At 31.5% G+C, this 72089-nt stretch overlaps 1 protein-coding gene across 1 annotated transcript; it reads right to left on the bottom strand.

Annotated features, from left to right (window-relative positions):
* Window positions 1-41608: 41608 nt before the first annotated feature.
* LOC126889277 (DNA primase small subunit) lies at window positions 41609-64181 on the bottom strand. Its single transcript, XM_050657395.1, has 8 exons — window positions 63987-64181; window positions 62551-63397; window positions 62114-62494; window positions 56651-56801; window positions 51320-51524; window positions 47510-47715; window positions 41781-41971; window positions 41609-41720 (listed from the first exon to the last, which is right to left on the bottom strand). Exons 2-8 carry the CDS (start codon window positions 62648-62650, stop codon window positions 41701-41703), a joined length of 1254 nt encoding a protein of 417 aa, XP_050513352.1. The 5' UTR covers window positions 62651-63397; window positions 63987-64181; the 3' UTR covers window positions 41609-41700.
* Between the last annotated feature and the right edge of the window lie 7908 nt (window positions 64182-72089).

The following is a 72089-nucleotide window of genomic DNA, read 5'->3' as shown; positions in this document are numbered from 1 at the left end:
CCTGGAATCAAAGCTAAGATTAAGATATAGCTAAGCTAAGATATATATATAACGCCAAAATGACCATTTTCAAGGCTTAATGACTCGGTTATAAATTATTATTATGAAAGTCAAAAAGTGACTAAATAAAAGTTTAAATCCCCCCATCCCCCCTCCCTACATGATCTTGCAGAAATTTGTGTCATTAATGTATTACTAAGCTGTTGCTGTTATTTTTAATTAATCAGCGCTAACAGCGTATTGAGGCGGCCGTCAATGTGAGTGGGAAAGAGATGCACCATTCCGGCAACCAATGGTGCATCTTACTCGCACTCACATTGACGGCCGCCTCCATACGCTGTTAGCGCTAATAGTTAAAAATAACAGTTTAGTAATAAATTATTGACACAAATTTCTTCAGGATCATGTAGGGGGTGCTTTAAACTTTGATTTAGTCTTTTTCTGACTTTCATAATAATAATTCCTAACAGAGTTAAAGCCTTGAAAATAACCATTTTCGCGTTTTTCAAATTTTAAATCGCGTATACCTCGACAACAATTAATTTTAGAGAAAATTCATAAGAGACCCTTTTTGCTCATAATATTCCAAAGAATCTAAAAAAAATTGGTACGAAGTGAAAAAATTGATTTTTTGAATTTGTTTAAAAAAAATTGTTTAAACAATTTTCCGACCGCGGCACCTCCCGGCACTCTGTGTATTTGTTATAAGGACCTCTTTTTAAGAAAAACGTTTGTGCAAAAAAATGATCGGAATAATTTACCTAACGGGGGCGACGATACAGTCTGGACTATATGGGATGTTGCCTGTTACAAATATCGTTCGGATATCGCTTTTGGTATGAGAGCTTCCTTAGACTACAATACTTTTCGAGTTATTTACACCAGAGAAGACCTTAACATTATCAATTTATTTACAGGGCTTCTAATAATTCCTGAAAAACACCTAATTTTACCATAATTTGTTAATAACAATTAAACGCACCACGTTTGGGCTTCCAGACCACTTCCATTGGATTCAGCGACCCAAAAAACCATCAAATCGCGGAGAGCTAAAAGTAGATACCTACGGGACCCCCTATGTTGCGACTAGACTAAGAAAGAGAAATATCCGATAGTAGATCCGAAAACAGATGCAATTTTCATTATAAGGTAGTTGATGGAAAAATACAGGAATAAAGAAACAAACGTTCATTTGGTAGGTATTCATTGATCTTGAGAAAGTATATGAAAGAGTTCCTCGAGAAATTCTGTGGTGGGTACTCAATAAGAAAGAAAAGGCCCTAGTGAATTTGTAAATATTGTGAGTCATGTATGATGAGGGAGTAACAACTAGTGTTAGAACACTGAAAAGTAATAGTTCTAAATATTTAGGATGGGTATTAGAGTAATAGGGAAATAGATTGAGGTGAATGCAAATAGGGTTGGATGTATGAAGTGAAAGGAAGCGAATGGTGTATTGTGTGACAGAAAAATTCCAATGAAGCTGAACGGAAAATTCTATAAGACCATCTATGAGAATGCTTGATGAATGAGTGGAGTGACAAAAAGAAATACATTTAGAATAAGTATAGGTAATAGAGAATGGCACCAATTATTGATGCTAAAAAGAGACACTTTGGCAGGACATGCCGGTATGACCCAAGATAGAAATCTATATTTAAATTTTCGAAAAAAAAAGGTATATCAAATACATATCACGATTAAAATGGAGTCAACCCAAACATAATCAATAAAAGAAAGCGCACATATGACAATTTCTGAGAGAGAGAAGGGCAGATTTAATATCAAATTCTACGTTTTCAATACAAGTTTGTAGTTTTAAATTTTTGGAAAAACATCGATTCATAATAAGGCGTAGACAGAACTAAGTATATACATAGATCTATTTGTACGAAAATAAATGACGAAATAAATGATCAGTGAATGACAAAATATGAAAGAACATGTATATTTTAGAAAATAGACGACTGGGTATTACGTACAAAAAAAATATAGCACAGAGAGTGACTTTTGGTATATTTCCAACATGCTGCAAAATCATTTCATATCCGAGACGAAGATAAGTAGTGGCAACAGAAGCAAAAAATAACAAATTTTGTAATGTAAAGACAAAAACCTAACGAAAAATCTATCAAAATGACTGTAGATGTATTGTTTTGTGAATACAGTGTCTCAAATACTCAAAACTAAGATAACTAAATGACAGACTATAAACCAAACTTAAAATAACATAAAAAACTCAAAAGTCTATTTCAAATCCACCGTAAACACTTTAACAACAGATTTTACTGCAAAAATACTTACCAAAAACTTCGTCATTGTAGATATTCTCTATCACAACAGATATTACAAAACCGGTACAGTACCTAAACAGTACCTAAACAAACTATTTGGAAAAAACTGAGTGCTAAGTGGTTCTACCACTCCCTAGCTCTTTATATATTTCAGATAAGAACAGTAATTTTCTTAATGGTCGTACTTTCACAGCATAAATAGATCATTAAATGGTAATATTTTCCATAATGACGTCTTTTTTAATGGGATCCTATTCTGAGGATAAACGATGCGTTGAAGTAAGCAGAACATTTGTGTGAGGAGTCCCGAGACGAATCAAGAATGTTGGAGGATATTACAAAACCATTATTTTCCACTAAAAATTTGTCATTGACTTGTACGCGAAGAGAAAATTCCGCGAAAAAATATAGATTAGGCGTAGTAATGAAAACGTCTCAATGGGATATCGTCAAAATACACATAATTTCAAAAGTTATGCATCACCTAAAAATATCCTCATTTTCATTGTTGATTTTTTCGTGAACAGATTAACGGATTTCGGTGTCGGAAAGTTGGTCGAGAACACTTCGTCGACGGAAAATTAGTCGACAACATTTCGTGGACAAACAGTTGGTCGAATGCACAATTCATCGAATGTACAATTCGTCGACGAACATATTTGATCGAACCATGGATTTTTCCTCGACAAAGACCCAAAGGGAATAATGGTGACAAATGAAGGATTATTGATTTTTATTTTTTTTTTCAAGATTTTGTTTAAATTTTCTGCTGTAGTCTAAAATGTTGATAAGTATCAATTGTCCGGATATGCTCCGTTCGCAAGTGCGCCGACACCAAAAACAAGAACGGTACAACATCACTAATTAAAATATCGGTTTATATTTGCTGTCTACTCTCCCACCGCAGCCAATTCTTTCATTAAATTTAAAAATAATTAAGATTTAGAAAAAAAATTAACAAAACCGCTAATTTTTTTTATTATTTTAGATTTTTCTTTGGTATTTACAGTGCCGAGTTAAGTTTACTCAAACTTCTTTTTTGAGCTTATACCGATTGGAAAAAGGAAATGTTTTTCTTATATTAAGTTTAAGGCACCCCGTAGAGAGGACAAGGTACAAGTGTGGGTATAGGTTATACATCGAAATCATATTATAATCTTATGATTTGTGAACATTTTGTTTTTTGAATGTCTCGGATATCTTTAGGAGCAAAGAAAATAGATGGCTTTATTCTTTAATACGTGTTTTAACTGAAATCAAACTACATTAACAATGTAGTGTAGGAAACAGAGGTTTAACCTTGCAAAATGGACACAAGTCCGGTTTTATTTTTTTTTCTGGTATATCAAGGGGTGCTTATTATGAGACTAACTTTTTCTTAAAAAATTTCGCCCTGGAACCCCCCTTTTCACCTCTTTAAAGGGGGAAATTTGTGGTTTTTGCGGAACGTAGCCCTTCCTGTACCTTTCCAAAATTTTCTTTTATAGAAATATGAAGAGGACTATATTATTATTTTCTACGATTTATTTCCCAACAGCATATGTCTATCACCCAACGTTTAGTGGGGGTGGGGCCCCAAAGTTGAAAAATTTTTAAAAAAGATGTTTTTTAAAAAAATTATTTTTCCCTAACTGTAATGGAAATTAAGAAGAAGTCCTGCGGCAATTATTCACAAATAAGTGACTGATTTTTTGGTATAGGTTTCACTTAAGGGTAATTGCCCTTTTTGAAGTTATACTTCTTTAGGCGCGATTGAGAGTAAAATTTTTCATAAATCTGAGCGCATGCGCACACAGACAGTATGACGTTTAGTTGCTAATCTTTCAAATTATGTATCAGCGCAAATAAGCCATTAAAATAATATATTAGTGTTTTTTAGTACATATATTATTACATGTTATGTGTAATTATGTATATCCGAAACGTCAATAACACGTGCCTTGATAGCCTGGTAGAGCATTGGACCAGAGATCGAGAGATCGCGAGATAGCGGGTTCAAATCCCGGACGATTCATATTTTTTTTTATTTTTGGCATTGTTAAGTTTTGGTTAATTTTTGGTAATTATTGTTAATTTTTTGTCTTGTAACTGTTAATTATATTTATTTCGTTGAAATTATATAATAGAAGTATAACTTCTTACGTGCGTACAAAGTACACACACATTCTTTTTTAATTACAGGGTGTTAGATTTAAAAAAAACCCCTTTTTATACCATCTGAACCGTTTATGCTAGAGTAAAAAGACTTTCAGCGATTACCCACGGTGCTATTTACAAATTTGTATAATGCACCCATATTTTTTTCCCGGAACCACCCAAAAAAAAGAAGAATTAATAAAGAAAGTGATTTTCTTGGAATCCTTCACATACAATGCCCTTTATTAATATACTTTATATATCATTTTGTGCACGTTATTATTACCCATGCATAAAAGCGATCTCCTAGTGCAACCCCTAGCTGTAGCCAAAAAAAAAAAAATTAATAAAATGGGGGGTTGAAAAAAATTTTTTTTTTTACTTTTTGATCCATATAGGCATATGCTTCATCAATAGTGTTTTTCAAAAATATATATGGTTATTGCAACATCCCTGCTAAAACCATCCCTATCCTTGAAAATATACTGCAGAAACTACCCCTATCCCTTGGCGAGCATGTTTTTACGATTTTCTCATTACCTATGCATTCTTTTTATACAAAACTTATACAAGGTTAAAGACCACTATTTACTCTAAAAATTAGGTCCTATTCATGTTTTTCGTATAAGCAACCGTTACGGCACAGTGGCGCCGTAAACCTCAGATATGCTTTGGCGGACTCCAGTTTTAGTTTTTTTTTCGTCACCTGTTCGTTTTATTCATAAAGTAGATACTTATGTAAAATAAAACAACATAGTGTAACCTACAAATTATGACCCATGCATATTTTACATTCTTTGCGCTCCAAAGCCACAGTGGTGGCCCAAAATCAATTTTTGCATATTTTCGACACCTACACGCATTTTATTGCATTAATGCTACCTTAATAGCACAATATTCACCCTTAAGAATGGCGTACTTTTTATGCTTTAGCGACAGTGGCGGATCCAGCATCGTTAAGAGGGGGGTGCCAATTGGCTAAATTTTTATAAAAATAAATGAATATTTTTATAATCTTTAAATATAATCCCACATAACAATTTCATGTTCTTAGTAGATTCATAGAACATACTTTTCAGAAAAAGTATATACTGAGAATATGCGTAATTACCATTGGGAATGTGCAGAGCACATACTGAGTATACACTACATTACAGTACTTAAACGTTCTATGTATATACTTAGAATGTACTACCGCACTTCTTTTCAGAATATAGTAAGAATATACTTTTTAGGATATTCCAAGGAAGTGCTATAAACCTTCTATTTATATACTTAGAACGTACTACCGTACATCTTTTTAGTATCTGGGAAGAATATACTTTTAAGAATATTCCAAGAAAGTGCTATATTGCTCAGAAGTATGTTTTCAGCATCAGCTAATCTCATCTTAGGTTCTACGGTTTCTACCAAGTACCTAGTTACATATTCTAATTGCATATGAGAATGTAGTTAGTACATTGTACAATATTACTTAAAAAGTAAGTATATATAAATTTTAGTTATTTATTATAAATATTATATAATATTTATCTAAACTAACCTATAAAAGTAACTAAAATTTATATACTTAAGTATATGTACTTACCTACTATTTAAGTAATATTGAGTTACCAAAATGAATCATATTTTGAAGCACCGCAAACAAAATAAAGAGATTATGTATGTTCCTAGTCCTACTCCTATAGGAAGAATTGCAACACCTTGCTCAACAACTAAATATACATTGCAACGATTATGGACTAAAAATAAATTTGAAGAAAACCAAGTTCATGGTAATTACAAAAGCACAAAACAACAGAGTTAGACTAGTACTGGATAATACAGAAATTGAGCAAATATCTTCGTACAAATACCTTGGAGCATGGATCACAGAAGATACTGATCAGACAAAAGAAATAAGATGCCGCATTGAAATTGCACGATCCATTTTTAACAGAATGAGGAAACTTTTCTGTAATCGCAATATCAATATAACGCTCCGGATAAGAATGCTTCGTTGTTATATTTTCTCCACCCTTTTGTACGGGGTTGAGGCATGGACACTAAAGCAATCCAACATTAAAAACCTGGAAGCATTCGAAATGTGGTGTTATAGACGTATTCTGAAAATATCATGGACAGATCGCAAAACAAACGCACAAGTGCTCAAACAACTAGGAAAACAATGCGAAGTTTTAAATTCCATAAAAATCAGGAAGTTGGAATACTTGGGACACATCATGAGAGGTGAAAAATACGAACTATTAAGGAATATAATGCAGGGCAAAATCAAAGGCAGAAGAAGCGTAGGAAGACGTAAAATCTCGTGGCTACGCAATCTCCGTGAATGGTTTGGATGCAGCTCAATTGAACTATTCCGGCGCGTATCCAACAAAATTATAATTGCCAGAATGATTTCCAATCTCCGATAGGAGCGGAACTTTAAGAAGAAGAAGAAGTCCTACTTCTTTTAGTACTTTATCGTTCGCCTTCATCCTTAACACTGCATAATTAGACACAAATGTCTGTTTTCGTTTTCATATTTTACCGTTGCGTACTTAATCCCTATCCAGGTAGGAAATGGCCAGAATGAGACTGGCCGTTTGTAGTTGAATGGAATGGCCCATATCACGTCGATATAATTCCGATCCGATCTTTTATAAATATTTGCTTTTATGATCTGGTGATAAAAATGGTGGATGGTGTATTCTTTCAGTTCTTTGTAACTGAATGTACCTAATCCAACGATGTAAAAATACTCATGGTAAACTCGAAATGGTAAATTCATTTCAATTATGAAAACGAACATTTTTGTTTCGTTAATACAATTAAATGTCTAAACTTTTTTACCATACAATTTAAACAATTTTAAGAAATTAATTTGTCCAATACTAACTACATACATAAATTTTATTAATTGTTCTATAAATAACGAAGTAAGTTATCCATAAAGCTAACATTCGATAAACGTATATTCTAAGAATAAACTTTTACAAATATTCTGAGATACTACGTACACGAATGTGCTCAGTATATTCGGTACGAGAATATTCTTTGAATTATATACAAAGAACATGAAATTTAGAATGTTTTTTAAGGTACATGCTATGCATGTACTACGCATATACTAAAAAGAATATACTCCGACGAATGTTGGTAGTATATGCTTTGAACATGATGCGAACATCATTGTTATGTGGGATATCACTTGGTTTGAGAGGGGGGGTGATCGCCTCCATCACCCCTCCCTGGATCTGCCACTGCTTAGCGACCACTTAAGGATGAATATTGTGCTATTAAGGTAGCATTAATGCAATAAAATGCGTGTAGGTGGCGAAAATATGCAAATGTTGATTTTGGGCCACCACTGTGGCTTTGGGGCGCAAAGAATGTAAAATGTGCATAGGTCATAATTTGTAGGTTACACTGTGTTGTTTTATTTTGCATAAGTACTCTATCAATCAGATGAAATAGAGAATGTGGAAAAATCCCCTTACGAATAATTCACACATCCACCATTTCGGGCTGGGAAAAATTTTTTGAATAGAATCAAAGATCCAAACACCAGTTCTTAGAAATGTGTTTCGCCCTCTTCAACCTTTCTGGGCTCATCAGTAAAGATGAGAGGTTGAATATATTTAGACACATTCCAATCAAAAAACAACATTCGAGACCTAGACGAAAATATACTGCACTTCAACTAGAGAGGTTGAAGAGGGCGAAACACATTTCTAAGAACTGGTGTTTGGATCTTTGATTCTATTCAAAAAAATTTTCCCAGCCCGAAATGGTGGATGTGTGAATTGTTCGTAAGGGGATTTTTCCACATTCTCTATTTAATCTGTTTGATTTGGTACGAGTGGTCGTTAAACCATTAACCTTGGATCTTTGGATCACTGAGTGTGTTTCAAAGATCTACGTCTTTTGTTTTTAAATACTTTATCAATAAAACGAACAGGTGACGAAAAAAAAAAAAACAAAAACTGAAGCCCGCCAAAGCATATCTGAAGTTTACGGCGCCACTGTGCCGTAACGGTTGCTTATACGAAAAAAATGAATAGAAACTAATTTTTAGAGTAAATAGTGGTCTTTAACCTTGTATAAGTTTTGTATAAAAATAATGCATAAGTTATGAGAAAATCGTAAAAACATGCTCGCCAAGGCATAGGGGTAGTTTCTGCAGTATATTTTCAAGGATAGAGGTGGTTTCCGCAGGGATGTTGCAATAACCATATATATTTTTAAAAAACACTATTGATGAAGCATATGCCCATATGGATCAAAAAGCAAACAAAAATTTTTTTCAACCCCCCATTTTATTTATTTTTTTTTTGCTACAGGGTTGCACTAAGAAATCACTTTTGGTGTCCATGCATATGGGTAATAATAACGTGCACAAAATGATATATGAAGTATATTAATAAAGGGCATTGTGTGTGAAGGATTCCAAGAAAATCACTTTTTTTATTAATTCTTTTTTTTGGGTCGTTCCGGGGAAAAATGGGGGTGCGTTATACAAATTTGTAAATAGCACCAGTACATGGGTAATCGCTGAAAGTCTTTTTACTCAATCATAAACGGTTCAGATGGTATAAAAAGGGGTTATTTAAAATGTAACACCCTGCAATTAAAAAAGGGCAATACCCTTAAATGAAACCTATACCAAAAAATCAGTCACTTCTTTGTGAATAATTGCCGCAGGATTTCTTCTTAACTTCCATTACAGTTAGGGAAAATTAATTTTTTTTAAAAACATCTTTTTTAAAAACTTGTCAACTTTGGGGCCGTCAACTTTGGGGCCCCCACCCCCACTAAACGGTGGGTGATAGACATATGCTCTTGGCAAATAAATCGTAGAAAATATAGTCCTCTTCATATTTCTATAAACAAATTTTTTGCAAAAGGTACATAGGAAGGGCGACGTTCCGCAAAAACCACAAATTACCCCCTTTAAAGGGGTGAAAGGGGGTTCCAGGGCGAAATTTTTTAAGAAAAAGTTAGCCTCATAATAAGCACCCCTTGATATACCAGAAAAAAAAATAAAACCGGACTTATGACCATTTTACAAGGTTCAACCTCTGTTTCCTACACTAATAAGAAATAACAGTAAGTGGGTAGGCGCAAAATTTGCTTGAAATGCTCTCTTGCATTCATTTTTTTCAGTATTTTTGAAAAATTTAAACGCAGAATAAAAGATTACATTATTAACCGAGGGCTGAAAGTCCCTGACAACCTCTATAATGTTTATTTGAAAAAGTTACACGGATGAAAAAAAGAAAATTGAGTGTAATTTTTAATTTCAAATATCTTATTCAAAAGAGACCTTTTGTGTATTCTAAGGGACTTTCGGCCCTCGGTAATAATGTAATCTTTAAATCTGCGTTTCAAGTTTTCACAAATATTTATTAGTTTTTTCAGGATTCGAAAAAATGAATGCATTTAAAAAGCATTGCAAGCAAATTTTGCGCCTATGCTCTTAACAAAACTTTTAAAACAGAAAAGCACACAACGTAAGCAGTTCTGATCGACACCTAAGCGGTATGCACAGCGCAACATAAGAGAGATGAGATTGTTTAATGGAGGCTCTATGATGTTTTGGGGTGGAATTTCCCTGAAAGTAATACGGATTCGGTGTCTTTAGATGGAGGATCTTTAAATAGTGAGGGGTATATTTTACAGATTTTCTTTCTTTGAACACTTTGTTCCTTTGGCATTTTATATAGGAAATAATTTCATCTTTGTGAATGATAAGATATGGCCTCCTCACTTACCGCCTGTCGTTACACCATATTTAAGTGAAGTAAATATTCAGATATTGAATTGGTCCCCTCACAGTCTCGACATGACTCCTATTGATCACCTACGGGATATTGGCGGTAGACAGTTTTAAGACTTCGTCAGCCCCTTCCTGTTTCTCTGCAAGATATAGAAACTATGGTTACTGCTACCTGAAACTTCATAGACCAAAATCAAATAGACCCGCTTAATGTCCAGCATGCCTAGGCAATGTGAAGCTGATATTAGAATAAAAGGAACAACTCGCGATATTAGTTATTAGCTTAATTACGTTGTTTCTTTTTGTTTTTCAAGTTTTGTTAACTGTTGTTATATTTATTATTGTTAGTTTAGTATTGTTCCAGTTAAAATACATGTTAGAGTAAAAGCGTCTATTTTATTTTTTTACAATATGAAATAAATTAAAAAAATAGAACGTTTACAAAATATGAGACAACATAATTTCGATGTATACCCACCCAGGGTGTCCCTTTCCTCCCTAAAGGGTGTCTCAAACTTAACATAAGAAAAACATTTCTATTTTCCACCCGGTACAAGTTCAAAAAAGAAGATTGAGTCAACATTTGCCCAACTGTGTCAATACCAAAGAAAAATCTAGAATAATAAAAAAAGCGGAATCCGTTAATCTGTTCACGAAAAAATCAGCTATGAAAATGAGCATAATTTTTGCATAACTTTTGAAACTATGTGTACATATATCTATATTTAATTTACTATAGAATATTTTTAATATACATAGTAATTTTTTTGTTTAAGCAGTTTAGAAACTTTCTTTAGGGTCTTGGTTGCTTTTAATTGACGGTATCAAACTGTATTTTTCTCGGAAGAATTTCTATTTTGTAAATATAACAATTATAATAGTTTGCTTCGGAATGGGACGTTTCGATGCCGCCGGTTCATCGCCGGCCGTTTCGATGCCGCCGGTTCATCGCCAGTCCATTTCATCTCCGTCATATCTCGCATTTCCTAGAATTCCTAATTAATACTAAAAATAACTAATAATTGTAACTGTCGAAAATTCGAAAATATATCAGATAGCGATTAATTGACTGGCGATGAATCGGCCGGCATCGAAACGGCGGCGATGAAACGTCCTAGACCCGTTTGCTTATATCTAAATATTTCTTATTTGTTACTTAGGCTTACTAAAGTTGTTGTTTAATGCTTATTCAATATTAATTTTTTAATTCCTTTATAATTAATTGATCCATTTTTAGCTTATCATTGTTTTATACGTCTTTATTAAATCAACTTATAAACAGCGGTCCTCTGAAGTTATGCAACATATAAATACAGTCGAACCCGCTTATTGGAACAGCCTTCGTGCCAAGCAAACATATTCTTATAACCGGGATATTCTAATAGCCGATCATTGGTGGCTAGCCGTAATAAGTGTACCGACTATACGTAATAATAATAGTACATACTATGTTAACATGTATATGTATGTGGTTTTAGGTCTTTTTATGTCAATTATACAATAGCGTAACGTATTTATTATAAAACCCAATTACATTTTATTATGTGGATGCATACATAATTAATTAAAATATTAAAGGATAAAGGAGTTGATGGTCAAGATGTACGAATCATAGAAAAATTATACTGGCGTCAAACAGCGACAGCTTGCATAAATGGAAAATCAACAGAAATATGCAAAATACAAAGAGGTGTCAGACAGGGTTGTATACTGTTCCCACTGTTATTCAATTTATATTCAGATAGAATATTTAAGGAAGCGCTGCATAATTTGGAATGGGGTGTGAAAGTTAATGGAATTCTGATAAATACAATCAGATATGCAGACGATACAGTTATTTTAAGTTTGGGACGACAGAGTGGGAAGAGAGTTTGGCCTAAATATAAACTGTTCAAAAACAAAATACATGGTATTTAGCCGTTTGGCCGTGAATCAAGATTCACGGTTATATGTTGATGGTCATATAATTCAAAGAGTACCCAGTTTTAAATATCTTGGTTGCCATATTACTGAACAACTAGATCCAGATAAAGAGACAAAATGTAGAATCGAGATAGCCCGCATGACATTTTTAAAAATGAGGTCATTCTTCTGTAATGATACCTTGCAACTTCAACTTCGAAAGCGCATGATTAAATGCTACATTTGGTCAGTCCTCTTGTATGGTGTCGAAGCATGGACATTAAAAATATCCACCGTTAACCGTTTGGAGGGCTTTGAAATGTGGCTGCACAGACGTATTCTGAAAATACCATGGAAGGCTATGCTGACAAATGTGGCAGTCTTTAAGAGAGCAAATGCTACCCGCGAGCTGCTTGATAAAATCAAATATAGAAAGATTGCCTATTTTGGACACGTAGTAAGGGGAGACCGGTATAATATTCTTCAACTTATTATGATGAGTAAAATCGAAGGACGCAGAGGAATTGGTAGAAAGCAGGCCTCTTGGTTGAAGAATATCCGGGAGTGGACAGGAATAAAGAAAGCAGAACACCTATTTAGAATAGCTCGAGACAGAGACAGTTTCGCCATATTAATCACCAACGTCAAGGGGACTTGATAGGTCACGTTAAGAAGAAGGATGCATACAGTAATTAATATGAAATGTAAGCAATATATAGGGTGTCCCAAAAGTAGCGTAACGGTCGAATATTTCGCGAACTAAACATCGGATCAAAAAACTGAAAAATACTTGTTCAATCATTTTCAAAAATCTATCCAATGACATCAAACACCAATCCCCACTACACCCCCTGGAGGAGGGGTGGGGGGTAACTTTAAAATCTCAAATGGAAACCCCCAGTTTTTCTTGCAAATTTGGATTCTTTACGTAAATGTAGTCAACTTTTATTCAAGACATTTTTTTGAACTGTGGATAGATGGCGCTATAATTGGGAAAACGATTTATCCTGATACCATAGGTAAATTATAGAGACGGTCTAATATCTCACGAAATACACTTCCAAATGAGAAACCAAAAAAGAGATTTTTAATCTTTTTCGAAAACCTATCGAATAACACCAAACATGACCCTCCAACCCACCCCCTGGAGGTGGGGTGGGGGTAACTTTAAAATCTTAAATAGCAACCCCCACTTTTTATTGCAGATTCGGATTCGCCATAAAAAATTAAGCAACATTTATTCGAAACATTTTTTAAAATTTCTGATAGATGGCGCTAATAAATCGTATTTTTCCAATTAAAGCGCCATCTATTAACAATTCTAAAAAATGTTTTGAATAAATGTTGCTTAATTTTTCGTGGCGGATCCGAATCTGTAATAAAAAGTGGAGGTTGCTATTTAAGATTTTAAAGTTACCCACCACCCCACACCCAGGGGGTGGGTTGGAGGGTCACGTTTGGTGTTATTAGAAAGTTTTTTTGAAAAAGATTAAAAATCTGTTTTTTAGTTTCTCATTTGGAAGTGTATTTCGTGAGATATTAGACCGTTTCTATAATTTACCTATGGTATCAGGAAAAATCGTTTTCCCAATTATAGCGCCATCTATCCACAGTTCGAAAAAATGTCTTGAATAAAAGTTGCTTAGTTTTACGTAATGAATTAAAATCTGCAAGAAAAACTGGGGGTTTCGATTTAAGATTTTAAAGTTACCCCCCACCCCACCTCCAGGGGGTGTAGTGGGGGTTGGTGTTTGGTGTCATTGGATAGATTTTTGAAAATGATTGAACAGGTATTTTTCAATTTTTCGATCCGATGTTTAGTTCGCGAAATATTCGACCGTTCCACTACTTTTGGGACACCTTGTATATAATAAATAAGCAAATAAAATCTAAGCAATAAATAATGGTATACCACAAGGAATGGAGGCAAAATATTACAGTTCGCTGATGATATCTGTATATATGTCGATCAAAAAGATGTGGACAAAGGTTGTAAAAAAATAAATGACATATATAATCGTTTAGGTGAGGATTTGTACCAAATAGGGCTATCTATATCGGTAAAGAAAACACAAGTTTGTATATTTTCTAGGAAACAAAAACTTCCAACGTTCACAAAAATACAAAACGAGCAGTTCACAATCCAATCTAAAATTAAATATTTGGGTGTAATACTTGATAGAAAAATGAATTGGAAAGAGCACATTGAGTACCCAATTACACGAGCTGAAAAAGGATATAACGCATTACGTGCAGTAAGTTATACAACCTGGGGAGCAGATGCAAATATATCACGACTCATGTACAGATCTTACATTAGAGCAATTTTGGACTATGGATGCATATTCTACAATCAAGCAGCCAAAACACGCCTGAAAAAAATAGACGTGCTAGCAAACAAATGTCTTCGATTATGTATAGGAGCACTGAGAAGTACACCAACATCCAATTTAAGTGTAGAGTGCAATGAACCGCCTCTAAATATAAGACGACAAACTCGTACTGAAAAGTGTATAATTAAAATGGTTGCCAAAGAGAGTTCAATAGGGGATAAATGCCACACACTTTTCTTATATGATCTCACCTGTGAATATTGGAAAAAGAAACAAACGTTACTATTTGATGATAGTTATAACAACTTAAGACAAATTAAAAATAAATTATATATATCACGAATGTCACCAAATTTTGAACTATACCTAAAAAATATTCCTACTATTCAACCACATTATCTCAGAAATTATTCGATATATCCAGTAAACCTCAGAAATATTATGTTTAATGGGGATATAGAAATACTCTTCCCGCAGTATCATCAAATTTATACGGATGCCTCAAAACTTGAATGTAAAGTAGTAGTGATGTTGAAAAAGTAACTATTCGTTACAAAGTACTCGTTACTTGCGAATACCGAAAGTAACGATTACTATTCAGAGAAACAAATCGTTACTTTGATTACTCTGATTACTTCGTACCAATCGTTGATTACTTTGATTACTCTGATTACTTTGATTACTCTGATTACTTTGATTACTCTGATTACTTTGATTACTTTGATTACTCTGATTACTTTGATTACTCTGATTATTTCGATTACCCTGATTACTTTGATTACTCTGATTACTCTGATTACTTTGATTACTCTAATTACTTTGATTACTCTGATTACTTTGATTACTCTGATTACTCTGATTACTTTGATTACTCTGATTACTTTGATTACTCTGATTACTTCGTTACTTCGTACCAATCGTTGAATACTTTGAATACTGTGATTACTCTGATTACTCCGTTTACTTTGATTACTCTGATTACTTCGTTACTTCATACCAATCGTATCAGATCGAGTATCGACAGAGCGAGTATCTACTTTGATTACTCTGATTACTTCGTTACTTCGTACCAATCGTATCAGAAGAGTGAGTAACGATTATTGTATCTACAACCATTACACTTGATTACTTTCATACTTTCTAGACTGACCGTAAAAATGTGGAAATGATAATGTTTTTACAGTATGTTCAATGATCAACAACTTTAATTTTGTATGCGTTGCATTGGTTTTATTAGAATTAGACCAGGGCATTTATCACTAAAAGCACCAGAATAAATTGATTTTTAAATAGAGCACCTAGAGACTTGCGACTTTTTGCGTTGTGTTCAGCATGAACTCAAGAAAAAGGTTACAATAGGAAAATGGGTAGGAATTAGAAATGCATAAGTGCATTTGAAAATGTATAAAATGCATCCAAAAGTGCATAAACATGTCAAAATCAGTATACGGTCAGATTTTGTTATTCGAGGGGTTTTTGGGGTCACTGAACATGGAATATGCAATCAGAACTGACCTCCGAAGTACCTCTGGTATCCAGGGTTATTCAAAGGTACGTCATCTAGAGTTTAGAGGGTTTTTGTCACTTAATTGATGCAAACAGATTACTCGAGGGTTTTTACGATCTTCTTTAAATGCCACCATCTCCGCTGCGGAGGTCGGCAATCATCATAGCTATTCGTATTTTAGAGACGGTTGCTCTGAAAAGTTCATTTGATGTACATCCTTACCACTCTCTCAGGTTGCGCAGCCATGATATTCTGCGTCTCCCTATGCTTCTCTTTCCTTGAATATTTCCCTCCATAAACAATTTAAGCAAGCTGTATCTCTCTCCACGTGACATATGTCCGAGATATTCCAATTTTCTTATTTTGATGGTATTTAGGATTTCCATCCCTTTATTCATCTTTCTCAGAACCTCTTTGTTTGTGACGTGTTCTGTCCACGATATTTTCAGAATTCTTCTGTACACCAACAGCTCGAATGATTCTAGTTTTTTCATTGATGCAGCATTCAAGGTCCAAGCTTCCATTCCATAAAGCAAAGTCGAGAAAACGTAGCACCTAGCCAAAGTAACTCTTAGCTCCAACTTCAAATCTCTTGTGCAGAGCACTTTTCGCATTTTGTTAAAATTTGCTCTAGCCTTTTCTATTCTGATTTTGATTTCCTGTAAGTAATCTCCTGTGGAGTTGATCATTGTTCCAAGGTATGCATATTGGTCGACTCGTTCGATATTGGATCCGTTTATGAAGAGATTTTCGTTATTTCTTTGAGTTTTCGATATTCTCATAAACTTTATCTTCTTGACATTTATTGTTAACCCGTATTCTTGTCCAAACTCCGATATTCTGGTCACTAGCCTCTGAAAATCCCCAATATTTTCAGCTAAGATGACAGTGTCATTCGCATATCTAATGTTGTTAATGGGAACACCGTTTACCTTTATTCCAGCTGTTGCACCCTCAAGAGCTTACTTCAAGATCTCTTCCGAGTAGGCATTAAAAAGAATTGGCGACAACATGCATCCCTGTCTCACTCCACGTCTGATTTCAATTTCCTCTGACAGCTGATCGTTAACACGTACTTTTGCTCAATGCTTATAGTATAAATTCGATATAATCCTGAGGTCATTTGTGGTCTATGTTCTTTGATTCCAGGACATGCATTAATTGTTAATGTCGTACTTTGTCAAATAATTTATTATAGTCAATAAAACACGCATATATATCTTGATTGACGTCCAGGCACCTTTGTATAAGTATGTTAAGTGAAAAAAGAGCTTCACGAGTTCCCAGGCCTTTGCGAAACCCAAATTGCGTATCATTAATGTATGTATATGTCCAGTTTATGATATATTTATAAACAGAAACATATATTCATAAACATATAAACAAGTGTACATGTACAACTATACGCTTTCAGTCGAAAGTACTACGGACCATAACAAATGCATCTTCTTGGTTTATATCAAACAGGGAAGTCCGAGACGATCCCAAGTAGGCACAGTTAAGGAAATAGTAAGTGAATACAGCAGCCGCTATTTGGTGAAATTGAAAAACCACCCAAACAATCTTGCACTAATCCTGATAGATAATAGTGAGCACTGAATAGAATAGAATATAATAGAATAGAAATATGCTTTATTGTCTTGAAAAAATTTAACAATTTTATAGACAAAGCTTACAAGAATCATAAATAAAAACAATAACAAATACAATAACAAATACAATTTACTAAAATTATACAAATCGTCAATATAAATACAACATAATAAAGTCAAATAAAAATCAGTAACAATCTATTGCAAAATTAAAAAAAAATTGCAAATTGCGTAATCTACCTTAAGAAATTTAATAAGAAATTTAATAAGTTATTTAATAAGTTATGCTGCTGCATATGACACTCAAATATAGATTAAGATTCTACTTATACATAACAATACTGTAATTTCTTAGTTATTGGTTAAGAAACTCTGCTATTGAATAATATGGTCTTTCAGATAAATAGGCTTTAGTCATTTTACGGAACTTGGGGAAAGATGTTGCAGATTTAAGTTGTAGAGGGAGATGCTTGTATAGTTTTTTTGCAGAATATAATATAGATTTCTTTATTAACTCACTGGACGGGATCGGTAAATAGATGTCAAAAGTAGAATTTCTGGTGGAATAGTCATGTCTAGGTCTTTCTGGAAAAACATGTAGATGTTTACGAATTAAGCAAACAGTTTCTAAAATATATAAAGAAGGTAATGTTAGAATTCTGTGATCTTTGAAGTAGCTTCTGCAATGTGTTGTTCTTCTGAGGCCAAACAGATATCTGATTGCTCTTTTTTGCAATTTAAAAATAACATCGGATTGGGCAGCTGTACCAAAACCCCAAAAAGGCAGACCATATCGAAGATGGGACTCGAACAATGAAAAGTATGTTATTTTGGAAGAGGCTAAATCCATTTCCTTAGAGACAGATCTTATTGCAAAGCAAGCTGAGGATAGTTTCTTGCTTAACACATCGATATGAAGGGACCATTTAAGGTTGCTATCTAAAAAAATACCAAGAAACTTTACAGAATCAACGATACTGATCTGGCTGTTATGAAGAGGTAAGGGTTGAAGAGTTCCTTTATAGGGTAATGCTACTGTTTTATCTACGTTAAAAGAGAGTAAATTAGAATCTGACCAGGATTTTATTGTGAGTAGATCAGAAGTTATAGTAGCATGAAGAGTTGCGATATTTGAGTTGCTCCAAGTGATACTGGTATCGTCAGCAAAAAGAAAAACTTTTCCATCGATTTTTAAACTAGTGATGTCATTAATAAAGATAAGGAAAAGTAGAGGACCCAATACTGAACCTTGCGGTACCCCACATACAACATTTTTGAGACTAGAGTCTGTATCATTTGCTCTAACCAGTTGTTTCCTATTTTCCAAGTAAGATTGAAACCAGTTCAAAGAAATACCTCGAATTCCATAGAAATCTAGTTTTTTTATCAAAATGTCGTGATTTACACAATCAAAAGCTTTGGCATAATCACAAAAAACAGTGGCAGTGTGGAGATTATTGTTTAATGCTTGATAAACCTCATGTGGTACAGAAAACATGGCATCGGTGGCAACAGACTCGGAAACTGAAGAGCCACAAACCATTGGAGCTACCATATAGGTTCTTAGGTTCTAAGCGAAGTACTTAGTGTTAAAGGCACATTTCAATAATCTAAGAGACTATTGGAGTTATTGTTATCACTGGATAACAAATCCAAATTTATAGATAGATACATCCTTTTGTACAAACAAAAAAACATGTTTATAATTTTTATGTATGGATTCACTCACCATAGATAAAACCCTTATTCACCACCAACCCTTCTTCTATACCTCTATGTACGTTTAATTTAAAAATATTTACCTTATTCTGACTTCTCCAAAAATTAATAAATAAACGTCTATGAGGCAGTTAACGTGTTAAAATAGTTTAGTACCGAGAAATTCCGAGTCGTAAAGTTCCACGAACTTCCTTGACACGTTCTTGTGTTGAGTTAAATATCTACTTTTATTTATGGTTACGCATTAACAAAAGTGGTTTTTGAAAATTCAAAAGCCCCTCATAAATTTCTATTACAACATATGGACTTACAACTGAGCGACAGGTCTAGTTGTGCCCGTTACAAAGGAAGTTGAAGTACTTTTTTGAATTAGTGTAGTGTGTGTGATAAAGTTATTTGTCTTGTCTTGTCAATTGTGTATTATTCCGAATTTCGAGAAAAGTTGTAACGAATGAGCCATATGTCCCATATTATGGGAACCATATGTGTGCTTTTTGACCATCGAAATACAATGGACAAAAGGATAAAGGATTATTTTTTAATTTTCCACACTTGAGATAGTAGATTGAAAAAATCTACTAATTTAATAGTTGTAAAAATATATTTTTACTTCTTGTATTTCGATGGAGACTTTCTAATATAACAAGTTCTTCTGTTACACAATTTTTTTAATTCAAAAACAATCAACAATTGAGCAGTGTTAGTTATATTGTTACTTTAATTAAGTAAGTGCCAATGAAAAGTACTTAAATTGTGAACAATTTTCTTTTAATTTAAGAAACATTGTTGTTGTAATAAACATTGATATAATTTCAATACATTGAACTGCTCTGCGTACAGACAATTTAAAATCTTCAAATTTTTAAAATTGTTTTGGTCAAATTGCGTTAAGGGGATGGGTACGAACTTTCGGTTTCAATGCTATTTAAATGGGATTCATTTTTTTCGAATCCTGAGAAAACTAATAAGTATTTTTGAAAAATTAAAACGCAGAATGAAATATTACGTTATTACCGAAGGCGAAGGTCCCTGTAAACTTCTATAATGTTTATTTTAATAAGTTACAGGGGCGAAAAAAAAAGGAGAAAATTTGGTGTGATTTTTAATTTCAAATATCTCACCCAAAAGAAACTTTATATTCATTCTAAGGGACTTTCGGTTCTCGGCAATAAAGTAATCTTTCATTCTGCGTTTAAATTTTTCAAAAATAGGTACTTATTAGTTTTCTCAAGATTCAAAAAAAATTATTATATTTAAAATACATTGAAAATTTTGGCAGGCGTCAAAATTTTGCATTTTGTTCCTTTCCCCTTGATAGATTTTTTAATGAACTACCCTTCCGTAAATGGTTTGTTATGTTAAGCAATCTATTTTGAAATATTAAGGACTTTTTGATTACTTAATGCTGAATTGTGTTCTTTACATTTTTTAAAAGCGCTTTGTTGTCCGTCTAATGAGTTTTGTAAAGAGCCAATTTTATTTTGTCTGAATTGAGATTCAAATTTATCACATTCAATTTTGTGTTTCATGTAGTGGTGAGGCAAACGTAATTTCTTTGAATAGGTACTCTTATAGATTCTTTGCAAATTAAGCATAGTGCTTTAATAAAATTATATAAAGAAATATTTTTTTAAAAATGAATAACCATTTTCAATTAAATATTTTTTTCTTTATTAATTAACTTTTCATTAAATTCACACTTTTTCTCATTAATTTTTTTTTCTGTGGCATTTTATTTATTTTTTCTATGATAAGACCTGAATTATTTTACCAAATTAAAAATAACTTGTATTACGTATCTACTCATTAAGTATCTACTGTCGTTGTAGTGAAATACACCTTCCCATTATTCTGTTAGCCCGCATTGTTGCCATCGGCCACATTTCGGCATGACACTAAGTTTTTTGATTTTTTCTAAAATTATATTGGTGCTTTGGCGGGCCTTCAAAAAGGCGCAAAGGGCCGCATGCGGCCCGCGGGCCAAAGTTGCCGACCCCTGCATACTGTATCGTATTGTATTATTCTTATTATTGTATGTTATTGTATTATATTGAATTGTATTATTGTATTTTATTGTATTGTATTATATGTATTATTTTATTTTATTGTTTTTATTTTTGTATTATAAATAGCTTAAATAAAAATAAAAAACTTAAAATATGTTTACATTTGTTAGAAAACCTAATTTAATTTAAAACTTGTTTATCTACAATTATTTGATATAGAATTTATTCTGTTAAAAATTATAAAAAGCAAAATGTGCCCGATATAATTTTGTACAGACATTAATTAATTAATAATCAAAAATGACGTTTTTTAATAAATTCTACTAAAATTTTTTCGGCCCGGTAAGATATTATTGTATATTTTCTGGATCATTTGAAACAAAAAAGGTATTTTGTAATTTTTCTTTTAAATTGATCGTTTTCGAGCTATAAACAATTTAAAACTGAAAAAAAAACACAAATGACGATTTTCAAGACCCAAAAACACAAGTAAAATATATTATTGTTGTAATCATCAAGTATCTAAATTCAAATTACTTAAACTTTTTTCTATCGGGTCTCAATTTTTGGCAAGATTTATTCTAAAATATTTTTTTTAATTGTTACGAACCTGCAAAACTGCATTAATAACTAAAAAACAAAGTTTTTAAATGAAATAAGCCCAAAATCCTTTCGAGAACTGATAGAAGAAGGTTTGAATTCAATTTAGGTACTTCGTAATTTCAAAAATGTTATTTTTTAACTATGTTTTTAGCCTTAAAAATTGCCATTTTCCTTTTTTTGGTTTTAATTTGTGTTTAACTCGAAAATTATCAACAAGAGAAAAATTACAAAACACCTTTTTTGTTTCGAATGATTCAAAAATCTAAAATTCTAATAAATACCTACACGGGCCGAAAAAATTTAATAAGAATTTATAAACAAAGTCATTTTTTAATTATTAGATAACTAAGTAGTCTGGTCAAAATTATATCAGGCGCCCCTATTGTTATTTGTAATTTTTAAAATCATAAATTACATATCAAATTTATGAAAATAAAAGGCAAATATCGAGCAACTAGGTGATATCTGCCTTTTATTTCCATAAATTTCATTTATTCGAGCATTCAATCATCTCCTATTTTACATTATAATCATTTTATCCATTAAACAGATCGGTGAAGGTCATTGTTATATCTGAATACCTATACAAAATACCTACCTACTGAGAAATACGATTCTCGATATGATTACCGGTACTCAAATACAAAAGTAACAAAAGTAATCATAGTAATCAAATCATTTTTATCCCTTAAACAGATCGGTGAAGGTCGTTGTTATATCGGAATACCTATAAAACATACCTACCTACCGAGAAATACGATTCTCGATATGATTACCGGTACTCAAATACAAAAGTAATCAAAGTAACGAATAGTGTAAATGATTACTTGTTATATGGGAATACCTATACAAAATACCTACCTACTGAGAAATACGATTCTCGATATGATTACCGGTACTCAAATACAAAAGTAACGAAAGTAATCATAGTAATCAAAGTAACGAATACTGTAAATGATTACTTGTTATATCCGAATACCTGTACAAAATACCTACCTACCTACCTACCTCCTGAGAAATACGATTCTCGATATGATTACCGGTACTCAAATACAAAAGTAATCATAGTAATCAAAGTAACGAATACTGTAAATGATTACTTATTACATCCGAATACCTATAAAAAATACCTATCTACCGAGAAATACGCTTCTCGGTACGATTACCGGTACTCAAATACAAAAGTAACGAAAGTAATCATAGTAATCAAAGTAACGAATACTGTAAATGATTACTTGTTATATCCGAATATCTACACAAAATATCTATCTACCGAAAAATACTCAATACAAAAGTAATCAAAGTAATCAATGTAACGAATACTTGAAATGATTACTTTATTCAAAAGTAACGATTTGTATTGATTACTCGAAAGTAACTATAATCAACATCACTATAAAGTAGCTGCCGCTACATGGGATCCTAGAACGAAGTATAAAGAAGGAATAAGACTTGAAGAAAATAATACAACATTTACAACAGAGTTAATTGCAATATGGAGGGCAATGCAATATATTGCTAGAATTGCAGACAACAAAGACAATAAATTTGTAATAATTACAGATAGTAAAAGTGTTCTTCTTAAATTGGGAAATTGGCAAGATGGTATGAACTATATTTTTATAGACATTATAAAAAATTTTATTGACCTCAAATCCAAAGATACGCAAGTCGCATTTTGTTGGGTAAAGGCACACTGTAATATTCAAAATAATGAAATTGTAGATGGATTAGCCAAGAGTGCCACCGAAAAAGAACCAAATTGCTATTATAAACTAACTTTAAATGATTCATTCGCGCATATTAAAAATACCATGGTCAAGAATTGGAAAGAATGGTATAACAAATCTAATAAAGGGCAATTTTATAAAAGTATTCAACCAGATATTCCAACTAAATGCTGGTTTAATAATTATCAAGGAAAAAAGATACTTATTTCTTATATGTGTAGACTTAGATTTGGACATTCCTTAGTTCCTGAACATAAAAATAAAATAGGATTAGCGGAAACAAATTCTTGTGAATGTGGAGAATTAGGATCAGCAGAACATATGATATTAAATTGTAAAAACAGGAAATTAATAATTTTATTGATCAAATTGTTAACTGTAGTAACATACAAAAACCTTTCAATTCACAATCACTTATTGTCAGTCAACATATAAATACATATGAGATCCTAATTAAACACATTCTTAATATTAAACTAAAATTGTGAAAACCTATATTTAAGATTCCTTTGTTTAACCCAATTGTGTACCTATTTTCCGTGATCTGGTCATGTTTGTGTCTTTTGCTCTTAAAGACCCCTGAGCAATTGTGTTCCTCGTTAATTCCTTTAATCGTTAAAAAAGTATATATATTAATAAATAAAAAAAATAAAAAAAATAAATAAAATAAAAAAAAAGAATATAAAAAAAATAAATAAATAAAAAAAATAATAATAAAATAAAATAAAAAAAATGAAAAAAAAAATAAAAAAAATAATAATAACAAACGACAAAAAATATTTATATACATGTTTATATAGCACGTAGTAATCAAAAATAACTACAAATGTAAATAAATATTGAAGTGTAAATCATTGTTATGACGGTAGATAGTATGATATAAACCTCAGTCTATATTTGTAAACATATCTCTAGAGCAAAATAAGTTCGGCTAATGGATTAAGTCCACAGTCAAGAAAACCAAGGACACACACAAGCAATATATAGATTATGTAAATATTTTCGTATTAAATTACATAATATACTTATATACTTAATAAGAAAATTACTTATTTAGTCTTGAAATATAATCGGTAATTGTAGCTTGTTTTTTTTTGTTACATAAAATACTAGTCACTTTTGTTGCTCTGAATTATAAATTTTTTAAAAATTTACAATGGTTTGGCCATCCCGAAAACGGGATTTATAACTTTACAAGCGATTAGAATGAGCGAACTGTTTCTTAAAAATTTTATAACAGGCCAGTGGGTGGAAATATATAGTTTGTAGACAAAGGAAATTATTTTACGACTGGATTTCTCGGTAAACGATTGAATTGGTACTCATAGCAACGCAATACAAGGTTTATTACCTATCTGACAAACCGAAATAATATAAATAAAACAGCACTACAGGCCTTCAAAGCCCTTGGCGAGAAACCATAATACAAGCCATAATTTAAATTTTTAGGAAATTCGAAATTGTAGGTAAAACTTTATTCGTTGACCTAAAAAATATTATAATGAGAGGTATTGTTTTATTAATACGTATTCCAATAAACGGATACATTTATTAAGCAGTACATGGAAACGTTTCGGGACCTCGAATTTATATTTCATAAACCGGGATATTCCTATAACCGATACTCTAATAAGCGGGTTCGACTGTAGCACTTAACGATAGAAGTTTAAAATTTTTGTATTTCGTTTGTTATTCTTTGTAGACTATTTTCATTTGTCTTAGTTGTTAATTTTCATTGTTTTTATTCATATTTCGGCTCTATATTTTAGTATTTCTGTATTGTAAATATCTGATAGTTCAGGTAAAAGTAAAAGAAACATATTTGAGATTCTAGCAAGCTTTCAATTATTATATACATACCTGTAAAAATAATTCTTAGATGTTTTGCAGATATTTTGATGTTGTTTTTTTAGTTACTTTCAATTAAGTGTAAAAAATGCATTTTTGGCCATTGTAACAAATCGCTTTCTCACATGAGAGCAAAAACAAAAACAAATTATATGAATCTCTGTTTGGACGTGTTTAACCCTGCTGTCCCGTTCGAGTCAACTACACAAATGTACTGTTCGTGTCAATATGACCCAACTATGGTTTACGCTCATTGATCGAAATAAAAAAAGGTAATGGTGATAAATAAAACTTTATTAACAAGAAATTATGGTTAATTAAACAAAAATTATGTTGTTAATGTAAATTAAACCTTATTAACAAAAATAAAAGACATTTTTTCTTTCAAAAAAGCCTAGTAACAAATATCTACAAAAATTTAATTCAGTTTACAACTGGGACAGCAATAAAAAGAATATGGATTTTACAAATATGTTTGTGATATATACATCATAATTAGTCTTTTTATCGTTTTTAGGGCAAGTTTACAGCGTGCTCGTTTAGCAGGCGGAGTTAGATTGTCCATAGACGGTTCACTAGCATTTCCATCTTGTCTAATTGTTCCTGCTCGTGTCCTTTTTACCAGTTCGTGAGAGCCTTTAGTTATTGGTATATTTTTTCTGGAAATGATGACTGGTTTCATTAGTTTTTTCCCAATTCCTTAAGAAAGATTCGCCGTTTTCCCAATTTATTAGTATTCCATTGGATATTGATGCCCATAACACGAACGCGTTGTAGGCAGAAATGTCCAGCAGATTAGAAAAAAGAATGTGTGTACTTTGTACGCACGTAAGAAGTTATACTTCTATTATATGATTTCAATGAAATCAATATACTTTAAACAGTTTCTCTATTACTTTCCAAAAATTTTTATTAAAACAATACCAAAAATTAAAAAAATAAAAGAATAAAACACACACAAACACATTGAAAAATGCCACAAATGATTTCTGAACAATAATTGTTGCCAAAAATTTTAATTAAATACGTATTTTCTGAAAAAAATTATATAATAATATACTTACAATCATAAAATCTATAAAAAAAAAATAAAAAAATGATATAACTTGAGTACGAGAGTCGAAGCGATTTCAAACTGCACCACCTTCGCGTATACGTCATGTAGGAATATACACAAACTGAACAACTTTTTTGACATTTTGTTTATATGAATTTTTGATTTTTGTCGAATTAAAATACAACAATATATAGAGTAAGACAACGATACATTAGATGAAAATTTGTAGAAAGTTTGTTCGTAATCAGATTATGTAAATTAAAGCATTGCCTAATAGGGGTATAGCATAGCAAGTACTAGGTAAGTACATTATTTTTTTTACATTTTCCAAATAGGTATGAAGATAATTTTTTATTGGAATACAACTGAAACATTTAGAATTACGTATCTGTGGCTTTTCAAAACTATTTAAAAAGTCACTATAATTATAAATTTGATTTTATTTCTGTCCTCACAACAATAAAAACTAATATATTATACAACATTTTTGTTTACCGATAACCTCCATATTGAACAATTATTGACAGATCATTTCAACACCCAATCAGAGCCCGTATAAAGACCAATACCAAACTGTCGGTGAGCGCATGCGCGCAGATCAATATAAATTCACCCTCATTCTCAATCGCGCCTAAAGAAGTATAACTTCAAAAACAATCATTGGCCGGCGATTTATCTCTTCTCACATGTATACGTGCCAACAAACTAATCTAGAGTATCCACTGCTCCCTTATTGGAATTGTAATCTAAAATAATGTGGGGCTTTTTCATTTGATGAAAGTAATGCATGATGCATCGATTCATGATGCAAAGTACATACTCATAAGAACAACATTTTTATTATTTTTAGGAATATTGTCAACAACAGTCTTGCATGAAGCAAAAAAGACGAGCTATGAACTTCTTTATTCGTGATTGTTGCTGAAAGCTCCGGTTTATTTAACTTATAATCCCCGGCATTGTATCTACAGTGGAATGTCGATAAGTCGGATTAATCGGGACCGCGGCCAATCCTGCTTATCAAAAATTCGGTTTAGCCGGAGAATATCGTAAAAATTAATAAAATACATATAAATAATAAACAAATACACAATATAATTGCAAAAACATGAAATACATATTCACAGTACATCTAAATTACGTATAGTTGTATACAGTTTATTTCTTAGTAAAAAATTCAGTCAAAGTGAGAAAATGTTTGTTTTGTCTGATGAAAGTCGGTCCGGGTTAGCCGGACTTCCGGGTTATCGGAGGCCGACTTCTCGGGGTTCCACTGTACCTTGTTTTAGAAGAAATGGTCCTAAATTTTACGATGTAAAAAAGTTATTACACGTAATACTGTGGCCTTCCAAATCACTACTCAAGTCACACATCACACGCATTTCTCTATAGATCTGCAATTTTAGAGCACAAGAAGTTTTACTGTTCATAATTACATAAAACCCAAACTTTTGTGCCATATTTCGCTGGCTTGCTGGAATGTACCATTTGAAGGGAGAGCGGCCTCTAAAGGCAACTAGTTGCTTATCGACGGTAACAATTTCATCAGGGTTAATTTTTTTTTACATTTTCTGCCCATGTTTCATAAATTTCACGTATTGCCGCAACTTTATCAAAATGTCTCCTATCCTGTCTAGTAGTTTTGTTATCAAAACGTATTACTTGCAAACTTTTTGTAAATATATCAAGCAACATTGTTGATTGAAATATACTACGATCCGTTTCTTCATTCCACAAACTTTTTGATTCACCATGGGACTTATAAACTCGAGCTAAAAATAAAAGACCAATGTATGCTTGGAAACCAACTTTATTCATGTCTTTCCAGTTGGTTCCAAATACATGCTGTCCGTCCATGTTGGTCATATTTATAATTTGGTTTGCAACATCGTCCAGCTATACTACAGTTTATTTTACAAGTTTTAGCTTGCAGAATCCTGTTTTTATTTACAGACGTATCCGGCTGACAAACACACATGTACTGCCAATATAGAATACTGCCAACTAAACACACATACACAGGTAATTTTTAACCGTTTAAATCCGCGGGTCACATTGACCCGAACGTACCCAAGGTAACAATTTCATTTTTATCAAAAAAATCAGGAAGTTGATTGTTTATCTCATATGCAATTGAAAGACCTCATATTAGGTAATAAAGTCACGAAACACCAAATCATTACGCCGCGTAATAATTTGTTAAATAATAGTCTGGGCTGATTATCGGAGAATAGGCCATTTTTGGGAAAAGTTATTTACCAGCAATTTTATTGCTGGAATCGAATCTTATGATTGTATATATTAACTAGCTGACCCGGTGAACTTCGTTGCACCTTAGATAATGTGTCATAATTAGATAATGTGTCATAATTTTAATTCTAGATCAATTGGTCGAACGCAATTGCTAGAGATCAATAACTCAAATCAACTGCTCGAAAATGAATTGCTCGATATAAAAATTGATCGAAATAAAAATTGCTCGAATAAAAAAGAAAATTATATGTCCAAATATTTATTCACAATAATGCAAAATTTGTAGGTATATAAGAGAGGTACATTTAATAGGACAAATTATGTAATATTCCACGTATATAATCACAGATATTAATTTGTGGTTCATAATATGTAATTGTTTATTAAACGCAATAACCTATCAACACTATCTCTATATCTTCTATGATCATTTTGAGGTTGTTTGCCACTTATGGATACTCGTTCTCAGAGGCATCTTTCAGTGCATCACAGTTTTTCGATTTCTTTCTAACGCATTAAGTTGGAAGTGACAGAAAAAATGGTACGTCCGTGATCACAGTTTGTTATAACATTTATTCTAATTGTTGATAGATGGCGCTATAATCGAACAAAAAATGATTTAGGAATTATATATACGACTATAATCTGTACAATTTATAAGACTATACAAATCAAAGGAAATACCATTTTATAAATACAATAAACACAATTGATTTGTTTTTATACCAAATTGCAAATTAAAGGGTTAAACTGCAATACCCTTTTCATATTTGGCTGATTACGATTCTGACAACTGTCACAATTAATTTAAATGTCAGATTATAATAAATGTTATAAATGTGTATTACCACGGACTTACCTTTTTTGCGGTTACTTTTGACATACTGAAAAATGCCTCTGAGAAGGACCACACTGTTCAATTTTTAGTTCATTTAAACTTTGTTCTTGTTCTAGAGCGGAAATAAATTTCTGCCGTTATTTTTCTTATATTTCCAAAGCTCAAACATATTTAAGATTTATAATAAAGATGTTTTCAGCATAAATTAATATACGATTATATATGTGGAATATCATATAATTTGTTCTATTATACTATCTTTCTTATGTCTATATTTTGTACTATTGTGAATAAATATTTTAGATATACAATTTTCTTTTTCATTCGAGCAATTAACTTTGAGTTAATGTGGCCTTTCGGCAGTTGCTTTTCTCTGTAATAATTGCATAAACTCTAAAAAACGTAGGTGTTCTACAAAATATTTTATAGAAAAATTCTTTGATCAACAATGGCCTTTGATTTTATGCTTCTGTATTTTGGTAAAATTTTAAAAGTATTAAAAAGAGTAAACTGACGGACGGACCTATTGAGACAGAGAGCGAAGTGTTCTTGCGCTAGTTTTTTGGGGAAAAAATTATTATTGTAGCAGAGATACACGCCTTCGCCAAAATTTTGATTATTATACCAGAGATGCGCCTCTATTAAAAGCATCTGCCAAAATTTTGATTATTATACCAGAGACATGGTCCTTCGGCAAAATTTTGAAATATTTTTTGTACATTAAAAATAGTAATCGAAAAATTAAAAACTTCATAATTTCACGGATGTTAGTACAATTTTCGCCCGTTCTTGTCGTGTGCTTAATGTCGTCTCTCGTGCTCTCGTGTTGTCCTACGGGCTCGTTTTGTTATCTCGGAAACTAATTGAGCTAGAAAGACGATTTATATACCGTTGGATAGCGAACTCATCAAGGAGTATAACTGCCAAATTTCATAAAAATCGTTCAAGTAGTTTCGGAGGAATATGGCAACAAATACTGAGAAAGAGAATTTTTTATACAGAGTGTCCCAAAAGTAGTGGAACGGTCGAATATTTCGCGAACTAAACATCGGATCGAAAAACTGAAAAATACGTGTTCAATCATTTTCAAAAATCTATCCAATGACATTAAACACCAACCCCCACTACACCCCCTGGAAGTGGGGTGGTGGGTAACTTTAAAATCTCAAATGGAAACCCCTAGTTTTTCTTGCAGATTTGGATTCGGTACGTAAAAGTAAGAAACTTTTATTCAAGACATTTTTTCGAACTGTGGATAGATGGCGCTATAATTGAGAAAAACGATTTATCCTGATACCATAGGTAAATCATAGAATCGGTCTAATATCTCGAGAAATACACTTCCAAATGAGAAACCAAAAAAAAAGGTTTTTAATACTTTTCGAAAAATCTATTGAATAACACTAAACATGACCCTCCAACCCACCCCCTGGATTTGGGGTGGGGGTAACTTTAAAATCTTAAATAGCAACCCCCACTTTTTATTACGGATTCGGATTCGTCATGAAAAATTAAGCAACACTTATTCGAAACATTTTTTAGAATTGTTGATAGATGGCGCTTTAATTGGAAAAATACGATTTATTACCGCCATCTCTCAGCAATTTTAAAAAATGTTTCGAATAAATGTTGCTTAATTTTTCATGACGAATTCGAATCTGCAATAAAAAGTGAGGGTTGCTATTTAAGATTTTAAATTTACCCCACCCCGTCTCCAGGGGGTGGGTTGGAGGGTCATTTTTGGTGTTTATCGATAGGTTTTCGAAAAATATTAAAAACCTGTTTCTTGGTTTCTCATTTGGAAGTGTATTTCTCGAGATATTAGACCGTTTCTATAATTTACCTATGGTATCAGGATAAATCATTTTCCCCAATTATAGCGCCATCTATCCACAGTTCGAAAAAATGTCTTGAATAAAAGTTGCCTACTTTTAGGTAACGAATTCAAATCTGCAAGAAAAACTAGGGGTTTCCATTTGAGATTTTAAAGTTACCCCCCACCCCACCTCCAGGGGGTGTAGTGGGGGTTGGTGTTTGATGTCACTGGATAGATTTTTGAAAATGATTGAACGTATTTCTCAGTTTTTCGATCCGATGTTTAGTTCGCGAAATATTCGACCGTTCCACTACTTTTGGGACACCCTATATATAGATGTTAAATATTTAAATGGCTATTAAAAAATAACGGTTGAAGATAAAACATCGTATAAAATTAAGAAAAAAAAATTTGGCCAAAAAATTTTAAATAATTTCGGGGGGGCAAGCCCCCTTTTCACTTAGGTAGACCGTACCACTTCAGAAACCATCCCGGGTTCATGCACAACAACTTTGATTAAGGTCATCATACAATCAAATGCATAGTTTGCGAGTCTATACGGAACATACATACATACAAACATTCATTTTTATTTATATAGAAGAGGTAATATTTAGATGGCTATTAAAAATTAACGGTTGGAGATAAAAAAGTGAAAATTTAGGATTGTATGTATATTTTGGTTCTACATCGTATAAAATTAAGAAAAAAAAAATTTGGCCAAAAAAATTTAAAAAAATTTCGGGGGGGCAAGCCCCCTTTTCACTTAAGTAGACCGTACCTCTTCAGAAACCATCCCGGGTTCATGCACAACAACTTTGATTAAGGTCATCATACAATCAAATGCATAGTTTGCGAGTCTATACGGAACATACATACATACAAACATTCATTTTTATTTATATAGAAGAGGTAATATTTAGATGGCTATTAAAAATTAACGGTTGGAGATAAAAAAGTGAAAATTTAGGATTGTATGTATATTTTGGTTCTACATCGTATAAAATTAAGAAAAAAAAATTTGGCCAAAAAAATTTAAAAAAATTTCGGGGGGGCAAGCCCCCTTTTCACTTAAGTAGACCGTACCACTTCAGAAACTATCCCGGGTTCATGCACAACAACTTTGATTAAGGTCATCATACAATCAAATGCATAGTTTGCGAGTCTATACGGAACATACATACATACAAACATTCATTTTTATTTATATATAAGAGGTAATATTTAGATGGCTATTAAAAATTAACGGTTGGAGATAAAAAAGTGAAAATTTAGGATTGTATGTATATTTTGGTTCTACATCGTATAAAATTAAGAAAAAAAAATTTGGCCAAAAAAACTTAAAAAAATTTCGGGGGGCAAGCCCCCTTTTCACTTAGGTAGACCGTACCACTTCAGAAACCATCCCGGGTTCATGCACAACAACTTTGATTAAGGTCGTCATACGATCAAATGCATAGTTTGCGAGTCTATACGGAACATACATACATACAAACATTCATTTTTATTTATATAGAAGAGGTAATATTTAGATGGTTATTAAAAATTAACGGTTGGAGATAAAAAAGTGAAAATTTAGGATTGTATGTATATTTTGGTTCTACATCGTATAAAATTAAGAAAAAAAAATTTGGCCAAAAAAATTTTAAAAAATTTCGGGGGGGCAAGCCCCCTTTTCACTTAGGTAGACCGTACCACTTCAGAAACCATCCCGGGTTCATGCACAACAACTTTGATTAAGGTCATCATACAATCAAATGCATAGTTTGCGAGTTTATACGGAACATACATACATACAAACATTCATTTTTATTTATATAGATAATATAGGTATGCAAAGTCCGCAGATAGTGTGCTACTTTTTTTTATAAACAAAATGGCACCCAAAAATCATGTTTTTTTCAATTTTTGCTCTATATCTCCAAAGATTTTAACTTTACACCAAAAACACTCAAATAAAAATTCACCGCAATTAAATTCTGCATAGAGATGTGTTTTTTCTGATTTATTTCGACGAAAACTTTCCCCGGAAAAAGCGGGTTTTTCCAACAAAATCTTTAATTTTAAACTAAACTTTTAGATAAGTAATTGTTAATCAATAATTAAGTAACTTGGTAATATAAAAGCCCTTTTTGTATAGATTATAATTCCAGAGTGTAAAGTGTTAAGTGTAGAGAGCTCAAAGTACATCCAAATCGGTGGGGGGGGGCGTTATAACCCCCAACCCCCCTGGTTACGCCTATGAGCGTATCTTTTCGTGACAAATCGGATCTTTTTCGAGCGATCATCGAATAATCTAGAGAAATGCGGTTGGCAACACTGAAGTAGACAGCACCGGAGAAAGCCGTCCAAAGCAACAAAGACGCAACAAACCGCCAGAAAGGTTATGACCTCTATATTTTGGGACCCGCAAGGAATTATTTTCATTGACTATTTGAAACATGGATAGAAACAATAATCAGCGACTACTATTGTATTGGTTTATTGGAGCGTTTAAAGAGCCAAATCGCATAGAAACGGCCTCATTTGTTCAAGAAAAAACTGTTGTTTCACTAAGACAGTGCACCGTGTCGTAAGTCGATAAAAACTATGGGAAAAATGCGTGAACTGGGCTTTGAATTGCTGCCGCATCCACTGTGTAATCCAGAGCTAGTTCCAAGCGATTTACGACCTAAACAAGGTCTCCGTGGCAAGAGATATCGATCCAATAAGGAAGTAATCGCAGGAAGCTTATTTTTAAGGTAAAGATAAATCTTTAAAAAGGGAGTAAACCCTGTAGTTGGCTGTCTACCTTCACTATAACAACGTGGAATGAAGTAAACACTTCTGTTGTATGTAGGCATATATGTATGTATGTATACCGTTCTTAGGCGTCAACGCCCTTCGGTAGGGATCTATGGGGGAGTATCACCGAGCCGCAAGCCCTTATCCCTTGCCGTACTGCTCCCTCATAGGTCGATCAGATGCCCGCATATTCAGGTCTAAGCGCCAGATTCATATTTAGAATTTTATACTGACGCGTTAGCCTTTTTGTTTTCTGATGGCCTGGGCTGGGCTTGAACTCTCGTACCTCACGGCGAAGTGAAGTGCGGGTCAGCCGCTAGTCGCACTGAGCTATCCGATCGACAGGCATATATGAATTTATTAAAAGATCCTTAAAATTTATCCACAAAGGAGTGGAAGTACAAAACGTTTTCGGTCAGACTGACCATCATCAGTGTAAACCTGGAAATAAGTAAACCACTAAGATTAAAAAGCAAAGGGGTGAAATTTTGACACATGAAAATATTTTCAGAAAATGTGGTTACTTACGTCCAGTGTACAAGTAATTGAAACTAGCCACTTCAATAGGTATAAAAACCTCTAAAATACATTATTGTTGCATTCTATAATAAAAAGTGGTCGACATTAAGCCGATGTCTTAAGATTTAAAAATCACATGTGAATGTATTTCATCCTTGCTCGAAAATTGCACAAGGTAAGTACTTGTGTTCAGGTGAGAGGTTACGAACAACTGATTAGACACCATTCTGGCACCAAAGTGTCTCATCAGTTGGTTCGTAACCTCTCACCTGAACACAAGTACTTACCTTGTGCAATTTTCGAGCAAGGATGAAATACATTCACATGTGATTTTTAAATCTTAAGACATCGGCTTAATGTCGACCACTTTTTATTAAAGAATGCAACAATAATGTATTTTAGAGGTTTTTATACCTATTGAAGTGGCTAGTTTCAATTAATTGTACACTGGACGTAAGTAACCACATTTTCTTAAAATTTTTTCATCTGTCAAAATTTCACCCTTTTGCTTTTTAATCTTAGTGGTTTACTTATTTCCAGGTTTACACTGATGATGGTCAGTCTGACCGACCGAAAACGTTTTGTACTTCCACTCCTTCGTGGATAAATTTTAAGGATCTTTTAATAAATTCATATACGCCTACATACAACAGAAGTGTTTACTTCATTCCACGTTGTAAAGATAAAGGGTACCCCCCGTTAAGATAGTCAAAATGTCCTCACTCCCAGAATTCAACTTTTTTAATTTTTTTACGTTCTATGCAATTAAAAAATGAGATAACGCGGATTTTTAGCTCGCCACCCCCCTTACCCCTCCCCCACAGCCAAAAACGTAAATTTTTAGATTTAACTTTTTTTTGTTGGGTTGCAATTGATACAAAAATTTCAAAAAATTCACACGTGTAGCTGAGGCTTTTACAAAACATGTCCATTTTTTATGGACCCATAGGTCGAGTGTACATAACCTCAAAATTTTTTTAACTTTTTTAAAGCTTAACTTTTTTTTGGAGGGGGCTGCAGGTCCAATTTTTTTTGCATTTTGTGTAATTTATCAAAAGTTATCTCTCTGATTTTTTTCAGATTTTTCCGTCAGGTGTGCCATCTTGAAAAATCAGGAAAACTGTTTTTTAGGGGGTTTTTGGGGATTTTCTCCATTTATAGACTGCAACATGGGTCAACTCAAAGTTTTGTTAATAGATTATGTATAATTTGAAATAACTAAGTATATTATGGTATTCAAAAATTGGGCGAAACACTTTTAAACCCCACAAAAACCATGTTTTTTTTAAGTTTTGTAAGGGTTTTTGCGGGTCTAATTATATTTTTTGAGGTCGATAGAGCCTGAATATTTTTTTTTATTTTTTTACGTTCTATATGATTTTAAAAAATTGGGACTCACTGCAATTTTAGCCCACTTCCCCTATTCACCTTCCCCACCTCCTTTTCACCTCCTTTTTTAAGTTGGTTTGCAAATAAGTTATAAATGTTGTTCTGAAGCTATTTCTTTGTGGAAAAATTGAAAAATATGGGAAAACTGACTGTTTTCGAGTTACATGTAATTTAAAATTTGAAAAACGCGAAAATGGCCATTTTCAAGGCTTAATACCTCGATTAAAAATTATTATTATGAAAGTCATAAAGTGACCAACTCAAAATTTAAAGCCCCCCCCCCTGCAATAGCCTGAAGAAATTTTTGACATTGTTTTATTACTAACTATTATTTTAATTAAAAATGAGCGCTAAGCACGTATTGAAGCGGCCGTCCGCGAGAGAGATGTTCAATTCATTGGACGTTATAAAAAAATATCGATTGGAAGTCAAAAATACGTTTTAAAAAAATAAAAAAAAAATTGAGTTTATATATGTATTGTACACTCGACCAACGGGTCTATAAAAAATAGATGTTTTGTAGAAGCCTCATAATTTTTTTAAATTAATTGCAACTTAACTAAACAAAAAAAAAACAGAAAAATTGACGTTTTTCTGGGGGCAGGGGGAGGGGGTGGTGGTGCTAAAATACTCAGTTATTTCAAATTATACATAATCTATTAACAAAACCTTGAGTTGACCCATGTTGCAGTCTATAAATGGAGAAAATCCCCAAAAACCCCCTAAAAAACAGTTTTCCTGATTTTTCAAGATGGCGCACCTGACGGAAAAATCTGAAAAAATCAGAGAGATATTCTTTTTCTCATGATCATCTTTCAGTGCGTCACAGTTTTTCGATTTCTTTCTAACGTATTCAATTGTATATGACAGAAAAAAAGGCACGTCGGTGATTACTTCTAGTTCTGTGATTATTCTAGTTGTCGATAGATGGCGCCATAATTAAAAAATAATAATTTTTTTTAATTAGATAATAATATTACAAATATAATCTGTATAATTTATAAGACTATACAAATCAAAGAAAATACCATTTTATAAATGCAAGAAACACATTTGATTTGTTTTTATTCTAAATTGAAAATAAAATGTGACAACTGTCAGATTTAACTAAAATGTCATGTTAGAATAAATGTCATAAATGTGTATTATCACGGACTTACCATTTTTCCTATCATTTGTGACGCACTGAAAAATGATCATGAAAAGGACAATAGCTTTTCATAAATTACACAAAATGCAAAAAAAATTGGACCTGCAGCCCCCTCTAAAAAAAAGTTATAAGCTTTAAAAAAGTTAAAAAAATTTTTGAGGTTATGTACACTCGACCTATGGGTCCATAAAAAATGGACATGTTTTGTAAAAGCCTCAGCTACACGTGTGCATTTTTTAAAATTTTTACATCAATTGCAACCCAACTAAAAAAAAAATTAAATCTAATAATCTACGTTTTTGGCTGTGGGGGAGGGGTAATGGGGGTGGCGAGCTAAAAATCCGCGTTATCTCATTTTTTAGTTGCATAGAACGTAAAAAAATTTAAAAAATTGAATTTTGGGAGTGAGGGCATTTTGCCTATTTTAACGTGGGGTACCCTTTACAGCTTGGGTATTAGTGCACCCTATGTAACCCACAGCTTAATCTTATGTTTGTGCGTCACAGTGTTGCCATACTGTTTTCTTTATTTCTTTCATAATTTCAATCAATGTTAAATGTACCTACAAGAATAATAGAATAATTTTATAAGAACGTTTACTTCTCCGTCATTATACCAGGTAGAATGACAAATGAGGTGTCAAATGAAAGCTTACTATCCAAGGATGGTACTAAAGGTGAGAAATTAGATTTAGAAATTAGATTTATAACAATTTTAAGGTAACTTTGATTTAAAATGCCTCTTTTAAGCTTTTTGTATTAAAAAACTTTACTTTATTATTGTTTCAAAACTCTTTTTTAATTTATTATAATCATTCATCTGTTGTATTTATCTATTTATCGTATTTGATTTATACGATTTAAATTAACTTCGATTTAAAAACATTTTTACAGTTTATCTTCATTGACCTCTTTTATTTATCAGTTGATCTTCTTTTTGATAACAATTTTAAGGTAACTTTAATTTAAAATGCCTCTTTTGAGCTTTTTGTATTAAAAAAACTTTACTTTATTGGTGTTTCCAAACTATTTTTTAATTTATTATAATTATTTATCTACTTTTTTATAATTAACATGCGTCTTTTGAGCTGTTTGTAAAAAACAAGTAATTGGACTTCGTTCTATTAGATAAAGTCGTAATTGGACAACTAAGTCACAAGGTTTTCACCAAAAGTAATCGAAAGTAGGACTGGAACTGGAACTCGATATTTGAACCCTTCCTGTAACTTTGCGTCGATTGATATACGATTTTACTAATTTTGAGTCATATTTACTATACTGTGGGTCATAATTGTTTAAACAGCAAAGACTTTAAAATCGAAATTAAAGATTAAAACTCGACTTTTCAATACGCTTCGATTGATGTGTTACATGTATTTCTGCGACTATACAGGGTGCGCCAAACCTCTGGTTTTCTTTGATTACGGCTAAACTATGAGATATACAAAAAATGTTTATAACAAAACTAATGTGTATCAAAGAGGTCTATATTCTAAAATTATTTTTGATTATACAGGGTGAGTCAGAACGACGGTATGAACTAAAGTTGTATTTTTTTAAATGGAACACCCTGTATATTAAATCATTTTTGAATATATTATTTAAAAATATGAAAAATTTATATAAGGTCTTATAGGCCTAAAGTTAATAATTTTTGAAATATTTACATTTTTATTGAAAAAAATGGTAATATTTATAGGGTTGTGGATTATGTTTCCAAAGAAATAAAAATTTAAATGATAGGTCAAAATTTTTAAAATATAGTGTTATTTTTAAATAATTTAATATTTTTTACTTTTAGCCATAAAATATACAGTGTGATCACTATTTGCAAATACAAAATTTTCTCATTTTTTTTTAATGGGACACCCTGTATATTAGTTTTGCATTTTGTAGTAAATATTACAACCTTTCTTTTGGTATAAGGTTGTATGTACCTAGCATGTTTCGTTTTGTAGAAAAAAAAAACTATAGATTTTACGTTTTTGCGGATTTTTTATTTAAAAATTTTTTTGCAAAAAAAAATAATTATAATCTGGTTTTAGAAACATACACTAAAATATAAAATATGAAAATAAAAACGTAATTAAAGATTAAAATAAATCGTATGCTAGTACAATTCAATTGAATTTAATAACTTTAAATTATTTTACAAAAAATATTTTACCATTTTAATGAATGCATAAATTAGTTACTAAATTAAATAAACAACCAAATTTTAAATCAACCGTAGTAATTTTTCTACTACAGCAACTTTCCTGTATCAAATTAATTGTTAGTTAAATTGTATTTAGTTAAACTTTTAATTTACATTTTAAATTTACTTACATACATCATATATCTTGAGAATATAAAAATTATTATAAACTATGCTTTAAAACAGCTGAATGTTAAATGTATCAGCCAAATTATTTATTAATATAAATAGTATTTACTGGTGTCACAAAAGCTGGTAATACTTTTGTAGTTGAAATTTTTGTAACAATTTTTTATATTTTAAATTTTAATTTTTTAACCGAAAAATTTTTGGATATGACATTTGTTTTGGGCGAAACCATTAGAAATTATTACCAGCTTTTGTGACACGAGTAGGTACATAGATACTATTTAGTTCTTTATATACTTCCATAACGTTCATTTGTTTCAAAGCATACTTTATACGTTCTCAAGATGTAGGTAAATTAAAAAGTTATTAACTGATCTTACTCGTAAATACAATATAACTAACAATTAATTTGGTACAGGAAAGTTGCTGCGGTAGACGAATTACTACGGTTGATTTAAAATCTGGTTGTTTATTTAATTTAGTAACTAATTTATGCATTCATTAATATGGTAAAATATTTTTTGTAAAATAATTTAAAGTTATTAAATTCAATTGAATTGTACTAGCATACGATTTATTTTAATCTTTAATTACGTTTTTATTTTCATATTTTATATTTTAGTGTATGTTTCTAAAACCAGATTATAATTATTTTTTTTGCAAAAAAATTTTAAATAAAAAATCCGCAAAAACGTAAAATCTATAGTTTTTTTTAAATATCTACAAAACGAAACATGCTAGGTACATACAACCTTATACCAAAAGAAAGGTTGTAATATTTACTACAAAACGCAAAACTAATATACAGGGTGTCCCGTTTAAAAAAAATGAGAAAATTTTGTATTTGCAAATAGTGATCATACTGTATATTTTATGGCTAAAAGTAAAAAATATTAAATTATTTAAAAATAACACTATATTTTAAAAACTTTGACCTATCACCTAAATTTTTATTTCCTTGGAAAATTATTAACTTTAGGCCTATAAGACCTTATACAAATTTTTCATATTTTTAAATAATATATTCAAAAATGATTTAATATATAGGGTGTTCCATTTAAAAAAATACAACTTTGGTTCATACCGTCGTTCTAACTCACTCTGTATAATTGAAAATAATTTTAAATTATAGACCTCTTTGATACACATTAGTTTTGTTATAAACATTTTTTTGTATAACTCATAGTTTAGCCGTAATCAAAGAAAACCAGAGGTTTGGCGCACCCTGTAATATGGCACTTCCGGTTAGAACCGTTTAACCAGACATGATATAAAAACCAAAATTCTACATTTGTTCTCATCTTGGTAAGGCACGTCGAATGATATATCGCTTATACTATTTCGGTGACTTTAAAACAGTACTTACGGTTGCAAATCTAAAACCGGAAGTCCGATGTCAAATTTCTCATCTTTTGTCATTCTACCTGGTATACTGACGGAGGAGTTGAGTTTACAAACAAACAGACAAGACGGACGGACGGGCAGACAGACGTGGATAATTCAACGTTTTCACATTTTTTCAAAATTGATGAAAACAACATAATAAACTTTACTTAATTGGTGTTTCAAAACTACTTATTTTTTACATATTACACAATATTACAAGGTTTCTAACAAGTTAAACTTCATAATGATTTAAAATAATCAAGTAAAAACCTATCTATGCATAACATACTCGTATTAGAACATACTAAAATACACAAATGATACATTTCACACACAAATATAATATCACAAAAAATTGTAATGTGATAGTATGAAAAAATTGAGGATACGGCAACGGTGTTACATGTCATGCTCGGATCCAATGCCAAAATCTACACAGACATATTAGGGTGCACTAATATCCAAACTGTCCGATAAATTGTCTTATAAGGGCGGCATAGAAAAATAAGAAATGCGTTGGAATGATTGTGTCGCTGCTAAAGGAGATTATTTTGATAAATAAAGAATAATTTTTGAAAAAAAATATTTTACTAGTTACGCCTGGGACGACGGAAGCGATAGCTTTAGAAAACATTTTGAATAGGTTTATGTAACTCAAAACACTTAAAATGAAATGATCTTTATTAAAAAATATGTTTATTAGATATAAAAATAAATAAAAAACAAAAAATCTATGTAAATTCGCCACTACGATGTTAAAACTCATCAGGATTTTCTATAACAAGAAATAAACGTTAGTTATACTTTAATAGTCATTTAACAAATACTTAATTACTTTTTCCTCTTCTTGCCCTCTCCAATGCCCTAAGAAACTCTTCAAAAATGGCAACTGAATGTAGCAAACTGGTTTTTTTATAGTCTTTGATCTTTGATTTCGACGGAGTCTTACTACCATCTACTTCCATTAGATTTTGTTCTTGTTCAATGGTTTTTTTGTCATAGGCATTTATCTCATCAATTAGGCCACTAAAATCATAAAAAATAATAAATGCTTTGACAGGACGATTAATCAATTACTGAATAAAGAGTTGAATTTGGACAAACTTTCTTTTGGACCTAAAGAAAAATGCTATCTAATAAAAATTTTTGCTATCCAGTACATAATAGAAAATACAGTGAGCATTTTAATTACTATTTTTGCTAAATTTTTAATAACTTTTCTCAAAACGAAATAACATTAGTCATTTAAAATTCACATTTAATATACAAACCATATGCTAACAAGGGCCGTTAAGTTTAAGAAACGAAATGTATCCCTAAGAAGATTGTATAAAATTAATGTTTTTTTCAAGGAAACACTAATAGATTTCGAGGCCAGATTGCCACGCTCTTTATGCCAACTTCTTAAAATACAGAAAGGTTCTCATCTTTTAAAACGCAGATGTAGTAATTTATTGCCTTTCTAGCCATATTGTAAAACCGCAAGCATGGTGACATAATAGAGTGTGGTGGTCTCGCAGTATCGACACAGCAGGCGCGCGGTTCAGACACACCCTCGCTAAAACAACAAAAAAAAACCTTACGAGATAATAAACGAAACACGCTTGTTTACCCAAAAATAAATAAGTATATTATTGACAATAGGGAACTTGCACATTTTTTTTATTAGATAATAATGTTCAGTTTTGTTTAAAAATGAGATTTCCAAAATTTCACGCTTCAAAAACTCGTAATAACTTAGAAATACATATTTAAAGTCTTCAGCGGTATAAAATAGTTCAAACGGCACGTGACGTCACATAGTTTTGCATTAGTTTTGATTATGGTTATATTTCGCTGTGTCTAGGTACACGCTAACGTGTACGCAAATAAAAAAGTTAGGTAGACGCGAATTAAACTTCATCAAGCCAGTGACGTCATTATTTAGCTTGCGCAGTGACTATATATTTTGGTACATGCTATTTTGATATGTTTAGTGTTTGTTTGATGGAAACATATTTGTTAAGGGAAGGGAAGCAGAACTATTCAGATGTTTCAAACTTAATTGTAATAAATCAATGTGTATATATAAAAGTATATTTAGGTATATATTTAGGTTAGCAAAATAATTATATGTATTTAGTTCACATGACATGTAGGTACAAAATATTGTTAAAATAATTTTTATACGTAAGTGAATTATTATAATCAACTATTCTAAATGCAAAATAAGCCACAATTTAACTAAAAAAATTATTTTATTAACGTTTAGACGTCCAATTCGGATGTCATTGTCAAAATACAAAAACTAGTCAGATTAAATAAATTATTAGAAAAAATTTTTTACTAAGCAACAACATTTTTGTTTAATTTAATAATATTTTGTATTTTGACAACGACATCCGGTTTAGAAGTCGAAACGTTAATAAAATCAATTTTTTAGTTAAATTGTGGCTTAGTTCCCATTTAAAATAGTTGATTACAAAAATGCCACAAGGATAATAGCTTCAAAACAAGTTAATTATTATTGTGAAAGCTTTAGGTCTTCCTTTTATTTTAATCTTTTACGGTAATACTATTTCATTTATAACTAAAAAATATATATATATTAATTTATAGTCTCTTATCTTTTGCGTACTGTTTTAAAATGTTCTTAAACTCATTAAAATAACTAAATAATTGTCCGCACTCCGTAGTTAATTTAAAAACAAACACTAAACAAATAAAAAATAAGAAATCACTGACACTTTAACTTTTTTATTTGCGTACACGTTAGCGTATACCTAGACACAACCTTATATTAAGGTATATTCTTCTTCTCATTCTTTAGTTTATTGGCCTCCACCTACATGGGTATTTGGCAAGCTCATCGTCGTGGAATAAGTCAAAAATATTTATATTCTAATGACATTTATCGTATGTCATTGTAATAATATATACCAGTTTGTTAAAATTGTAGTTTTATACTGTTTTTGAAGGAAAGGAACGAAGGTTTACTATTGCAAATAAAACCATTTTGTAAAAGTACAAATTTTCTATGAATAGGTCAAACGATCAAAAACACTTGTAACGTCACATAAATGTATTTTCTACTGACGTTTATAACGTCTAATTTAAAATTCTGTTTACTTTATTGGAAAAATGTAAATGTAAAACCAAGTGACGTCATGATGCGTTTTGGACCACCTGTTTTAATTTGAATTTTAATCGTCTTTAGGGGCCAAACGAAAGACAAACAAAACTTTTTTATCTTTGATACATGTTTTAAATTATGTTCTGTTGTGATTTATAACATTTTTTTCGAATTTAAAAATTTATGCAAGTTCCCTATTGTTTGCGTTTTAATTAATGTTATATAATTGTTTCCGTCAACACACCCACCAACGAAATAGGGCACCTATAGGAAAAACACTGTAAGAGTAGAATGATAGGGAAGTTGAAGGAAAAGACATAATTCATGAAGAAACGAATGATAATGGAACAATACTATGCAACTTAGTTTCAGTGACAAACACACACATTACCAGTACAAAATTCGGACATAAAAAATGAACATTTCACTAGGTCTATCAACCAGATACATATTTATAGAACCAATAGGTATATTACAATGAAATCTCTTGTTTTTCAAGTTTTAGTGACTATAATAAGTTACCAGACTATATTAAATATTTTCCAAACCATTTTATTTTTAAGAAAAAACTAATTGATTATGTCAAGTTAATATCATGACTTTATTCTACATGCCACAGCATTCTTCTGCATTATTGTAGCAATTGTATTGTAAAATATTAATTGTAGCAATTGTAAAATGTTAGTTTTCTATTTCAATAAAGATTTCATTCATATTCATCATACCATACCACATTTTTTTCTCTTGACTGTTCCGACAGTTTCGTTTCTTCTGCAGATTCCGTTATTATTGTTTCTAATTGTCTCTATTTCTCGTCTGCAGTATCTTCCTCACTGGTTCCGTTAAGATTTATTTGGAGAGCATTTTGGTACTGTTGTTTCTGTGCTGGGTTTTTGAACCCTTCAACAGTCCATTTTTAAATTTTACTATTTGTCCCTTTTACCACTTTTCTGCCGCAATTTTGCCCCCATAAGATATTGATCTGAGTCAAAGTTCGCCCCCAATATGCTCTGACATTAGTTATGTCTGTTTCTGTTGTCTAACTTTTTGAGACGAGGATGTGGTTAATTTAGCTGGCTTCATTTTTTCCTGGTATTTTCCACATTTCTTTATTGATATCTTTTCTCTGGAAGTCATTACTGACAACTACATAATTATTTGGTGCTGCGAATTGTGCAACCCTGTCCATTTTGACTGGTTTCAGTATGCAACCTATGTTTCCCAAATATATTTACCAAATTTTATTCTTTTCCCAACTTAGCATTAAAATCACCTAATGTTATAACAGCATTTTCTTTGGATTTTATCCCATACTTCCTGTAGTTCTCCATAGATTTTTTTGTCTTTTGGTTACTATAAACCTCCACTTTCAACTTTCTGATTTTAAAATCAATGGGAAAATCCCAATAGTTGGCTGTATACCATAGTTTAAAAAACTCATACAGAAATAAAAACTTCAAGTTATATACTGGTATAACATCGTTTATTAAAAAACTTCATAAAATGTCGTGCAAAACGTTTTCGTTCTAATTCAGAACATCTTCAGTGCATTCTGCTAAGTAATTGTAACCAGCACACTATACGTTTTCATTCTAATTCAGAACATCTTCAGTGCATTCTGCTAAGTAATTGTAACTAGCACACTTTAAATAGTGTGCTAGTTACAATTACTTAGCAGAATGCACTGAAGATGTTCTGAATTAGAACGAAAACGTTTTGCACGACATTTTATGAAGTTTTTTAATAAACGATTTTATACCAGTATACAACTTGAAGTTTTTACTTCTGTATGAGCTTTCTGATTTTGTTTCTATCGTGTAGTGAGAATTTATTTTTACGAATTTCTCCTTGGCTTTTCCATCTGATTTTCTGCATATTATACATATAGCGATACGCTTTAATTACTATTTTTGCTAATTTTATTTTCTTAATTTTTAATAACTTTTCTCAAAACGAAACAACATTAGTCATTTAAAACTCACATGTAATATACAAACCATATGCCAACAAAATGAACCTAAACAGATTGTATAAAATTAATGTTTTTTTCAAGGAAACACTAATGGATTAAGATCTCAGATTGCCACACTCTTTATGTCAACTGCTTAAAATACAAGAAGGTTCTCATCTTTTAAAAGGCAGATGTTAGTAATTTATTGCCTTTCTAGATAGTGTAACACCGCAAGCATCATGACAGAATAGAGTGTTGTGGTCTTGCAGCCTCTACACAGTATGCGAACGATGCAGACACACCCTCGCTCGCGCTAACAAACAACCCTCTTTCGAGATATACGCAAAACACCGCTTGTTTACCCAAAATAAATAAATATATTACTGTTCGTTGTTACACTTATTTTTTATTAATTCCGTCAACCACACCACCGGAATATACAGTATGGTGCAAATATCGAAACAGGTCGATTTTTATTTTTAAATTACGATATTTTGGCATATGGCAGGTCATGTTCAACGTCGAGATGTTAATCACCCAATACGAAGAATAGCTGAAGTGCAGATTCCTGGAAGGAGTAGGAGAGGAAGACCAAAAAAGACCTGGGGGGAGACGATAAGGCAGGACATGTTGGTAAAGGGAATTAACATTGATATGACCCAAGATAGAATTGTGTGGAGAAATGCAATTAGGGAAGCCGACCCCGCATAGGTATAAGGCAAAGAGAATGATGATATTTTGGAATACCTATATTTCATACGAGTGACGTCATCGATATGGACGTGATGATGTAATCGATGATTTTTTTAAACGAGACTATGGGTCGTGTGATAACTCATTTGAAACGGTATTCAATTCTGTATTCAGTAATATAAATATTAACATAATTGTTTATACACAGTGTCCAAAAAAATTATTTTAAATTAAATTAATTGACAAAAAAGAAGAATGTATGTAATATATTTAATTCAAAATACATTTTACTATTGTCAGAAAACAAAAAAAAAAATGTTTATTTTAAAAATAAGCAGTTTTTCGCTTAAATTCAATGTTCAAACCAGCTCCCGCCAACCACCTGTCTCTTGGAAGTTTGAACATTTAATTTAAATGAAAAGCAATGCTTATTTGTCAAGTAAACATTTTTTCTGTTTCCTGACAGCAGTAAAATGTATTTTGAATTAAATAAATTACATACATTCTTCTATTTTTGTCAATTTAATTTAAAAAAATTTTTTGGCCACTGTGTATAAACAATTATGCTAATATTTATATTACTCAATACATAATTAAATACCCTTTCAAATGAGCTATCACACGATCCCTAGTCTCATTTAAAAAAAACATCACGTCATTACGTCCATATGGATGACGTCACTAGTATGAAATATATAATAATAAAAATCGACCTGTTTCGGGATTTTTTATTAAAGTCGCCGGTTTACGAAATATTGCATTTATTCCAGACATTTGCGCCATACTGTATATTATAAATAATACTTACTGTAATGTTGGAACGTTTCCCGGGTCAAAATTATCGATTCCTTTTGGATTGAAAGGAACTGAGATCTTTCCTGTCTTTGGGTGGACACAAAATGGAGCCTTTAACAAGTGATTGAAGCCTTTAGTTACATTAATATCAAGCCTCGGGTAGGAATACTGTAGTATGATTTCTTCTTTGAGGTTTCTGAGAAATTTGGGAATTTGGTTCTAAAAAATGACACAATAAAAATATTTTAGTCAAGAATTAAATTGAAACGGTCGTTTCAGAAACCCGCCATGTCCAAAAAAATCGATTTTCGTTTTTTTGCATTTTTACTACCCTTAGATAGAGAGTCACATGTTTCACGAAAATCCCGACCCGATTTAACATTCTAAATGAACCTAAAACGACTAATTCAATTATCATGAGAGATAAAGATAAAATTTGTAAATGGTCCAAAGGATATGTAACTGATATACTCGTACACACACCGGCAAAATTAGCCGAACACCTTAAAAATGGGACATGTTCGATGTCTTGAATTTCCTAAACCAGTGGTCCGATTGTAGTGGTTCTTTTAGTATGTTATAGCCTTATTATTTCAGAATATCGTTGTAATAATATTGTTACTAGACAGGTAAATATCATTTTATACCGGGTGTACCAATCATACTGTGTTTTTTCTTAAAGTTTGGAACACCCTGTGGATATTCTAGGATAAGTAAAATATTAAAATTAAAACTCGATTGTAGACTTAGGCGTTCGTAACATTTTCCTTTTTGATTCATTTACTTATGTGGGATAATAAAAAGTTATGTGCGTTAACAACTATCCATGTTTTTCATCAATAAATCCTCATATTAGGGGAGGAAAGTATGCTAAATTTGCAGTTACTGGAGCGTTATGGGGAACTATTGGATTGTAAAGAGTATGTGCTAAAACCAGAAAAAGGTTAAGTTAAGTTTTCCATAAAGTGGGGGACTTTTCATTTTTTAATTTAATTTTCCATTTGAAACAATCGTTTTTTTCCGATTATAGTGCTATCTATCCATAATTCAAAAAGATGTGTCGAATAAAAGTTGCTTTTTTTACGTAAGAATCCAAATCTGCAATAAAAATTGGAGGCTCCTATTTAAGATTTTAAATTCAATCCCCCACCCCACCTCCGTGGAGGCTCGTGTTTGGTGCCATTTCGATAGATTTTTCAAAAATATTGAAATACCGTGTACCCTGTAAATGTACCTCTACCATAATATTGGTTGTTAATACAGGGGAGTTCCTTAAGGGGGGTTCGAAAAAAAATCTATCCTTAGAAAAATTCGAAATCGTCAGATTAAGATAAGGTAAATTAAGTACATGCAAAATAGTGTATATTTCAAAAATCTGACGATTTGTGCGGGGCGCAAGAAAATGGGCGAGTCACAATGTTTCACAAAAAAAGCGAATATTTCGCGAAATGAACATCAGATCGTAAAACTGCAAAAAACACGCATTCAATATTTTTCAAAAATCTATCGAATGGCACCAAACACGACCCCCCACGGAGGTGGGGTGGGGGTTACTTTAAAATCTTAAATAGGAGCCCCCAATTTTTATTGCAGATTTGGATTCTTGACGTAAAAATAAGCAACTTTTATTCGCAACATTTTTTCTAATTAAGGATAGATGGCGCTATAATCGGAAAAAACGATTGGTGGAAATGGAAAATTAAATTAAAAAATGGAGAGTCCCACACTTTATGGAAAACTTAACTTAACTTTTTTTGGTTTTAGCACCCACTCTTCACAATACAATAGGTCCCCATAACGCTCGAGTAACTGCAAATTTAGCATACTTTCCTCCCCTACTATAAATTTATGGATGAAAAACATGGCTAGTTGTTAAAGCAGATAACTTTTTATTTTTCAACATAAGCAAATGAATCAAAAAGGAAAATGTTAAGAAAGCCTAAGGCTATAATTGAGTTTTAATTTCAATATTTTTTATATGCTAAAATATTCCACAGGGTGTTCCGAATTTTAAGAAAAAAACACAGTATGATTGTTACACCCGGTATAAAATGACATTTACCTGTCTAGCAACAATATTATTTCACCGATATTCTTAAATAATAAGGCTATAACATACTAAAAGAATCACTCAAATCGGACAACAGGTTTAGGAAATTTGAGACATCAAACATGTCCCATTTTTAAGGTGTTCGGATAATTTTGCCGGTGTGTGTATATAGTATAGTATAGTTGATCCAAAAGATGGCATAACCCAGACATCCAAAGTGAAAGTTATCCTTCAACACCAAATTGTTCTATATGGTCCACACAATGTACAGAAAAAAGTCACACCATTTTGAGCGTCGGGTTTGGGGGGGGGGGGGAGAGGGGGGATAAATCGGTAAATTCGTAGTTTTTTAAGTTTTTCGCCAATATTTCTAAAACTATGCGGTTTAGCATGAACAACCTTCTATACAAAATTGTTCTACATTAAATTTGAAATAAAAAAGTCTCTATGCACAATCTTTCTAAAATGAATGGTTCCAAAGTTACGGAGGTAGTATAGTATAACTGGTCCAAAAAAAGGCCTAACCAAAACATCCAAAGTAAAAGTTTTCCTCCAACACCAAAATGTTCTATATGGTCCACATATTGTTCAGTAAAAAGTTACACCATTTTGAGCGTCCGTTTTGGGAGGGAGATGGGAGAGAAGCCGGTGAATTAGTAGTTTTTTTACGTTTTTCGTCAATATTTCTAAAACTATGCTTTAGCGTAAACAATGTTATATACAAAAATGTTCTACATAAAATTTAAAACAAAATATGTTGTATACATAATTGTTATAAAATCAACGGTTCCAGAGTTACAGAGGGTGAAAAGTCGAAGTTTTCGATACTTTTTATATTTTTTGGTCAATATTTATAATATAACTATACCAAAAACCCAGACATCCAAAGTGAAAGTTATTCTCCAACACCAAATTGTTCTATATGGTCCACATAATGTTCAGAAAAAAGTCACACAATTTTGAGCGTCGGGTATGGGGGGGGGGGGGGGGAGAGGGGAGAGAAATCGGTAAATATAAAAAGTATCGAAAACCTCCACTTTTCACCCTCCGTAACTCTGGAACCGTTGATTTTATAACAATTATGTATAGAACCTTTTTTATTTTAAATTTTATGTAGAATATTTTTCTATAGAACATTCCTTACGCTAAAGCATAGTTTTAGAAATATTGACGAAAAACGTAAAAAAACTACTAATTTACCGACATCTCCCCCCCAAACCGGACGCTCAAAATGGAGTAACTTTTTACTGAACAATATGTGGACCATATAGAACAAATTGGTGTTGAAGGAAAACTTTTACTTTGGATGTCTGGGTTAGGCCTTTTTTTGGACCAATTATGCTATACTACCTCCGTAACTTTGGAACCGTTCATTTTAGAAGGGTTATGCATAGGGCCTTTTTTATTTCAAATTTAATGTAGAATAATTTTGTGTAGAAGGTTGTTCATGCTAAACCGCTTAGTTTTAGAAATATTGACGAAAAACGTAAAAAACTACGAATTTGCAGATTTCTCCCCCCTCTCCCCCCCCCCCAAACCCGACGCTCAAAATGGTGTGACTTTTTTCTGAACATTATGTGGACCACATAGAACAATTTGGTGTTGGAGGATAACTTTCACTTTGGATGTCTGGGTTTGGGTCTAACAATACCATACTAATAAGCAAATAAATGTTTGATGAAAAAATCATATTTATATCAAAAGTACTATTTGTTTTGTATTAATGATTAATTTTATATCTAAGGCCTTAATTGTTTTGAAATTGACACTTACACTTCTTAGCATATCATCGAATGTGTCTACAAACACTTTCCATCTTTCCAAAGAAGTTTCTGCTCTTTTCATTGGTCCTTTAAAGGAAGGCCTCAGATCTTGGTCTATAATCTGTAGAAAATTAGTTAGTCTTTCATCTGTACCCAAAATATCTTGCTCTTCCACAATAGTGGTAAAATAGGTATTTATAATGCCCAAGGCCCTTCTGTAACATAAAAAGGAAGTAAAATATTTTAAATGTATAAGCCAAATCATACAATTTTCACTTATACGGTTTGTAGAAGGAATGTTGTTCTGAAGCTATTTTCTTGTGGCATTTTTACAATTTTAACTATTTATAATGGGAAATAAGCCACAATATTATTAAAAAATGATTTTTATTAACGTTTCGACGCCCAAATCGGGTGCCGTTGTCAAAATACAAAATACTACTAACAAACAAAAATGTTGTTGCTTAGTAAAAAAATTCTTCTAAATTTCCAATTCTTAAACTTGAATTGGAAAAGACAAATAAAATTGAACAGAACATCAGTAAAGAGGAAATGAAAGCTTTAAAAACTTTAAAAAATGATGACTCCATAACGATCCTACCAGCGGATAAAGGAAATGCAACTGTAATAATGGATAAAATACAATATGAGGACAAAATTACAGATCTAATTACAAATGGACCTTATACCAAATTAACGAAGGATCCAACGAAAACACTGGAAAACAAAATCTATAGAACTTTATTCAATGACTTTATTTAAAAATGATCTAACATAATATCAAAGAAAATTAATGACACCTCATTACAGTAAGACACCACATTTTTATGGAGTGCCGAAAATTCATAAAGCGAACATACCACTTATTAGACCCATTTGTAACTAGTACCATCAGTTCTCCTTGTAGTGAACTATCAAAATTTTTATTAAACATTATAAAACCATTTGCTAATAATGATGACACATTTATAAAAAATACAAAACATTTTTTAAACAAATTATCAACTATTGAGTTTAATCCAAATACTATTTTAGTAAGTTTTGACATAAACCGTTTATTTACAAATGTGCCATTAGATAAAACTTTAAACATAATCAAAACGAAATTAGAGAATGATGATACATTAACAACTAGGACAAGACTAAATGTATCAGCTATAATGGAGTTATTGACATTATGTACTAATAATACCTATTTTCAACTAAATAATGAATTTTATAAACAAAATTTTGGTCTAGCAATGGGCGGGCTCCTCTTTATCTCCATTATTGGCTAATATATTTATGGAGGATTTCGAAACTAATATCATTTCTAAACAAAATTTAAAACCCACTGTATGGTGGAGATATGTAGATGATGTGTTTTCAATATGGCCTCATATATCAGAATTGTTGGATACATTCCTGAATATTATAAACGATCAAGAAGAGACAATAAAATTTACAATGGAAAAGGAATATAATAACACCCTGCCTTTCCTCGATGTTTTAGTCTCAAAGAAGGATACTGGATATGAGACTCAACTGTATCGAAAACCAACACATACCAACAGATATCTCAATTACAAATCAAATCAAAACATCAACGTTAAATAGGGAATCATAAAATCCTTATATGATAGAGCCAAAATTACTTGTTCTAACGAAAATTCATTTTTAGAAGAAAAACAATTTTTAACATCTGTTTTATTAAAAAATGATTATCCTTTATCGTTTATAAATAAGGAATTGTCAAGATTGTATCGAATGGAACAGAACAACATAGAACGGGATCCTACAACATTCACAAGAAATGATACGAGGAAAATATCAATACCATACATAAAAGGACTATCCGAGAAACTTAAAACAATAGGAAATAAATTCAACAAATCAACAACATTCAAAACAACCAACACATTGAGATCTATTCTATCTAAAACTAAACCTAACAATGAACAAGAAAGGACAAAGAATTGTATTTATAAAATACCTTGTGAATGCGAACAGTTTTATATAGGTGAAACATCAAGACCATTAAACGTTAGAATAAGTGAACATCAATCTTATATTAAAAATAGAGAATTTGATAGATCTCAAATATGTCAACACGCATAGGATAATGAACATAGAGTTCAGTGGAGAGATTCAAGTATAGTCCTGAAAGAAACAGATAGTAAAAAGAGAAAAATCAAAGAAGCGGCTCTAATTATGCTAAACGAAACAAATTGTGTCGCAAATTCCTCGGTGGAATGAAGTAGGATGTGGATACCCATACTGAAAGAGGAAGTCAATAGAAAGAAAATAACATAATTAGTAAGTCAATAGTCGAGTTAGTACATATTTTATATTTTAGTATTACTTATATATCCATGTGTATTATTGATATTATTTATAATTTAAATAAAATTATAGTAGTCAGAATTTGGTATTAATTTTGAGAGTAAATTAAATGTAAGACCAAATACTTACGATGTCGGGATAGTATCACGAGGTTTTTCCTGGTTTTCCCTCGTGATTTACTATGAGATCTCTAACGCGAGAATTTTAATGTCACCGTTGCATATGGTTGTCTTTTTAAAGACAGATCACATGCTATGATTTTTTTTGTGACGGATATTCTTGAGTTGGGGTTGATTTCATGTAATCGAATGAACTATCTTTCAGTAAAGTCGTCCCAGGAACGCAACTCATAAATATTGGCAATATCATTGTAAAGTCTTCTACTTTAAAATGTATCATATGTATCTGAATTGCCGATATAAATGAGTCAAATTAAATAAATTATAGAAGAATTTTTTTACTAAGCAACAACATTTTTGTTTATGTTAGTAGTATTTTGTATTTTGACAACGGCACCCGATTTGGGCGTCGAAACATTAATAAAAATCATTTTTTAATAATATTGTGACTTATTTCCCATTACAAATAGTTAAAATTGTAGAAGGAAATAATAAAAGATGGAAAACATTATAATCACTGAAGATATTGAAAACCTTTTAGATATTGAAAATTTTTTCTTTACTAATAATATTCGGAAGTTTAATATCACCGCTTCCTTTCTAAATAATTGGATTTTTAATAAGAAAATTTACAGAGAATAGTTGTTGAAAAACTGTTGACATACTAGTTGAGTGAAACAAATGCCTTTTTTGCATTTTTAATCTTACAAATTGGTCTCAGAAGTTTTTAATGTTTTGAATATAAATATTTCCACTGACAGGAAAAAAATATGGAAATGTCTGGAACAACTGGAAGTTCCTAAAGCATAATCAGAATCATAGAAAGTACATACGAGACATTCAGAGGAAAAGTACAAGTAGTAGGCCAAAGATCCAACAAATTCAAAATAAATAAAGGAATAAAACAGGGAGATAGTTTAAGCCTATTGTTCATAAAGAACCTTAAAGCTAAAAAAGACTAATTGGATACATTTATTTGCAACCAGCAAAATTACTGAGTTTACTCTACGCAGGTATCATGTATTGGTAGCGAACAATAAAAATAAAAATGGAGGTGAATATAACAAAAATAAAAACGATGATTGTTTATCAAAACGAAGACCAAAACAATAAGGAGGTTAAATGTAATGGAACAATATTAGAAAAAATAACAACATACGAATATCTAGACAGCATTGTGACTGATGATGACAAAATAGATATGGAAATAACAAATAGAGCAAATAAATCTACATGATTATAAACTGCTCGTCAAAAGTTAGGGATATAGAAAATTATGCTAATTTTCATAGTTGATTTTTCGCGAACAGACAGATTCCGCTATTTTTTTTATTTTAGATTTTTCTTTAGTATTTACACAATTGTGAAAAGGTTTACTCAAACTTATTTTTTGTACTTATACCGGGTGGAAGAAAATAAATGTTTTCCTTATGTTAAGTTTGACACACCCTGTAGGGAGAACGAGGTACAAATGTGAGCATACATTAGAATCATATTGTAGTCTTATGTTTTGTGAACATGTTGTTGTTTGAATGTCCCTGATATCTTTAGAAACAAAAAAATAGACGGTTTTGTAATTTAACATGTGTTTTAACAGAAACAAAAGTTTGAGACACCTTGTATGGAGAAAAAGGCACAAAGGTGAGTATACCTGGATACTATGTTGTAGTCTCTATTTGATACTATGTTGTAGTATTTTGTGAATATTTTATTTTCTTAATTTCTCTGATATCTTTAGTAACAAAGAAACTAGACGGAATTACCCTTTAATATGTGTTTCTATGTTTCACATGTGTGGTGTGATGCATATCGTCATTTAAAACACATATTAAAGAGTAATACTGTATAGTTTCTTTGTTACTAAAGATATTAGAGAAATTAAAAAAATAAAATATTCAAAAAATATGAGACTATAACAAAGTATCAAGGTATACTCACCTTTGTGCCTTTTTCTCCCTACAAGGTGTCTCAAACTTTTGTTTCGGTTAAAACACATGTTAAGTTACAAAACCGTCTATTTTTTTGTTTCTAAAGACATCAGGGACATTCAAAAAACAAAATGTTCACAAAATATAAGACTACTACAATACGATTTCGATGTATACTCACATTTGTACCTCGTCCTCCCTACAGGGTGTCTCAAACTTAACATAAGAAAAACATTTCTTTTCTTCCACCCGGTATAAGTACAAAAAACAGTTTGAGTAAACCTTTGCATAACTGTGTAAATACTAAAGAAAAATCTAAAATAATAAAAAAATTAGCGGAATCCGTTAATCTGTTCACGAAAAAATCTACTATGAAAATTCAGCAGAATTTTCTATATCCCTAACTTTTGACGAGCAGTTTACTACACAATTAATACAACAATACTTAGACACAAAGATATAGAAATGGAAGTCAAGAGAAAAATTGACAATATGATAACAGTACAGTACCAATAATAACATAGACAAGCGAAAGATGATTCATAAAAAACATAAATCAAAAATCAAAGCAATTGAAGTAAACATTTGAGAAAAATGTACAGAAACAAGGGATAAGTTAAGAAATGAAGATATCAGACAAATGACGAAGCAGATACCTATTACTGAGTAAATTAAACATAAGCAAATGTTGTGGTTCAGACATATTACTTAATAGAATGAAACCAGAAAGAATTTCAAGGTGAATATTGGAACTGGAAAGTAGAATAAAACCGAAAAAAGTAAGACCCAGAAATAAACAGAAAAGTATTGAAGTATTAAATACGATGGCCAAAAAAATGGGTAAAGGAGAACCGGAATCCCAATACAATGCCTAGGAAGGCAAAATGTTATAAGAAGAAGAAGAATATACATATTAAGTTAACAAAAATATAAATTGGTCTTAATAGTACAATATTTTATTGGATTACTTACTCTAGAGATGCATGAATTTTTTCTCCAGGCAACTGTACCATTTTATAAACATTAGCACCTCCTCTAACAATCTGAAGGTAATCTCCTATACAAGATCTAATAGATTCATCCATGACTCTTGCCTGAGGGTCACACACCCAGCAATGGATACCTTAAAATAATAATAAAATAATAAAAATAATACCTAACTTAAAAAATTAATCAAATCAAGCAAGTTTTCATGTAATATATTTATATATATCGTCGCTTATCTAACAACACTGCACATAGCCCAGTAAATGAACGGGAAATTCGGCGATACCGTGTAATTTTCAGGGACAACTCCGAATTGCATGAAAATTTGGATTTAGGTTCTACTTACCCTCCACTTCAAAGTTGAAATTGTGCCGTTGGTTGCTTTTACTTGGGGGGTGACAGTCACCCCTTCTCGGGGGTGAAAAAACATACGTTCAAGATAAGACCGGAAATGGATACATTGACTGATTTTAAACAACTTTTGTTCTATAGAGTTTTTTACTTAAGTCAATACTTTTCGAGTTATTTGCCATTGAAAATGTTGATTTTTCGGCAAGAAAACTACGTTTTCAGACGGTTTTTCGCAAATAACTCAAGAAGTAAATATTTTATCGAAAAAAATATCCTTGGCAAAAGCGTAGCAAAAAATGGTGTATCAGTAAAGTCTATCAATCAAATAAAAACAAAGTTGTAACTCACGAAAAATACGTTCTTATTCGTCTAATTCCAAATCGAATATTTCAAGGTGAAACCATCGAAAAATTAAGCACTTTTCGGGAAAAACCCATTTAAACTTTTTTAAAGTGTTTATAAAAAGCTTTGTTTTAATTGTTAACAAAAGTTTTAGCATTAAAAATAAGCGAGTTACGCTCAAAATAAAGTTGGCCCTCTTTTTTTGTAAAAAATCATGAAAATCTCGAAGTTTTTAGCTCCCCAAATGAAATTAATCGCTACCGCTTTACAAACAATTTACTTACCTATCTATTTTTATATGATCTGTCAGTCTCACCGGTTTAAAGTGCTTATTTTTGACAGGGCTATAATTGAGAAAGCTTGAATGGGTCACTAATCACGAGTGTATTCAAATTTTGAACAGCCATATCTTAACCAATTTTTGTCTTACGGAGAAACAAAATGAAACTATCAGATTTATAATAGCAAAACCTACATTTTTTTACTCTTTAAGATTTTTCTTATCACTAATACTTTTTAAGTTAATTTGAAAAAATGAAATTTTTCAAAATTTTTTAGTAAATTTTATTTTTACTATAAAACCAAATGTTTTCAAAATTAAGCACTTCAAACCAATCAAACTTACAGATCATATATAAACAATACACATACAGTTAAAATATAGATGGTAAAGCCAAACGATTAATTTCATTTAGGGTGCTAAATAGAGGGAGGTTTTCACGATTTTTTTTACCAAAAAAAGGGGCCAACTTTTTTTTTCAGTGTAACTCGTTTATTTTTGATGCTGTAAAATTTTGTAAAAAACAAATAATAAGCTTTTTTTCGATACTTTAAAAATGTTAATAAGGTTTTCCCGAAAAACGCTTCTTTCTTCGGTAATTTTGCGTTGAATTATTCCATTTGGAATTAGACGAATAAGAACATAATTTTCATGAGCTACAACTTTGCTTCTACTCAATTTGTAGACTTTACTGGTACACCATTTTTTTCGTTATTTTATAGTCTACACTTTTGCTAAAAATATTTTTTCGATAAAATATTTACTTTTTGAGTTATTTGGGAAAAACGGTCTGAAAACGTAGTTTTTTTGTCGAAAAATCAACATTTTAAATCGCGAATAACTCGAAAAGTATTGACTAACGTAAAAAACTTTATAGAACAAAAGGTGCCTAAAATAAGTCAATTTATCCATTTCCGGCCTTATTTTAAACACGCGTTTTCACCCCCTGAGAAGGGGTAAATGTCACCCCCCAAGTAAAAGCAACCAACGGCACAAATTCAACTTTGAAGTGGAGAGTAAGTTGAACCTAAATCCAAATTTTCATGCAATTCGGAGTTGCCCCTGGAAATTACACTCCAAAACGGTCATTTATTGGGCTAACAAGTCATTTTGACTAATTTTACGGGAGAGAGATTTTAGTCTCTTTCCTATAAAATTCATTTCACTTTTAGATTTTTTTTGAGAGTTACTTCCCAATACTTTTAGGCCCGTTTTATTTTTTGGGTTCTAACTTTTTAAAATAAGCTAAAAACATAGTTTTGTTCCAACGATACTTTAGAGTACCTATAAATCTTATTGTGTATTTAACACGAAATCGTTTGAATGTCATTTGAAGTATCAAACATCAGCTGATAACTAATCGATATTTAACAGAACATTGTTAAAAAAAATCTACTTCAGTACTTGGGACAATAAGGGTATCCAAATTTGGTGGTACTTAAAAGTACCATCGGGAGACTAAGGATTAAAGACTGATAAGTGGAATAAAACAAAAATTGTGATGCAGTTATATGCAGGAAAAGTAATTAACTATTCTAATTGAGAATAATTAAAAATCACTTTATCCAATGGCATTCAAAATTAAAAACCAACATATCGTCAGTGATGTGACAATACATCCTATCTGCTGTCACGTGAGTTTTGTAGGCGAGACGAAAAACCTTTTTTAGGGTCAGCTCCTGTTTTCATATATTATTGACTTGTTTTGTAGTAAATTCATTATTTATTTGATACAAAACAAATAAAAAAATGTCATATGAAAATAGGAGGTGACCCAAAAAAAGGTTTTTCGTCTCTCCTACAAAACTCATGATTGTTACAGCAGATAGGAGAGGTATTACCACATTACCAACAATATACAGACTTGGACAGTGTTGTTAGATACGCATCAATACACAAAACTATCATACATATAACAGTTTTGAAGAGGGATTCCAGGTTGACTCGATTTGTACTAACTTTTCCAAAGCATTTGATCGGATCAACCATGGGGTCCTCTTACAAAAACTAAGAGCTTTGGGTATTGTGGATACATCCCTCTTCGATGGATTTCGGAATTTAGTAGTGACTGTATGCACACAGTTAACTTGGGGAGTGACACATCAATTGAAATAGTGGTACCATTGTGGCCCTGTTTTATTTTGCTTGTTTCTGGTCAATTTAGTACAAAAAATCAAAAATTGTGGTGTTCTTATGTTTGCTGACGATGTAAAACTGTTAAAAAATTTAATCCTGGAATGATGCTGTTCCATCACAAGAAGATCTTAAATAATTTTATGATTGGTGCAGTTTAAACAAAATGTCACTTAACATAAACAAAAATGTCATAAAATGACATTTGAAGCTAAAGAAAACCAATTACATTTTTCGTTTACTCTACGAAAATCTTGCCATTAGACTCTAAAATGAAATATCCAATTTGAGAATCTGGTTGGACGCCAAACTCTCATTCTCAAGCCACATCAATCAAGTAATAAACAGGGTGATGAAATTACTGAGATTTATCTAACGCACATCTGCAGACCTATCTTTGTTCACATTTAGAACACTTTATATTGTCTCGTTAAGCCCATTCTTGAGTATGGATCAGTTATATGGTTCTCATCAAACAATTGTTACATTGAACTGATTGAAAGGGTCCAAAATAAATTTTAGAGAATAGGAGCTTTTAGGAGTGGATCCAGGAGAGAGAAATATCAGTGAGTATCAGTTGGACGGCGTTATGCAAACTCGACCAAGCGCCATTTCTTTAAAATCGAGATAACAGCGGATTATGATGACACATAACTAAAACTATCTTGGAAAAAATCCCTGTTATTGTCACATTACCGGTTACTAATAAAAACAAAATTAAACCAAGCGACATTCTGTCTATTAAGGGTTTTTAGTTTTGCATAACAAGACTATATTCATAACGGCCATTCTTAGTTTCGCAATAGTAGACTAAGTGCCCACTAAGCGTCTTTGGTCTGGTTATGCTAAACTAAGTGTTTGAGCAGAATAACATTTTTGTACCCCTTAATGTACACATTAATTTTGAAGTCTCGGTCAAAAAATTATCGAATTTTTTTAAAGTGAAAATGTTGTGCTTTTGTATAATTAAATTGAAAAATACAAATAATATATATAAAATCTCTATATATAAGGCATAAAATAGTTCTAAGAATAAAAAAACATGATTCACTTCAGACTGCTTCAAATACCCCAACGCCTTGTATAAAAACAAAATACTGAAAATTCTACAAAATTCAATTCATATATCGATTGTCAATGGTTGGGACTGCAAGTTATTAAAAAATAAATCTCATTTTACAATGTCTTAACATTGGCCGAGCCATAAAAAGAGGTATCTATGTACTGCTATTTAGTACACTAACGCTTCGAATAACAACAAGTTTTAACAATTCAACAAAATTCAATTTATGAATTGTCAATGGTCCCTACTGGAAGTTAATAGATAAATAAATATAATTTTACAGCGACAACACACTCTTGGCAATAAAAAAAGGTATAGATGTAAAATTAGAAGAAGAAAAAATGTAGAAAAAATTGTACCGCTATGTATTTAGATATTTATACGCTTTTATACAAACAGCAACTTCTTAATTTTTTTTACTTTTCCCCTGTTGAAAAACTCTTTATACTAAAATTTTTTATTGATATAATTTTAACTGCATTGGAATTAACGCCATTGAATGGCAAAATAAATTTAGAGCAATAAAATGCAAAAAATATATTTAATGATAATTGAATTGATTATGTTGTAGCAATACACATTTAATATATAAATTAAAAAATACTAGTTTATTTATTTAGTGATTGCAAGAGGCATATCGCAATATTTTGTTTTGCATTAACACATTCGCGGTCATGACTGCATATGAAGTCATTTACTCCATAAGAATACGTGTATAAAATGACAGCATGTCCCCGAATGTGTTAATAGACCAAATGACATAAAAATGGTAGTTGGTCTAGTAATGTATAACAGCTAAACTTCTTAAAATATATTTAAAGCATAAGTAGACCAAGCGACATTTTATTCTTTTTCTAGAATATGGTAGGTGCGATTATATTGAAAATTTGCAACCAAAAAGAGTTATAGGTGATCATTTTTCTGTTAAAATTTTGTGCAAATTTGTTAATAAATGCATTTTTAAGAAACGAAAAACTTTGAAGCCATTTATCTCAAAACTATGTTTTGGCGCTTGGTCGAGTTATGCATAACGCCGTCCAGTTATCAGTGAGTAAGAGACAGTCTTCAGATTTACCAACACATGAGCCAAGGAGGCCATTGTATCACTCATTAGACATAAAGTACCTAGTAGGAAAAACACACTTGGAAATATTTTCAGTGCCATTTCACCACATTAATTATGGTATCAATGAACCTACTAAACCACACGATTGGTCCAGGCTAATAGCCTGCAAAGACACAAATTAATATTTTTGAATAAATAAATATGTAAGTATACCTCTTCTTCCAGAAAACACCCAGAGCCTGTGATTAAAGCCGAAATCATGGTAAAGTGCCGCATCCAATATTTTACAAGCTATGACCATAAATTTCCAACATTTTGTGCAGACGTCTGCACCTGAACAACAAGTCCTGATATCATCATAGTCAGTCATATCAATGTCAAACACTATTTCCTTTTCTACAGGTACAATCTGTGACACAGGGCCTTTGTCTCTCGGCTTGGTTTGATATATGGCCCCCAAATCGATCTTCATAGGGAATTTCTTTTGCAGCTCGTTTGAAAAATCTTCTTGGGTATCAAATGATTGATATCGAATGTAAATATCTCCAAGTAGAGTAAAGGATATTTCTCTTTTGGCAAATGTTAATGTATGTCCTAAAATGTTTGTGACTCAATAAGAAACTTATTATTTTACTATTTTATCCACTTACCATAACTTAACCATCTATAAAACTGTGAATGGGGGAACAGTCTTCTATAATATAAAGGCAGAAGGTCACCTAAAGTGTCTGGATTGTATTCAACAGACATTATTTAAATTATTTCATAAAAGTGTTTCTTTACAGGACAGGTACAGAAAGGGGTGAATTTAAAAACTATTTATTCTTGTTATTGGCGGGAAAATATATAAGGTTAGAGTGAAGATAGTCACACTTAATTTAGACGTTTACTCAGTAAATGTTCAGCTAGGGAACTTCCAATGTACTTAATTGTTATAGACCAGGGAACACGAGACTAATTGCAAAAAAATAATTAGCATGTTTTAAACTAAGACCCGTTTGCCATTATACTAATTTCAGTACTGATTTCAGTACTAAAAATATTGGTTAGTTGCGCGAGTCGATTTAGTATGAAAAAGTCAGTTTGTGCCAAGTTTGTGTTTGCAACTATCCGAATTGTAATCAGCATATAGGCATGCGCTCTACCTACTAAATTTACATGAGCTTTACTCAAGGTTCATAGATAGGAGCTTTACTAATTGAGATTGCAAATTGCAAGCCATTAACTTATTAACAATAAAAGATGGGAAGAAGTATTTTTGCAAAACTGGCAAACTTGGCTTTTATTTCTGCTATTAGAGATATATCCACACCTAGTTTGGCTAATTCTGCCTTTATTTCTTCCAAAACTTTAATTCGTGCGTTCCTATTCTATAGAGAGGGTGCTTTGGCACATACAAACATTGATCATTGATTCGATTTGTAAAACTCTATTAATGTTTCAATCTGCCTTTTTCTCCACATGTTGAAAGTTGAAATCACTATTATTATTATGTACCTATAAAAAAAAACAAAAGTACCTAATATACAATACAACCTCACTTTTTAATATTGTGTCAATTTCAGTACAAGAAATTAGACCCGTTTGCCATTATACTAATTTCAGTACTGATTTCAGTACTAAAAATATTGGTTAGTTGCGCGAGTCGATTTAGTATGAAAAAGTCAGTTTGTGCCAAGTTTGTGTTTGCAACTATCCGAATTGTAATCAGCATATAGGCATGCGCTCTACCTACTAAATTTACATGAGCTTTACTCAAGGTTCATAGATAGGAGCTTTACTAATTGAGATTGCAAGTTGCAAGCCATTAACTTATTAACAATAAAAGATGGGAAGAAGTATTTTTGCAAAACTGGCAAACTTGGCTTTTATTTCTGCTATTAGAGATATATCCACACCTAGTTTGGCTAATTCTGCCTTTATTTCTTCCAAAACTTTAATTCGTGCGTTCCTATTCTATAGAGAGGGTGCTTTGGCACATACAAACATTGATCATTGATTCGATTTGTAAAACTCTATTAATGTTTCAATCTGCCTTTGTCTCCACATGTTGAAAGTTGAAATCACTATTATTATTATTATGTACCTATAAAAAAAACAAAAGTACCTAATATACAATACAACCTCACTTTTTAATATTGTGTCAATTTCAGTACAAGAAATTAGAACATGTTTTAATTTTTAGTACTAAATCGGCGCGCGCATCTAATTTGTAGATACAATATTTTTAGTACTAATTTCAGTACTAAATTTAGCATAGTGGCAAGCGGACCAGAACATGTTTTAATTTTTAGTACTAAATCGGCGCGCGCATCTAATTTGTAGATACAATAGTTTTAGTACTAATTTCAGTACTAAATTTAGCATAGTGGCAAGCGGACCTAAAGGAAAATTAAGTAACAAGTATTATTATAGTTATAAAATATTTATAACTATAATACGTGAATATTTAAGTTGCTTTTCATTTCATATCCTTTTCTACTATAATAATCAGTGAAAAGGAAAATTTTGCAAAATAAATATTTATTTTAAATTGTTTGAACAAATTACTCGGTTAAAAAATAAGTCACGATTAATTTTCAAACAAATTAACGCCCGGTTTCCGAAAGGATGATCATCTCAAAAATTATGTAATCGACGATTAACAATAGATTAAATGCGTCAGAAACGTCAACCAAACTAGTTTTAACAACAGTCGATCACCTGACAAAAGATTAATCGTTAGTTAACAGCCGATCATGGGTGTTTTGAGTCTCCGAAAGGTCGATTAACCAGTTTCGCTTGTCAAACGGCGGTAAAAATGGACTGTTACCTAATCTGCGACTATTCGTCGATTAACGGGCTGTTAAGAGTTTTTTTTAGTTTTTTAATTACTGTAATTAACAAATACCGGGAAAAAATTGTCAAATAACACATATTATATAAATGATATAAATCATATTATTCAATAAAAATAAGATTTTTTTATGGAAGAAATAATTTAAAATATTTATTTAACTTGCAGAACAAGGATATCTCGGACATTTTTTATATTTGATTATATAATTTATATTTTTTTTCTTTTAAAAATGTAAGGCAACAAGGATGCTAGACTCATAGAGCTATTTTTTGAGAGGCCAGAGCTCTAAAAAGGAGAACATAATGATTATAGCGATGTAAATAAGAGGGAAAACGTGTGAGAAATTATAGCAGCTAACTTTGAAGACAATAAAACAGCCGGTAAATAAATTAAAAATAAATATAAAAAGTAAATATATAGACCAAAAATAAAAATACGATTATAAAATATTATAGATCATAAATAAACTGTTTTATATGTCCAACTCTCGTCACATTACCTAGCCTCATTTTTAAAATGCTCTCGTTCAATTCTTGCTCCAAACAAAAGTGACAGTACGTAAGAGAGAATGCACCTTTAGAATCTAAAGATACAAGTTTGGATTTAGAGGTTAATATAATTGAAATTTTGAAGGATAACAGCCAACTGTGACAGTATCGCTACCAAATTGTATGTCAGATCATCGATTACATGATCTATGATCATGCAATTTTACAATAATTGGCGTTTGAGAAACCCATCACAGGTTAACAGTTGATCAAATCTGACAGCCGATTATATGATCGGAGATTTGAATAACGTTTCGGAAACCGGCTGTAAGTCAAAGGAGTGTTTTATAAAATTCTACTGTCACAGTGACATTTGTTATACTCCTCTGATACGTCTAAAGGTGGGAAACTATGTAATGTAATGTTAATTTTATACGTTTATAACGATCATTTCCATCTCCACTAGTTTCATCCCTTTTTGTTTCGGAATGTATTATGTTTTCCATCTTTTGCGCTATTTTACCAGTATACAAAATGTATATAGGTCAATATAGGTACACATCACCCGTGTTGAGCTGCCCCCCCCCCCACTTGCAAAAATCAAAAAACAAATAGCCCTGATTTATGAGCTATTTATGAGCTCTCATATTCCGCAAACTAAAAATTTTGAGCTCGTTCCACTGAGCAGGAATTTGATACTTTAGTGGGGGGGGGGCTGAGTTAGCCCCCCCCCCACTACTTAAAAATAGGAATATTGAATCGGTTTTTGTGGCAGAATTACGAGCTATTTATGAGCTCATAAAGTTATATAGTTTCGATTTTTGAGCTCATCCCCTTTACCCCCAAACAACCCTTTAATTGATTTTACTTAAGAGAAAAATGCTGAGAAAACTTAAAATATGTCGTATTGCGGATATAACTCCTATAGCTTATATACTCTAAGAATAAACTATTAAATCACGTGCATTTCGATTATTGAGCTACAACCCCTTCGCAAGAAAACCACCCTATCTTCCCGGCTTAAGAGAAAGTTGTACTTAAAATGCATTAAACTAATTATTTGGCGACTACATATCGTTGAATAATTTTATAAGCTTCCAAATTACGCGCATTTAGATCAGTAAATTGCAATTTATTTTGTATAGTGCAGTCACTGAAGGTAAAAATCAACGATTACCTTCAATTTCGGTGAACCTTCATCGATTTTCACGAAAATTGGTCAGTGGTTAGAGGATACGTCAAGAAACAAAGGTGACATGGTACCACCTTGCGCCTTAACCCTAAGGGTGGATACCGCCCCTTCTCGGGGGTGAAAATTATTTTATTAAAAATAACTGCACAAATCAATAAAAGAACAAATTAAAAGCAATATTTATTATATAAAGTTAATAAAATAAGTCAATACTTTTTAAGTTATTAAAGATCAAAGATTTTAATTATTTGTGAAAAAAATGCATGTTATGAAGCGGTTTTTCGTAAATCACTGAAAAACTGTAAGTTTTTACAAAAAAGTTAATAGTAGTTTAATTCGTATAGCTTATCTTCTAAGAATAAACTCTTAAATCACGCGCCGTTCGATTATAGAGCTACAACCCCTTCGCAAGAAAACCATCCCATATTCCCGGCTTAAGAGAGAGTTGTACTTAAAAAATTTAAATTGATTATTTGGCGACTACATATCGTTTAATAATTTATGAGCTTGCAAAATATACGCATCTCAATTATTGAATTGCCATTTTCTTTCTATAGTGCAGTCACTGAAGGTAAAAATCAGTAAAAATCAACTATGACCTTCGATTTCGTTAAATCTCCATTCATTTTCACGAATTAACAATAACAACTTGGGGTTTTAACCTGGAGTATATGTCACCCCTTCTCGGGGGAAAATTACTTTATTAAAAATAACCCCACAAATCGAGAGAGGGACAAATTATAAGCAAAATTTGTTATATAATGTGATTAAAATAAATCAATACTTTTGAGTTATTAAATATCAAATATTTTAATTTTTGTGAAAGAAAATGCATGCTTTAAAGCAATTTTTCATAAATAACTCAAAAACTGTAAGTTTTTACAAAAAAGTGTTTATCACTAAAATTGAAGCTAATAAAAAATATAATAAATTGCTTACTTGAAAAACCTTTTAATGTTAATTTAAAGTAAGTTATTGGTAATTAAATGTATATTTTTTTCTGCGACTGTTCAAATCTAAGGATTCAAGCTTAAATAACGGGAAAGAGATGCATTTTATAACTTAGGTACTAAATACTTGTCAAAGTACTTAGAAATACCTATCAAAAATGAGCTCCAGAAAAAGTTGATAGCATCAAAATCCGCTCACCAATTTTCGTGAAAATGAATGGAGATTTACCGAAATCGAAAGTCATACTTAGTTGATTTTTACCTTCAGTGACTGCACTATAGAAAGAAAATGGTAATTCAATAATTGAGATGCGTATATTTTGCGAGCTCATAAATTATTAAACGATATCTAGTCGCCAAATAATTAATTTAAATTATTTTAAGTACAACTCTCTCTTAAGCCGGGAATATGGGATGGTTTTCTTGCGAAGGGGTTGTAGCTTAATAATCGAAAGGCGCGTGATTTAAGAGTTTATTCTTAGAATACAAGCTATACGAATAAAACTACTATTAACTTTTTTGTAAAAACTTACAGTTTTTCAGTGATTTACGAAAAACCGCTTCAAAACATGCATTTTTTTCACGAATAATTAAAATTGTTGATCTTTAATAACTTAAAAAGTATTGACTTATTTTAATAACTTTATATAATAAATTTTGCTTATAATTTGTTCTTTTATAGATTTGTGCAATTATTTTTTATAAAATAATTTTCACCCCGAGAAGGGGCGGTATCCACCCTCAGGGTAAAGGCGCAAGGTGTTACCATGTCACCTTTGTTTCTTGAGGTATCCTCTAACCACTGACCAATTTTCGTGAAAATCGATGAAGGTTCACCGAAATTGAAGGTAATCGTTAATTTTTACTTTCAGTGACTGCACTATACAAAATAAATTGCAATTTACTGATTTAAATGCGCGTAATTTGGAAGCTTATAAATTATTAAATTATATGTAGTCGCCAAATAATTAATTTAATGCATTTTAAGTACAACTTTCTCTTAAGCCGGGAAGATAGGGTGGTTTTATTGCGAAGGGGTTGTAGCTCAATGATCGAAATGCACGTGGTTTAATAGTTTATTCCTAGAGTATATACGCTATAGGAAGTATATCCGCAATACGATATATTTTAAGTTTTCTCAGCATTCTTCTCTTAAGTTAAATCAATTAAAGGGTTGTTTGGGGGTGAAGGGGATGAGCTCAAAAATCGAAACTATATAATTTCAAGAGCTCATAAATCGCTCGTAATTCTGCCGCAAAAACCGATTCAATATTCCTATTTTTAAGTAGTGGAGGGGGGCTGACTCAGACCCCCCACTAAATATTAAATTCCGGCTCAGTGGAACGAGCTCAAAATTTTTAGTTTGCGGAATATGAAAGCTCATAAATAGATCATAAATCAGGGCTATTTGTTTTTTAATTTTTGCAAGTGGGGGGGGGGCAGCTCAACACGGGTGTACACATCGACATTCGTTCCACTTTAGGTTTTGACTTTTTTTTTTTCTTTTATGGTCTTTGAGAATTGCGCCCATTTAGCCAGCAACACTTCTTAAAATCAACGCCTTACCATACACCAAGACCCTTACGAATCCAATCGAACAATCAAGGGTAGGGAAGGGAAAAAAACGACCGCACTCAGGTCGTTCAGGGTGACTAACCACAGACTAGGTGGGGGTGGGATACGAGGTATTCTTAATTTACACGGGTAATTTTATAATCTAAAGTTTCAATTTACATGACTTATTAACATAATCTAGAAGAATCCTAAAGATTGACGATTTGTTCAAAGCTAGTAAGTTCATCAGATTATATGGGGGATAAACGTTCTCTTGCCATAGCTGCATATTCAGTAGGTTTCTTTGTGTCACATATTTGTCACATGCAAAAAATATATAATGAAAGTCACTTTAGTCTGGGCTGATTATCGGAGAATAGGCAATTTTTGGGAAAAGTTATTTACCAGCAATTTTATTGCTGGAATCGAAGCTTATGATTATATATATATTAATAATCTAGGTATGCAAAGTCCGCTGATAGTGTGCTACTTTTTTTAATAACAAAATTATGGCGCCCCCAAACCTTGTTTTTTTCAATTTTTGCTCCATAACTCCGAACATTTTAACTTTACACCAAAAACACCCCAATAAAAATTCACCGCAAATTAAATTCTGCATAAAGACATGTTTTTCCCGATCTGCTCCGATGAAAATTTTCCTCGGAAAATGCGGGTTTTCCCAACAAAATCTTTAAATTTCAAATAAAGTTTTAGATAAGTAATTATCTACCGATAATTAAATAACTCGGTGACATAAAGCTTTCTTGGTTTAGATTATAGTTCCAGAAGCCAGTCAAAATTAAACGAATATTTTAGCAACAATTCAATTATTAATTAATAATTGTCGGTCGCAATAATAACCAAAATAATTATGATACACTGATCAAACTTTGAAATCTTATAAAGATGAGATACCTATTTAATATTTTGTCGACAAAATATAATTTTTTATTTTTTTTTGAATATTCTTTAAATGTTTAAAAAAAATAGTTATAAACAAATTAACGTTTCTCAGAAAGTTTTTATTATATTCTAATTTTAAAAAATAGGTAAAATTCGTAATTCAAAGATCTTGAAAATGAATGCTTTAAAACTTTTTTCCAACTATTTTCAAAAAAGTTATGAAACAGCAAAATAAACACACGATTACTACGTTGTTTATATATATTTTTAATCCTTTCAAAGCGTAAAAGTGAGTTTAAAGCACAAGCTAATTACTTACAAAAAATATCGATTATTAGTTTAATGGTTATATTTTAATTAAAGATTATAAATATTTTTTTGTAATTTACACGCGCGAAAGTAATACAGTACCGTAGCTATGTATTATGTATTATACCCGTCCACATACACAACTCGCGCGAGTTTAAAGCGTGTCAGTCGCTTCGAGTGAACATCTCCGGCTCTGTATCAAGCCTACTTTCGCGCTAAAAATTACAAAAAAAAAAACATTTTTAATCTTTGATTAAAATATAACCATTGAACTAATGTTTTATCACATCACATCTTTATAATCTTTCTAAGTTTTATCAATGTCTCATGATTATTTTGGCTGTTATTGCGACTTTAAATTGTTAATTGACAATTGAATTGTTGCTAAAATATTTGCTTAATTTTCACCGGATTTTGCAGTTATAATCTATACCAAGAAAGCTTTTATTTCACCAAGTTATTTAATTATTGATAAATAATTACTTGCCCAAAAAATTTATTTGAAAATTCGAGATTTTGTTGGAAAAACCCACATTTTCCGAGGAAAATTTTCTTCGGAGAAAATCGGTAAAAACATGCCTCTATGTAGAATTAAATTGGGGTGAATTTTTATTAGAGTGTTTTTGGTGTAAAGTTAAAATCTTCGGAGCGCCAATCTTTGGGGCGCCATTTTGTTAATAAAAAAAGTAGCACACTATCTGCGGACTTTGCATACTTATATTATTAATATATAGGATCATAAATCATAATATTCGATTCCAGCAATAAAATTGCTAATAAATAACCTTTATTTGTACTTTACTAATTAGACCAGCGTATTATAACTATTTTTTTTTCAAAATTTAAAGATTATGCAAAAAAACGAAAAATTTATATTTTGTCGATAAAATATTAAATAAGCATTTCATCTTTATAATCTTTATAAGTTTGATCAATGTATCATGATTATTTTGGTTATTATTGAGATCGTAAATTGTTAATTAACAATTGAATTGTTGCTAAAATATTCGTTTAATTTTCACCGGCTTCTGGAATTACAATCTATACCAAGAAAGCTTTAATTTCACTAAGTTATTTAATTATTAATTAATAATTACTTACCTAAAACTTTATTTGAAAATTAGAGATTGTGTTAGGAAAACCCGCATTTTTCGAGGAAAATTTTTGTCGGAGCAAATCGGGAAAAACATAACTCTATGCAGAATTTAATTGCGGTCAATTTTTATTTGGGTGTTTTTGTTGTAAAGTTAAAATCTTCGGAGTTATAGAGCAATAATTGAAAAAAATAAGATTTGTCGGCGCCATTTTGTTTATAAAAAAAGTAGCACACTATCTGCGGACTTTGCATACGTATATTATTAATATATAGGATCTTATAATTCGATGTCTGCAATAAAATTGCTGGTAAATAACTTTTCCATGAATTTTGCTAATTACCCAGAGTACTTATTGTATTGAAATTTTCGCACAAATCCAACTGTATCTGTGTGAATATTTGTTTAATATTTAATAAGGTTTTGGCTTAATTGGTTTAAAATACATCGTGACGTATGGAAAAAGTTAGAGCGGACGAACAATATTCGATATTTATAAATTTAAAATTATGTAATATAGGTAATTTAGTTTTTGAAATAGTAAAATCGAGAAATGGAAAAAAGGGCTAACCTGGGTTCTAAGGGTCGTAGAGGATATTATATTTTTTTAAATTCGTGTAAAAATGCCAACATGTTTAACAAAATTAATTTAATACTTGTTAATGTGTCAGAGTTAATTTAATTGTTTATAAGCTTAAAATCACAGCACTGTTGTAAACCTAAATATTTTGAAATAATTAGCATACACTTTTAATCCTTAACACATTGAGTGCCACGTGCCACCATGGTAACACAAAAATAGGGTTCAACAGGCCGAAGTTGTCAAAATGAAGAAAACAAATATAAAACATGGTCTTAGT

This window comes from Diabrotica virgifera, chromosome 8 (genome assembly GCF_917563875.1).
Source record: "Diabrotica virgifera virgifera chromosome 8, PGI_DIABVI_V3a".
NCBI lineage: Eukaryota > Metazoa > Arthropoda > Insecta > Coleoptera > Chrysomelidae > Diabrotica > Diabrotica virgifera.
This window is presented reverse-complemented; position numbering and strand designations above follow the sequence as displayed.

What these genes read in the sequence shown, in the direction of transcription:
- LOC126889277 (XM_050657395.1), bottom strand. Translation starts at nt 62,650, where the DNA reads ATGTCTGTTGAATACAATCCAGACACTTTAGGTGACCTTCTGCCTTTA. An exon ending in AAAATTCATGCATCTCTAGA is followed by an intron (nt 51,525 to 56,650) that starts GTAAGTAATCCA and finishes TTTATGTTACAG; the next exon opens with AAGGGCCTTGGGCATTATAA. An exon ending in GAGGGCAAGAAGAGGAAAAA is followed by an intron (nt 41,721 to 41,780) that starts GTAATTAAGTAT and finishes TTCTTGTTATAG; the next exon opens with AAAATCCTGATGAGTTTTAA.